Here is a 71,662-nt window from a genome sequence, read left to right on the forward strand (position 1 = left end):
TAATTATTAAATATTAGGTTGCCAATAGAGGAATAGGCCCATCAGCGGAAAACAATACAGAGGTCAAGGCCTTACTAACATCACGGAAGCTATACAAACCACTGAGATGTGATACTGTTTCTTCAAGACATGCTTAGCAGGAAGTGAACTAGTGAAAAGAATATAACTACACATCGCACAACACATACACCCAAATACCTCCAGAGTGGAAAAAGCATTCAGTCATTTTAATGAAGCTATCATACCACTAACCTTTTTAGAGCAAAATATAAATAAATAGTTATACTATTGGTAAGTGGTAGAAGATTGTTCAAACAAATAACAATGAAAGTTACAAGAGAAAATCTCAATACATTTGGCCGCAGAGACTTATAGTCAAGTAAACTTAGTCAAAATATAGGAAAAAGCATTAACATTCAAAACTATTAAAAGCATTCTTGTGTGTTTACAGTTAAAGGATGGAATCACTTCACACGGCACCCACCAGGACCAGAAGATTTCTGGGCTTATCTTAGAGGGACAAGTGTTCAGCCTCACCCTCTTACCTGAAGAGAACGTTTGCTCTTCAGTTTTGTGTCATCATTTAATTCACTCGCACCTTAGTGTTCTCACCAACTTACAGGTGTGATCACATTTGCATTCTATGAGGAACTTCATGCTATCAGTATTAGGCACATAGGAGATAGGAGGTAGTTTCTTTCTCCTAGTAAACATTTCTTTCCCCACTGTTTTATAATTTACATCACAAAAGGAGAAACAGAAATATTTCTCCACAGTTAAACACAACTTCAGTATATCACCTTGGTATCACATGTCATTTACAAAGCATAATGTTAACAACACAATCAATTCTCATAGTGAACAAAATTTTGGTGGATACAACAAAATGTGTGTTTAGTGGTACTAAGTATCAGAGCCTCATAGTAACATCTCATTTTTTGTAACTCATTTATTTTTAAAACGCTTTCCTTGTATGATGGTTTTAATGTCACCTAATATGGTTGACTGCATGTCAATATGTCCTTGCCCATGAATCATTACGATAAATATATTCTTTACTTTTCATTTTTCATTTTTATTATTTTCAGACATGAGGCTTTTCTGTGTTGCCCAGGCTGGACTTGAATTTCTGGGCTCATTTGAGCCTCTGTCTTCAGCTTCCTGAATACATGGGACAAATGTACAGAGTGCTATGTCCAGCTGAAAATAGTGTAATTTGTATAAAACTTTATCAATAAGGACCTTTTCTTACATTCTACATATTCCTCTATCAGCCATTTTTTGCTTCAAGTTTTATGTGAGAGGATTCGAGGACATTTTGCAACACTAAGGAGCACTGTTCATTTAAGAATCTTCAAATCACATGAGGATGAAAAAGCACACGGAAAGTACACAGAGTGCAGACACGGGCAAGGACACGCTTTTGTGCCAACTTCCAAAACAGGAAAAGATGCCCTGTGGTTACATAATGTAACGATCAATATGTCCATCCATACACCTTATGTGAAATTAGGTGTGCACAATTGAAAACAAGTGTATTTTCTTTGTGCTATAACAATATTAAACATGTTGCTCTTCCTCAAATGAAAAAGAAGAAACGATTATGAGACTTTGGGCATAGCAGAGCTAATAGTTACACTTTAAACATGCCATTTCTCCGTGGCTTGTGCTATGCTCTCTGTACTCATGAACACATTATGCAAGCCTTTGCATGGCATGATTGACAAATTTCTTACAGCCATTCAGTCATTTCATTTTTGTGGCTGTGGTTGATTTTGGTTTTGTTTTTAAATAACCGCAAATAGTGATTATTGAAAATAATATAAACAGTCCTTTATTTCTTCTTGGAAATCCTTTAACAACCAGTTTCTTGAATTGCCACTGTCATTTTTTTCTCTTCGTCCTCCATCTTCTCCCACTTCTGCCTCTTTCATCATCTGGCTCATAGTATCTAGGAAATTATACAGAAATAACTAGCCTCTCAGGTTTAGGATAAAACAACTGGTTCTTAATATGTATCAGAACAATCGTGGCAAAATATGAGATGAGTATCCAAAATCATTGCTGTAGAGCAGTGGTCCCCAACCTTTTGTCACTAGGGACTGGTTTCATGGAAAAATGGAACTGGTTTCATGGAAACATTTTTTTCCATTTCCAAAATTTTTTGGAAAAATTTCATGGAAGACAAATTTTATTTCTCCAACTGGGGAGTGGGATAGCTTCGGGATGAAGCAAGTACATTGCATTCATTATATTTGCAGCTGCTCCCCAGCACTAGCATCACCGCCTCGGCTCCACCTCAGCTCATCAGGCATTACCTTCTCATGGGGAGCACGCAACCTGCATCCCTCGCACGTGCAGCTCACAGTAGGGTTTGTGCTCCTGAGAGCATCCAATGCTGCGGAGCTCAGGCGCTCATGAGAGTAACAGGAAGCAGCTGAAAATACAGATGAAGCTTTGCTCACTAGCCCACCACTCACTTCCTGCTGTGCAGCCCAGTTCCTAACTGACCACGGACCCAAACTGGTCCATGGCCAGGGCTTGGGGACCACTGCTGTAGAGCACTAAAGAGAAATCCTAAGAGATAAGCACATTTACGTGAAATGTGTCCACTTTCACGGACTTCTTCAGTGGAAAGGGCCATTAAAGACAGGCTCCCTCTATATGTCCATCTCCCTCAGAGGCCATGTGATCCATTCTTCCTTTTTACATCATAATATTCCTATTTAAACGTAGACCCTGCTCAGTACATACCCATCTACTCAAAAACAAAACTGTCCTCCTTTGATCTGAACATTTGTTAGGTTCACAGTATACAAAGAGAAACATGAACAACATACATGAAACAAGACAAACATGAGATCTGGAAAATAGAAAATATGAGATAATTTTCCACTTTTGATGACATGAAATACTCTACTTCATTATTATAAGTCCAAAAATCTGCATCTGATTGCTACTGGATAGCAATTCAACTGGAAAACTTTATTAGGTACCTAGTAAAGAAAGCCCAGCATTACTACTTCCTTCCTAAGGGAAGGCAAAGTGATGGCCACCCATGTTTAACTATATTGTCCTATCTCATAATAGGGGGAAACTGTGGGTTTTACTTATGCAAGCTTGGTGTGGAAGGGAGTTGACATGGATGTGATTAATGACTAGAAATCATTAAACACGAGTTCGGTTTCACTGTTTCTCCATCTGCCCCAGTCCCTGTAAGCCCATCAACAACCTCTTCTAGTTTTGCAATGAAGTCTGAAGGCTTCCAGCATTAAAACATTGACATATGAAAGATCCATGTAACTCTGTATCCCACGAGGTTGAATTTTCGTTTGAAATTAGTAGTGCATTTATGCAACATATATGATTTTGACCCTGAATGGCAGTGACTGGCTGGGCAAAGATAAAGTGCTTCTTGAGTGAAATGAATCCAGAACACCCCACAGAATCTCCCATGCTAGAGATCTGAAATTTATCCTTGTGTCCCCCTGACAGATCCTTTGATGTGGCAGATACTCTGCTATCCTGGGTCACTATCCTACCTTGTATTTTTTCTTCTTAAAAAGAAATCAGACAATAAAAATCCATCAGACATGTAAAAAAAAAAAAAAAGAAAAAAAAAAAGAAATCAGGCATTTCGCTACAAGGAGACATCCCTCCAGTCTTTTGACTGTGATACTCACCAGGGTATCAGAGATGAATAAAGTCATTAACATTCCCATTCTCTACAGCATTTTATCACTCTTCAGAGAGTCTGGCTCATGTGTTCAAGTGCTCTGCCTGATGGTGAGGGAATTAGAGTAGTTAATCGGCTGAATATCTGTAATATTCACATGTAGTAGGTGCTACCTCTAAAGCATTCTGTGAGCCTTAGAGAGGTGAAGCTGTTCAAGTTTTCTAGAACTCATCAGGTAGGGCAAGGCAGACACAGAAATAATAAACTAGACAGTAGCTTCTTACACAGTGCAAATGAAATGCTGGGGAGGAGCAGAGAAAGCAACTGCAGATGCATCCTGAACAGAAAGGGCCGGGGGAGAGACTAAGAAGCATCAACATGGACAGGAGGACCATGGAGAGGTGGGGAAATAACCAAGGACATGGCACCACAGTGAACCAGCATGACGGGGACAGCAAAGAATAAGGACCTCACAAGGTCATTCCTGAATTTTAACACAATCATATAGAAACACTTTCAATAGAATAATCTATAGAAATGATTTCAATAGACTAAAAGGGGAAATAGGAGCTCTACTTGACTAAACGCAGTTACCAGATGAGATTGTATCTTATTCTAGTTATCAATTTAGCAATAGTGTGGATAATTGTACTAAACCCATAGATTCGTTCTTTCAGTATTAGCAGTATGATTTTTAGTAATGTTTATGGAAAAATAACATGACTAAATTGCATAGAAATTTTAAGAGGCAAACTGAGCCATAGAGTACAATAAAAAATCATATCAAAGAAATAAATACCAAGACAAGAGAACTTTGGTTAAAATAATAAACATAATTTAAATGTGATGTATATTCACACACATATCAAATACATGTTTGCTGTGATGGAGATTATAAAAATATTTGAGATGTTAAAATTTATAGGAATGGAATTATATCAATAACAAAATGTTCAAATAATAATGTATTAATAAATGTCACCACTATCTTTGACTCATGGGGTGTAATCAGAATGCAACATTATCTCTCACTGTAACTTTTCAATTACATATTCATGTACTCATCTGCCCCAGGCTGGGAACATGATTCTCGAGTTATAAAAAGCTGTGCTGTTGCTTAAACTGACAAAGCCATGACACAGAATGCCAGCCCAATACAATCATATAAATGCCCGAAAGTCAGCGTCAGTCAGCTGGGCAGTGCTGCAGGCAGGCCACCTGCGGGGAGGGTGGACAGCAGACATGCTCCTTTTCTTCTTCCCTGCTTCATTGCGTACATCCTCCCTCAGCAGCCTAAACGTGGTGGTATGGTTTCTGATCCTGCCACGGTCACAAGGGCAGAGAGTGGTTGAGTTCTTATCTGCCTGGCACTGCTGTGAGGTGATTTTCAGCAGTTTGGATATGGCATTCGTTTTAGAGCTGCCCCTCTCAGGGGCTCTTCCGTGCCCACCCCTGTTCCCACCTGCAACGACCTTGGCCTGAGCAAATGCCCTGCACTCTGGCCTTTCTTTCCTCTGAGCTCCTAAGGACACCAGAGGCCCACGTTGGCTTGTCCTGTTCTGAAGCCTGTTTACACCCTTAACAGGGCCTTTGTCATAGGATCTCAAATAAGTACCCCATCCCCACAATGCCTCTCTTGCTCTTTTGCACTTGACCAGCATTTGGTCATCTGTAAATATGCAAATATTCTTTGCAAAAACAAATGCTGAGAGTGCAGACTAGACTCCACTGACTCAAGTCAACTAAGAAAGGGAGGAGAAATATTTGAATGCACAATTCTCAGGCAGATATACAAATGACCAATAGCACAGGAGAAGATGCTCAACATGACCAGTCACTAGGAAAATGATCTAATGGGGATGGCATTAACATTTTGGCAAGAAGAATTTAAATGTCAATGATATAAGATGCCATTTCATATTCAATAGAAGAGCTCTCTCCCTTCACAGAATATTCAATAGAATGAACATAGTCAAAAAGGCAGGCCAAGCCTGATGGCTCCTGCCTATAATCCTAGCACTCTAGGAGGACAAGGTGGGAGGATCGCTTGAGCTCAGGAGTTGAAGGCCAGCCTGAGCAAGAGCAAGACCCCATCTCTACAAAAAACAGAAAAATTACCTGGGCATGGTGGTGTGTGACTGTAGTCCCAGTTAATGGGGAGGCTGAGGCCGGAGGATTGCTTGGGCCCAGGAGTTTCGGTTGCAGTGTGCTATGATGATGCTACTGCATTCTACTGGGCTGACACAGTGAGAGTATGTGTCCACAAAAAAAAGATAAAAGAGAAAAGGCAGACTATAAGAAATACTGCAAATATGTATAAGTGTAAAGTTACAGTTTCTCCACGTCATTTCACTTCCAATTTCTTCCCCTCAAGAACAATTGGAATTCTTTGGCATCTCAAGTCTCATAGGTCAGTCAAGGTTCTGCTAGATTCTTGTGCTCTTTTGCATGAATTTTCAAGATACATTTTGCTCTTTCATATGAGTCCCAAATAAAAAGCAGATATGTAAGAAGTAGAAACTGCAGGAGAGGCATAAAACCACAGTCAATGGGAGAAAATATAAAAATGTTATGTACCTAGATAATGGAAAATCTATTGGCATATAACCCCATTTAAAAGCTTGGTTCTACAGTAGAGAGAATCTGTACATCATAACATGAATATTCAGAACAAGAGAATAAACATTCAGTGAAGGGACAGAGCTCTTCGTCTCAAACACGGTCTAGACCTTTTCCGTTATAGAAACTTTCCATGTCCTCAACTGCTCTAAAGCATTCCTTCTACTCCTCTGAATTAGTCAAAACCTGGCTCTCTCCTGCTGATCCTGCTTTCCCTAAGTCCTCTCAGGTGTAATCTATTCACTCTCACCCCAGCTGTTTCAGGGTGAAGAAGTGAGCTCTTTGTTCCCACCACCACTCCCAGACCATGTCTAACCCCACCTCTTGTCTAAAGCGCTACTCCTTCCAAGTCCAGAACCATCTGACTAGAGACCTATCCAAGTCCCTTCATGTGCCATCTAACAAATACCCTCATTATATTCCCATTCACCAAAGACTTTGGAACTGACCCTGGTCTTCCTCTTCATGCCAAGCCCTGCCTTAATGAATGGGGAACTTCAACATCCAAACCTCTCCACCACACTCCACACCCACACATCTAACTTGAAATCTTTACCAAAGTACCTCAAATCCAACCTGAACAAAACAGAATTCATGGATCCCCCATGATGGTACATGCCTAGAGCCCCAGCTACTCCGATGGCTGAGGCAGGAGAATCACTTGTGCCCAGCAGTTCAAATCCAGCTTGGGAAACATAGCAAGACTCCAGCTCTAAAAAACATTTAAAAACAACCCTCCCCTTGAACTCATGATCTCCCTACTTGCCAGCCTTAGCCCAGCTTAGTCTCCAGGTTCCTCAGGGAGTGGCACCAACAATTGTACATGCATGAGGTGGAAATCTTAAAAAGACCTTTAACTTCCCTCAGCCCTCACAACCAGAACATCACAAAAACACACTGATTCTACAATATACACATCTCTTGAACTCACCATGTTTCTCCATTCCTACTTTCACCAAGCTCATTCAAGCGTCTGTTCTATCATGCCTGGACTACTGCAGTGCTTACTAACTCATCTCACTGAATCTACTCTTACTATTCTCACCCTAGGCTGTAATGTGCATTGTACCCAAAGGAACACTTGTTTTGCCTATTCTAAATTCTTAGCACATGCACACTGGTGGGTGCAAAGCAAATCATCTGTAATATTTCCTGAAAAAACACATGTCAGAATGGGAAACCAGCGACACAGGGAATGAGTAAACAATCTTCCCCTTTATACCACTGGTTGTGGTTTTGTAGACAAAGCAATATTGAATTTTTATCACCACAAATATAACTGTTCTTAGCTCATGGTTAGAATAAAATGAAGACCCAGTTGATGATCAAAGTGCCTCACTGACATATTTAAAGCACTGCTATAATGATGCATCTATTATGTTTCTTTCTTTCTTTTTTTTTTTTCTTTTTGAGACAGAGTCTCTCACTCTGTTCCCCAGGCTAGAGTGCCGTGGCATCAGCCTAGCTCACAGCAACCTCAAACTCCTGGGCTCAAGCGATCCTCCTGCCTCAGTCTCTCAAGTAGCTGAGACTACAGGCATGGGCCACCATGAGCAGCTACTTTTTTCTATATATTTTTAGTTGTCTGGTTAATTTGTTTCCATTTTCTTCAGTAGAGATGGGGTCTTGCTCTTGCTCAGGGCTCAAACTCCTTAACTCAAATGACTTACCTGCCTCTGCCTCCCAGACTGCTAGGATGACAGGCATGAGATATTATCTTTCTTTCTTGGAGGGATATTTCTGGTGAACAGAGGGCCTACAGCTTTTACCATTTTCAAGTGCCTATTTAGGAATATTATATATTTATCTTATTTTAATAAATGAAAAAATAAACATAGAACAATATTTTCATTATCCTTAGAAGGACTCTTCTTTCCTATGCAATGGCAGATTGAGTGTCTGGACTCAGTTTCCCTGTATTACTGTAGATCATAACTTCAAGCTATAACCCAAATGATGAAACTAATGGAACAGAAAAGCCTCCCAACACCAACATTTAACAGAGAAAGTACAATCTAATATATAAAGGAATAAATATCCTGGCTGAAATGGAAGAAATACAATAGAAAATTGCTTTTAAGCCCCAAGAAATTTCATTGTTCCTCTGAAAGAAGGAAGACTGAAATCAATTAGGAAATGTGTGAGCAAGAGAGAAAACTTAAAATCATTTTAATCTAGTTCTGAGTACTCCCTGGAGAACCTGGGTGAGCCACTCTAAATACAGAAATCCACAGTCCAGAGTACTGAAGTGCTTCAAGGAGCAACCATGACAGTGTGGGAGTCTGAAATTCATGGACAGCGTAAAGTAAGCAAGCTCAGAAAGTGGGCTCTTTTTTAGGCCATGTGAAAAGGCTAAAGAATTTACTTTGGCACTTGCTGAACTCATGAAGTCATAGTTAACATCTCACAAGCTAATTCTGACCTAAGAGAATGCTCTATTTTTGTTATTCAGAGAATAACATTTAGAATACTATTTACAATAAATCACTTCAGATCTACCTGAAATAAGACAAGCAAAAGTAAATGCTAGTAACTTACAATCAGAAGCATCTCTGAAAGAGACACTTGACCCATAATTTCACACGTGGAAAGGATGAAAATTAGCTATTACCTTTTCACTGCTTCCAAATCCGGTTAGCATCTGCTTTACTATTTTAGGTGCATTATCAAAATCCCTGGAAGCACCTAAAGTAAAATAAATTTCAAAACAAATAACTCAATTTAAATAATGTCTTTAAACCTACAAACACTATTTTTGAACTAAAGCCATTCTTTCCAGCTACCTGTGGTCATGGGGTCCATTCCAAACACAAGCTCGTCCGCCACTCTTTCTCCCATGCTAACACATGTCTGTGCAAGCAGCTGGGCTCAACAGCATTCCATCTGTCATGCTCAGGCAACACAAGGACTTGGATAATTGAAAAATAATCAGATGATAACTAAAGAAGGACCTTCACGTACAGTTCTGAAATAGTGACATTAGAAACCAGAATGATCATTTGGCTCTCACTAAAGTAAACACTTACTACCATAATGCTGACTAATGAAAGACACTAAGAGAAATGACTATCAGATGACTGATGGCAAAACAAGCAATGTAGACAACAAAAAATAATTGCTTACATAGCAAAAATGCATTTTTAAAACAATAAGTGCATAATATGGCAATAGCACTGTCTTCTCCTTAGTTATATAGAAATGTTTAAGATATTTACAACTGGAAAGACATGATGAGGAAACCTTTACTAAGTGAGAAAAATCTTAGAAAAACTATTGAATCCATTATTAGGACACATAATTTCTCTCTTTTGGGGGAATTGATCATTTAGACATTTAAGCCTTATAGCTTGCTGCCATTAATCAATTAAATTTTGTAACACACATATGTAACATGAAATATATTAAATCCTTATAATAGTCTTTTTAATATATATTACTTTAAAACATTTTTAAAAGAAAATGGGCAGAAATCACTCCACAACACATATAATATATATTATAAGTCTAAATAATACTCTTTATTGAGAGAAAAAAAATCCACAAATGCCTCTATGTGATTTCAAGAGGCTTCAAGGAAGTTAAAGAAGAAGGTATTTAAAAACATAAGAAGTAGGTGAATTCTTTTTATAAATGTTTTTATCAGCAATTGCCTACATAACCTTCTGGAGGGCTTGATTTGAGAACAAAACAAGAAACTACAAAAAATTTGCATGTCCAACGGTTGGCCCTCATGTCATGGTTGTAGCTTTGTTGATAGGTGTCGCATCTTCTGTGCAATATGCAATAATAGCACCACCAGATTGGTGTGATGGTTTGATTTTGGTTATCAATTTCCACACTTCCTCCCTCAGACCCTCTGCTAAATATTTAATTGAGCAAAATACTGCATTAAAAGGGAGCATTTCAATCAATGAAACCCATTTTCCTTTCCAAATCAAATACAGTCAGACCTCCTTATCCATGGGTTCCTCATACATCGATTCAACCAACTGGGGATTGAAAATATAGGGGAAAATCAGTAAAAAACATACAAATAAAATACAGGATAGCAACAAGTTGCACAGCATTTACATGGTATTAGGTATTATATGCAATCTAGAGATGATGTAATGAATTTGGGGGAATGAGCAGAGGTTATATACATAAAGTCTGCCACTCTGCATAAGAGACTTGAGCCGCCCTGAATTTTGGTGTCCACAGGGGTTCCTGGAACCAGTCCCTCCCACAGATACTGAGGGATGGATGAATGTATCTGATATGGGATTAATCTTAAAAAAAATCATTCTCCTTAAAGTCATTTTAGAGTAACATAATTTAATATTATTCATAAATATTTTGAACAGAGTAAAGGTTTTTGAAAAAGAAAATGGGTAGAATTCACTCCACAACACAGCAAACTATAACAATTTGCAACTACAAACCACAGCTGTCAGAACTATCATCTTAATCCTTACATCGAAAGGGATGGAATAATTCTATTTTATAAAATAAACTTGCTATTTAATAAGAAAGTCCTATGTAAGCAGCTGTTAAGACAATCTGAAATTTAAAATAAAAATTAAAGAAAGAATAATTAAAACTAGCCAGCCTTTCTAACGGCAATATTGGACAAGAGGAAATGCCTGGGGACCCCGTGCCTGGTCACAAGTATAATTATATAAACAACCGGAATATATTTGCTCTTTAAGAAGCCTAATTTTGTCGTTTTCAAGAATATATTTTCATGTTCCGATAACCTTTCCTTTTTTAACCTCTCTCTTCAGTCAGATGAAAAGGTCTTCTAAGAAGAACTAATGGGCGTAACGCTGTGAACGCCCAAGGGCCTGCCACCTGCCAGTGTCCCACCTGCACTCTTGTCTCTTCAACACCGCGGTGTCCAGCCACAGGCCTCAGGCCTCCTCCTGGGCACCTGTCCCCCTCATGGCTGCCCAGTAGACCAGCCCAGCAAGAGAGGGGACCAGCCGGGCTCAGGACACCTCAGGGAGCGTCTCGGAGCGGCGGTTCCACCATTCGGATCTCAGGCCAACGCCAGGGCTGCGTGAAGTTATTTATTGCAACATGTATGTACTCAGGCAGGAAGGTTTTAGATTAAGTTTAGATTCAGATGAGATTCAACACAGCTTTCGCTGTCTAAATAGCATATTTGCCAAGAAAATAATTTATTATCTAATAAATGAAAAGTAAAGGTAGAAAAAAACATAAAGAAAACCTACCCATTAGCATTTTGTCTTTGGAAAAATCAAGTTTCTTCATGGTAACCATTTCTTTTCTATCAACAGTGGCCTTCAATGCAGTTTGGTTCACAGGATTCTGCAACTCTGTCCCAGGAAAGCCAATAGGACCTCGAGCTGTGATTTCTGGATGAACAGCTAATGTAAAAAGACAACATAACACTAAAAGTCCAAAACAGCTAAAACAAAGCACTTCACAAAGAACTCACATGACAAAGGAAAAAAGAAAACAGCTATTCTGAGCTATAAGTTAAAATATTTACCTTGAAACTCAAAGAAACTTAATTCATTAAAATTCTTAGGGAAAGGAGCCCAAAAATGCCACCAAAATGGGTATTGGGACAAATCACAAACATGCTTAAATTTAGATAAGTTTATGGAGGAAAAAGCAATGTGGAGCTACCTAATATGAATTAGAAACTTCAGATATGCCCTTTATCTTTTCTGTTTTTCTTTTTTCTTTCTTTTTAAATATAGAGATGGGGGTAGCTCTTGCTCAGGCTGGTCTCAAACTCCTGAGGTCCAAGGATCCTCCCGCCTTGGCCTCTCAGAGTGCTGGGATTACAGGCATGAGCCACTGTGCTTGGCCAGATATGCCCTTTATCCTTACTAGGCTAACCACTCACAGAAACAGCAAACTCACAGATAACATCCTGTTCTCTGAATTACATGCTGAAACACTTTGCACATAAAACCTGCCTTTATGGTAGGAAATGTATTTAATTTTTGAATTGATCCAGCCACCTTTGAAATACTGCATCTGTAAGAGCTTCATTTATTACTCCAGTCAGTTCCACAGGTTTTGTATTATGGTTTGCTTTCCTCTTTTCTTGTCCCCAAACTGACCTTGTCACGAGCTGCTGTTTCTGGAACTTTTTCTACTGTTCTGTCTTTTAGACTCATCTTTTAAGCATTTAGTACCACTCGGCCATAAAAAAGGATGAATTAATGCCTCTTGCATCAATTTGGGAGGAACTAGAGACCATCCTAAGTGAAATGTGTCAAGAATGGAAAAACAGACACCACATGTACACTCTAATAAAATGGCACTAACCGATGGCACACAGGTGCACAGATGACAGTACATGTCACAGGAATCAAGCAGGGGAAGGGGAGAAGGGGGCAAGAAAATCCACCTAACGGGTACAAGGAACACTATTCAGGTGACGGGCACATTTACAACCCTGACTCAAGCTATGTATCAAAAACATTTGTACTCTCCTAAGATTTGAAACAAAAAACATTTAAAAAATAATAAAATAAATCCATAAATCTTTTATTTTGTGATTTTCTCCACCCAAAGTCTTCTCTGCTTCTGCAACTTGAGAAATGTTCAATTTTATTTTATCCTGGTGATAATTTATATCAGAAATTTTAAGACTTTTACTCTAGCAAAAGCCAACCCTAGAGGGCCAAAACTTTATTTTGTTAACTGCTGTATCTCCTGTGCCTACCCCCTGCCTGGAGACACATAAGTGTTCATGAATGGACAGACCCACACTGTGCAGCCATTGCAATTACTCTGCCACAAAGCAATGATGGTGAAGGCTGTTCAAGGTCTATTGCTAAGTGAAGAAAAAAATTACAGAAACTATGCGTAGCGTAGTTTCAAACTAAAATTACAAACAAATAATTAATTTTTATTAAAATAAAAGTTAGAGATATATGCAAAAGTTAGAGATATAAAAACATATATATATGTGTGTGTGTGTGTGTGTGTGTGTGTGATCTTCAAATATTATCTGTCTCAGTACTCTAAAAGAAACCTTTCTTTGGAATCAGAATTCAAAGCAATAGATTCTCTTCAATATACACTAAGGAACAGACTTGTAAAATGATGTGTAAATGGTGGAAAAGGACATAAAACTGAACTGGTCATTTAATACATTTATCATATGAGGACCAGAAACAGGGTCGATGGATATTTTGCCATTTTATAGATATAATAATGTTTATACTGTAGAATTAGACTTATGCTTATCAAACTGTATTTATTTTATTTAGATACCATTTCAAAATTTCTTGTTGACCTTTTCCATGTGTCCTTGGAAGTATACTCGCATGTCAGAGCCGCTAGGACATATTCAGGTGCTAAAGGAAGAATGCAAAAAGAGAACATCCATTAATAACTGGACCATGCTGGAGTTCAAGTTAAACACGGCTGACACACTAAAGACATGATTGGGAAGATAATGACAGCCAGAGACTAGGTCAATGTTTGAACAAAAATGTTACCTCCTTTGAAATGATACCTCCTTTGAAAACATGGCTCAATTAACAGTCTCAATAACCAGGAGGCAGAACAAAGTTCATTTGGATATATACGTGTATGGCACGTCTAGGTAGCACATCTTGGGAAACCAAGACATGCAAGGAAGTCAGGGACGGAACAAATTATTTTACAACAGACTGCTATGAGAACCACACACCCATCTCCACTGCTAAGTAGCGAATTTTCCACTGGAGTCTCAGGCAAAGGCAAACTACTCATCAAGTGTTAATGTAAATAATTTCTACAATCAGTGTTACAAGCTGTCTAAACGATTGGAAGTGGGAGTGGACAAAAGGTGATCCCAGGCTCAGGTTTTTGTCATCTGCTTACAACTACCACTGACTGTGGCAGATTGGAGCCTACAATGAACTGGCACCCTTCTGGGTCTTGGAATGTGGTTCAGCAAAATCCTAAAAAGGCATTTTAACATCTTAACTTTAAGTTTAAAATCCATGTAAATGTTACAATCTACCCTATGACATCTGTGTGCGCTTTAGTATACAAAATAACATTTTAAAGTAATTGTTGTCTGGTAAAAGGACACCTCCAGAATAGAAGATACAGCAGGTTTTACCCAGTTGCTTCAAATCCCCCCACAGTCCCAGGCTGTGACTCTCCAGTTTAAGCTGGTCAGTTGGGTCCTTCCGGGGCTGGCTGTGGGAGGCTTTAAGCAGCAAGCCATCGAGTTTAGACTTCACACTGTAGGAAACTGGCAAGTCATGAGAACATTGGAAAAAGAGGGACCAAATTGCAACGTGTTGGAAACACTAAGCCAGAAACAGTGTGAAGGATGGTTTGGGGGGAAGAGATGAGAAAAAAAGCAAACAAGTTAGCCCATGCAGGAAAACAGGCAATGCCATGGGAAGTGGAGCACAAGAGGCAGTAGGAAGGGACAGGACAGAGGCAGTTAGCACCAGGCTGTGAGTCCTGTCCCTGCCTCCCCTGTCTCCCCCCCAGGGGCTTGTGTTTTGACAGCCACTCTGCCAACACTGGACTCAGGCTGGGCCTAGTGAGGGCCAAGGGCTTTGGCCTCCTGGAGGTTCAGGGACAAGCACTGACAGGAGGCAGATTGATGAACAGGAGAAAAGGCAAACACATGTCTTTGACCTGCATACACAGCAGCTTCAGGATGGAGACCCCACCCCAGGGAGGCACAGACACTTCCACACCACCTTGAGGGGACTGAAGGGGCGGGGCCTGGGCCCTGGAAGAAAAGGCTATGGGATAGGAAGAAGAGGATTCTGTGGAGGGGCAATGAATGATTACTAGGGAGAGTGATTGGCTGGGGAAGGGAAAGTGACCCCCAGGGGGCTCTCTGTGGAATCTGAATGAGTCTTAAGGGCAGAACATCATCTTCTAAATGAGTCTGGGCAGATGTGCTTAGACTCCCAGTCTCATGGGGTGGGAAAGAAAAGGAAAAATTATTCTCCTTGGCGGGTCTGGGTCTTAGACAGTTGCAGAAACTTCCACTCCTCTGGGGGAGACAGTGGGGTGGGTGAGTCAGAAAGACCTGGAGGCTTCTTCAGTTCAGCCTGTCAAAGTGTCACAGTTGGGGGCATCAGTTTCTGAGCCCCAACAGTCACAAAGGTAAAAGCAGAAGTTAGCCCAATGTGGATGACCCTGCAATTTTTATTAAACTACACTAGATGGTGACATCATAGAATTACCTCAAAGACCTTCTTAACAAACTCCTCTCAAAACTCAAGGCTGGGAAGAATAATTTTCCTCCTAATGCACACAGGCTTTCTATAACTCAGCAGTGAGGCCTGTTTATACATTGTGTGTTGCTCTTTGTCTTCACTACTTATAATCTCCAAGGTATATATTGTGCATTGTTTTAGTTTTCGCTGGCATTTTTTTGATACTGTTTTTCCTATTCTCATTACTTCTTGTTAATTTTAAGTAATTTTCATTCATTTGCAAGAGCAGCTCACAGACTAAGGGAAACACGTGCCCCTGATGACTTATTACAAAGGACATTTTATATGATGCCAATAAACTTCCAGATGAAGGACAAATAGGCTGCAGTGTGGAAAGGTCCCCAGTGCTGAAGCTTCTGGTGGAGTTGGGGTGCACCACCCTCCTGGCATGTGGGTGGGTGAGTTCTGGCTCACCTTCCTGTAAGACTCCAGCTGTCCAACTGTCTGGGAGCTCCTTGAATCCTGTCCTTTTGAGCCTTTTAGGGAGACTTCATTGGATAAGAATGATTGACTACCATGTGATAAGAATGATTGACTACCATGTGATCGGACAAAAAGGATATGACCTAACACTATTACACTGAGTGGGAAACCCAGCAAACCCTGTGCAGAGATCCCTCTTCAACTCGTTGCACAGCTTTCCTTCTGCCTAGGAATGGGGCAGGACCCTCTCTGGAATGAGGGTCTTGTGACCCACAAGCAGATTAGAGTGCTCTCTCCAGCAAGTGAAAGGAGGACGGGAGAGGGTCAAAGTGAAATTTCTGTTTTCAGAGTCCTACTTCTGGGGCCTAAATCCCCCATCATTATAACAAAAGACTGTAGAAGGGCTATGGGAGTTATAAGCCAGGAACCAGAGACAAAAACAAATATATATACATCATCATATCATAATGTCCTAAATGTGTGTAACATTTTAGCCTTTCATACCGTATTTTAACTATACTTTTTCTACATTAACTATGTTTAGAAAAACAAATATTTACCAGTTTGTTCCAATTGTGGAGAAACACAAATGTGTGCTGGCCTTGTTGTTATCTGTGGCCTTGTGCTGTTCATGACACTTTGGTTTGGAAAAGTATTTTAACAATATAAAAAATAAAAAGTAAAAAGTAAACTAGCTTGGTATGGGCGTCCCAACTACTCAGGAGGCTGACATGGGTGGATCACTGGAGGCTAAGATTTTGACACCAGCCTGGGCAATATAGCCACACACACATTCTTGAAAATAAAGTGAAAAATATATTAGGTGGACATGTGCCATGTTCCTGGAGTCCCAATTGCTCAGGAGGCTGAGCTGGGAGGATCGCTTGAGGCCAGGAGGTCCAGGCTACACTAAGCTATGACAGTGCACCACCTCCCAGCATGGGTGACAGGGCAACACTGTGTCACTCAAAACAGTAAAAACGATAAGAGTCCACCTAAAGAATTGCTTGTGCTTAAAAGCCATTTGTGAGTCACTGTGAATACTTAGATCGGGGCGATAAAGCTGCTCCCACTTGTTTGTTCAGATGTCAGTGAGACTAGTTTTGGTCCCAGGCAAGGGGCTGCTTTGGATTACAATTGAGGAGGCAGATTTGATCTTGGCAGACACAGTAGGTTTCTGTTTGGTTGTTGTTGTTCTGGTGGTGGTGGTGGTGGTGGTGGTTGTTCACTGCAGCTTGAACTCCTGGCCTCAAGTGATCCTCTTGCCTCAGCCTCCTGAGTGGCTGGGACTCCAGGGGCATGCCACCGTGCCTGGCCTCGTGTGGACCTTGAGATGTTCTTGTGCCTCAGTTCTTGTAGCCTCTCACGGTGGAGCATCCATAACGCGTCTGTTGCGCCACCTGTGAAAGAAGGCGCGAATTTTTCGGGGACAGCTCTTTCGACGAGGGTTGTTTTTTCCTTTTTTGAAGAGGTGTGTCTTCCTCTGTGGGATTCTGATGCCCAGTATGGTCTTTCTTGGAGTGGGGAACTGGGAGGCAGGATTGCTCCCAACTTCTTCCAGTAAGGCTTGGGCCAAAGATGTTATGGTTTGGTCCCCATCGTCTTCTACACGTTCTAGAGCTGAAAGAAGAAGGAGGTCAACTAAGGCGCCAGACCCTGAGGAATGTCGGCCCAACCTCATCCTTCTCCACCTCACACACCACGTCATTATCACATGATTGCATTTATAGTCATTTTTATCACTATCAAAGCCATACTTGCTTCATTGTAGGAAATATGGATAATAAAAATTATTTTTTAACAAAAGGAAAAGAAGAAAAATCTCTCACCCCCAGAGATAACATTGCTAATAACTTGGTACCTATATTTAAATACCTAATATGGACAAATACCTAATATGGATAAAACATTTATTTATAAAAATAGCTTTAACCTTTTTTCCTCCCACAAAATAGTACTCTAAACACCATAAAATCCAATCACATGATTCTATCATATCTTTTTTGATGAACACTTTACTAGTAAATACTTAGATTGTTTGTAATTTTTCACTTTTATTAATATAAATAATCATGAATTCAGTCATCAACTCTTTACTGACTACTTCTTATTACCTGGCACTGTGCTAGGTGCTGACAATAGAGTGGTGACTCATAGAGACAGAGTCCCCAACCTCAAGCAGTTAACAGGTGGGGGAAAGAAAAAATCATCAGGAAACATGAATTCAGCCCAGAGAAGGAAGCTGAATGGACTAATGAGAGAGAATCACTGGGAAGGACCCCTTCAGACAGGCCAGTTGGGGAATGCCTCTCTGGGAAAGTGGCATTTGAGCCTAGATCTAAAGCCTGAGAGCCTGCCATGTGCAGCCTGAGGGCAGAAGCATTCCCAGTGGGGGAGGGATGTATTCATGCTATACAAAGTTCCAGTTGGCTGTAGCTTCTGAGAAGCAGGCAGTGATGTAGGCTGAGGTGGGGGGGGCAGGCAGAGGCCAGAACCCCCGGGGCCAGCCTGTGAGCCTCAGAGCAGTGGGAGGCTACTGAGGGTTTAAAGTGAGGGAGGGGCAGGATCCAGTGTCCCATCTTTACAGAGAATCTGGCTGCTATGTGGAGAACACTGCAGAGAAGAGTAAGAGGGTGTTGGAAGGTTGTTAAAGTGGTGTGGGTTACATAGGCATGGGAACATGGTAAACGGAGACAGAAAATTCATTAGCATGAAGAGTAGAAAGACAACAGAAAGTGTTGGAGACTAAGACCCTCTACATTCCAACGACTTGTCCTGACTTGTCCTATGCACAGGCCTCACCCCGGAAAATAGCCTAAGACGAAAATAGCACCCAGCCCCCCAGCTATAGTTTTAAGAAGAATGCATTCTATGCCATGCTTGCTCCAGGGCATGCTACCTACAATTGTTCCCAACCCCCTGCCAGGCTGGGGTTGAGTGATTCATCACAAAGAGCTTCCGGTGCCATTGCGATGCTGATTGGGGCTGATTAGCCCATAGGAAAGCCTCATTATTCCCCCATTCTATTTTTCTGTTTCTACTTCCTTGTTTTCTGTATATAAAACCTACCAAAAATCCAAGTAAAGTAGACCTTGACAACCCTTTGCTTGGTCTCGTTTCTTTCTCTAGCCCATCTCTTTCAGGCACGGTCCCCCTCGCCCCCGTGAGTAACAGAATGTCCCGCTGGCCGGGACAAGTGGCGCCCAATGTGGGGCTCGAGGTGAGGACCTTTGTCGGGTGACGCCTCGGAGTGCTCTTCGGCGGAAGGAAACCCTACAGAGACCCTCGTTCTGCCGCTCACAGAGTCGATGGTCTGGTGAGTAAATTTTTACATTGTCACCCCATCGAGATGGGCCATTCATTGTCTAAAGAGGCCGTTTTTATTAAGGATCTCAAGGCCTCACTCAGAGAGGGAGGAATTAGAGTTAAGAAAAAAGACTTAGTGAAGTTTTTTGTGTTCATTGATCATGCTTGTCCTTGGTTTATTATTGGTAGACCTGAGATTCACCCACACAAATGGCAAAAAGTAGATAGAGATTTAAACGATTTACTTCTAAGTCAGGGCCCAGATGCCGTCCCTGTATCTGTTTTTTCGTACTGGGGACTAATCAGAGATATTTTTGAAGGGGCAGATTCAGACCCCAATAAAAAGCAGCTGCTCTCAGTAGCAGAATTCTGCCTCCGACCTGTGTCACGGTCTGCTTCGAGAACGTCTTTAAAGACGGCCAAAGGGCCAGCTTCTCCTAATAATTTCAAGAGACCAACATGTCCTTCCCCTTGCCCCTCAGTTTGTATTAATATGCCCCCTCAGGATCCCTCAGCTGAGCTCCAGACATCTAGAGAGGAGCCCCCGATTAGTAGGCCAGACACCAAGACCCTCTATCCTCCCTTACCCGAGGGTACAGCCCCTCATGCATTTAATTACCCAGTGTTCAAAAAACAACCTCTCCAAGAGTCCCTCGACCCCGCCGAAGAGGCAACCCTCGAAGAGGAAGCGGCCCAATATCACAATCCCGAATGGCCTCCTCCTTACACACCCCAGATTTACGCACCTTCGTTAATGCCTCCCCTTACAATGCCCTTACTTTTGCGTACCAAAGAAGACTTAAGTCAAAGGGTTACGCAATTAAAGGATGTTTTACAACTTCAGAAAGAGTTTGCCCAGCTTTCCAAAGACTTGTCCTCCCTCCAAGATACGCTTAAAGATTCGGTCTTCATTAGCCACCCACGTCAGGAGACCACCTAGTCACACGCCACCTTAAATAAAAAATCCTTAAAATCCTCCCATAAAGCCCTAGCATTCCCGGTAGTTACCAGGTCTAATAGGCGAGGAGACCTTACCGCTCCTTCTTCGAGCCAGTCCCCGCCCCAAGATTCAGATAATGAGGATACGAAAGAGAGAGAAAGGGAAAGTGAAAGTAATGACCCCCCAAAAGAGGCAGCCCCGGGGCCCACTGCAGAGCCTACTGAGTTCCGCAGACTAAAACTTAAGACTTTAAAAGAATTAAATTCTGCTGTTAGGACGTATGGGCCCAATGCACCCTTTACCTACTCCCTCCTAGAGGCAGCCTCGGGAGGCGGCTACTTGCTCCCCAGAGAATGGACCAAGCTGGTTCAGGCAGTCCTTTCACGCGGACAGTTCCTCTCGTAGAAAGCCAATTTTCTCGACCGCTGTCAAACTACGGCTACTAATAATTAAAAAAACCCCAATTCTGCCTCTTAGACCCTTGAAAAACTTAGCGGACAAGGGAAGTTTGCCACTGAACAGCGCCAAAGGGGACTCCCGATCGGGCTTTTGTCTCAGACCGCTGCAGCCGCTTTCGGCGCCTGGTGAACACTTCCCTCTACGGGATCTGTTCTCACTCCCCTGACAAAAATCACCCAGGGAGCTCAAGAGGGCTTTAGTGAATTTGTGGGCAGGCTTTTAGAGTCTGCTGAACGAACCCTCGGGCACGAAGATGAGAATAATAGGCTTATTAAACAATTGGCCTATAAAAATGCTAACAGCTCTTGCAGGGCCATCCTCAGGGGCAAACTTAAAAACAAAGACCTTAATGACATGATTAGAATGTGTAATGATGCTGACCCCTTCGCCCATAAGGTGTCGCAGGCTGTGCAGCTTGCGGTCGGGGCTGCCATTCAAGGCACTGTGGCACAGAAAGGCTGTTTTAAGTGCGGTCAGCCAGGGCACTTTGCGAAGCAATGCCCCTTAGCCACCTCCTCTGCTGCCCCTAACCTCAGTGGACCACCAGGCAGGCCAACTCGGCCCCCCTCCCTCTGTCCTCGCTGCAAGAGGGGATACCATTGGGCTAGTGAGTGCTGTTCTAAGACCGATGCCCTTAAAAATCCCTTGCCACCCCTTTCGGGAAACGGCCTGAGGGGCCAGCCCCGGGCCCCTTATCCTATTCAATTTCAGCCGGCCTCGGGGAACAGCCGACAAGAGGATCCCCAGCCCCTAGACTCCTCCGAGCGACCACAGGGAGCGCAGGAGTAGACTTGTGTGCCTCCTCCGACACAATATTAAAACCTAAACATGGTGTTCAAATTTTGCCTACTGGCTCATTTGGACCCCCACCGGCTAATATGTTCTTTTTTATTCTGGGCCGAGCCTCCTCCACTCTTGCAGGGCTCATAGTCCACCCTTCCATAGTAGATAGTGACTTTACCGGAGAGATTAACATCTTAGCCAGCGCGCTTACCGGCCCTGTGTGTGTCTCTAAGGGACAGTGCTTAGCTCAGGCATTGCCCTTGCCCCTTAATACATCCTTCCCAGCCATCGCCTCTAACCGAGGTGCTTCCTGCCCTGGCTCTTCTGATCTTTATTGGGTCCAAGCTATCACCAAAAAACGACCCACCCTGCGGTTAAAGTTAAATGGTAAACTTTTTAAAGGCCTTCTTGATTCTGGCGCCGATTCCACAGTATTGCCCAGGACGCCTGGCCCCAATCATGGCCACTGCAGCCTTCCCTTACGCACTTACAAGGTATAAGACAGTCTAATAATACTCTCCAGAGCTCAAAAATTTTAACATAAAAAGACCCTGAGGGAAACAAAGGCACCACTCAACCCTTTGTAGTCCCAAACCTGCCTGTTAACTTATGGGGGCGTAATATCCTTGCACAAATAAATGTCATTATGTGTAGCCCCAATAAAGTTGTAGCCAGCCAAATGCTTAAACAGAGATTCCTCCCAGGACAGGGCTTAGGCAAAGAGGGTCAGAGACTAAAAGCACCCCTGACCACCCTCCCTAAGTCAGACAGATCAGGACTAGGGTTCAAAAACATTTTTTGTAAGGGCCATTGATCCCCCTGCACTTCAGGCAGATAAAATCACTTAGAAAAGTGACTCACCTGTCTAAATCGATCAGTGGCCCCTCCCATCTAACAAGCTAGCCGCAGCTACAGCGTTGGTGCAAGAACAATTAGCTGCGGGACACATAGAGCCCTCTACTTCACCATAGAACACCCCCATTTTTGTCATTCAAAAAAAGACTGGCAAGTGGCAGCTGCTACAAGACTTACGGGCTGTTAATCGAACAATGGTTCCCATGGGGGCACTCCAGCCTGGTTTGCCTTCGCCCGTAGCTATCCCCAGAGGCTACTATAAGATAGTCATTGACCTAAAAGACTGCTTTTTCTCCATACCATTGCACCCAGATGACTGTAAGTGCTTCGCCTTCAGTCTTCAGGTAGTAAATTGTATAGGACCCTCCCCGAGTTTCCAGTGGCGAGTATTGCCTCAAGGCATGGCCAACAGCCCTACCCTTTGCCAAAAATATGTAGCTCAGACAATTGATTCTTTTAGAATTCAACATCCTCAAATATATATAATTCATTATATGGATGACATTCTTTTTGCCGGAGCCGACGAGGCAACCTTACATCAAGTTACTATGCAGGTTTTCTTGGCCTTACAAGCTCGAGGCCTCCGCTTGTCCCCCGAAAAGATTCAGGTCTGTCCCCCTCACCTGTTCCTAGGTTTTGAATTATTCCCCAATAAGGTCCTCTCCCAAAAAGTTCAGATCAGGAAAGACTCTCTTCAATGCCTTAATGATTTTCAGCGTCTTCTAGGCGACATTAATTGGCTTCGCCCATATTTAAAACTCACCACAGGACAGTTAAAACCCCTATTTGACATCCCGCAGGGAGATACTGATCCAACCTCTCCCCGCTCCCTAACTAAAGAAGGGCAGCAAGCACTCGATTTAGTCGAGCAGGCCATAAATGCCCAGGCCATTGGCTACTTCTCTGATTCTCCCTTGTACTTCATTGTCCTCCCCACCCCCTTTTCGCCCACGGGACTCTTTTGGCAGGGCAAGCCTCTTTTTTGGGTTCACCTATCGGCTTCCTCCCCTAAAGTCCTTCCCACCTACCCTTACTTACTAGCTAAGATTATTCGCTTGGGGCGAGAAAACTCCCTTAAGCTCTTTGGAAAAGATCCAGATATCATAATACTCCCTTATAATGCTTCTCAAATTCGGTGGCTAATACAAAATGATGATGACTGGGCGGTTAACTGTACGTCTTTCCAGGGCAAACTAGATAATCATTACCCCCCTGATAAACTAATTCAGTTCCTCTATCGGACACCTGTAATATTTCCCAAAAAAACAAGAGTCTCCCCCATTCCAGGAGCCGTCTTAGTTTTTACCGATAGATCCTCCTCAGGCACCGCGGCCTATAGCATTAATGGCCAGGTCCGCAGTTTTCCCACCAGATTCTCCTCTGCTCAACTCGTTGAGTTAGCAGCCTTAGTCGCAGTCTTCAAATACGTAAATCAGTCACCATTTAACTTGTATACTGATAGTTCTTATGTTGCTCATGCTGTCGCCACTTTGAAAACTGTGCCTCATATTCGGCCCTCCAACAATACCACTCAAATGTTCCAGCAACTACAAAGACTCATTCACTCCCGTTCCGCGCCCTTTTTTATAGGCCATATTCGCACCCACACTGGCCTTCCTGGGCCTCTAGTAGCTGGAAATAATCTTGTTAATCAGGCTACTCGTGTTGCAGGCGCTGTTCACAATATCACTGTTGATCCTGTCTGCGCTGCACGCCAGGCTCATAATTTACACCATCTCAACGCCCATACCCTCAGGCTTAAATTCTCCATTACTAGAGAACAGGCCAGAGAAATCGTCCGCCAATGCAGGGCTTGTTTTACCCTTCTCCCTGAGCCACACCTAGGAGTCAACCCTCGAGGCCTGATCCCTGGGGAGCTCTGGCAGATGGATGTCACTCATTACCCCCCTTTCAGAAAGCTTAAATATGTACATGTCTCTATAGATACTTGCAGTAGATTTATCTTTGCTTCCCTACAAACAGGCGAGGCCACCCGCCACGTTATCAACCATATTATAGCCTGTCTCACCTCCCTCCCTCAGCCTAAAGTTATTAAGAGTGACAATGGCCCGGGATATGTCAGCTCCAATTTCAAAAGTTTTTGTGCTCAGTTAGGCATTAAGCATGTTACAGGCATCCCATATAACCCTCAAGGCCAAGGTATTGTAGAGAGAGCTTATCAGACGTTAAAAAATACGCTCTCCAAACTACAATCGGGAGGAGGAATTTTGTACCCTTTGACAGGTAATTCCAAAACCCTGCTTAATCATGCCCTGTTCATTTTAAATTTTCTCACTTTTGACACTGCTGGCAAAACAGCTGCCGACCGCCTTTGGCACCCATCCACCACAAATACTTATGCACAGGCCTTATGGAAGGAGCCGCTTACAGGCAAATGGCTGGGGCCTGACCCTGTCCTCATATGGGGAAAAGGACATGCCTGCATCTACGATACCCAGGCAGGAAACGCCAGATGGCTACCAGAGAGAGCAATTAAGTTATATAACCCACCCAGGGAATCCCCTGAGAAGAATTCTTAATTCTGTTCTCTTCCAGAAATACAATGACTCCCCGAGAGAAGACGCTGATCCTCCTGTGCCTAGTTCTGGCCACGGTCAAGAACAGCGCCGCAGCCAACATCCACCAGGTCTACAACTATACATGGCAAATAATTAATGAGGCAGGAGACGTTGCCAATTCCTCCTCGCACCTCTCCGCCACTACGCCATGAGATCCACTAGAAATTGACCTATGCGTGTTGGCCCTTAGAGCCCATGACACGGGAGAACCAGACACCAGTTCTCGGCCAGGCTGTAGCTCTGGAGTTCGAAGAACCTATCTAACCATGGCCCCTATATATGTTTGCCCTGGGGCTCATCGAGACCGCTCTCTTGCTGAAGCATGTGGCTATGCCCCTGACTTCTTTTGTGCCTCCTGGGGCTGTGAGACTACGGGCGATACCTACTGGAGCCCCTCCTCCTCCTGGGACTATATAACAGTCAAAAGAAAATCCCCTTCCCCATACCACCTCAACAGCGGTCCAGTCCCCTTTAAGAAAGAGTGTAGCAACCAGTGGTGCAACCCCCTGTTAATTTCATTCACCGAAGCTGGAAAAAAGGCTTCTTGAGACCAGTCCAGGGGATTTGAATGGGGGCTCAGACTTTACATATCTGGGAGAGATATTGGTCTCACATTTAAAATCACGTTAATTAAAAGCCTCCCCAGAGGTCCTACGGTTGCATTAGGCCCTAATAACAACCTTCACCCACCTCGACCTCACGGTCCCTCCAGGGGCCTACCCTCCTCCCCAACTGTGTCCCCTCCTCTGCTCAGCACCTCCCTATACCAACCTACCCTGCCCAAGGGGCCCCCTTCCTCGGCAGAACTAATTCTCTCCTTAGTCAACGCCTCTGTCAGGATCATCTGAGAGGCCAATAATTCAGAATATCAGGAGTGTTGGGTATGCTACTCCCCCCGGCCTCCCTTCTATAAAGGCGTCGCTACTTTTGGTGAGCCATTATTTACTAATGACACCAGCAGACTCAGATGGGGTCTAGAGACCCATGATGGCCTGACGCTCAGCCAAGTCACAGGCCTAGGTCTTTGCCTTCTTAGCCCAAGAATGCTCCCTCCCGCACCCTTAGAAAAAATATGTAATCAGTCAATTACTGTCAACTCCACTTTTCAGTATATTCAGGCATCTAACACCTCTTATTTTGCTTGTTCCTCCGGCCTTACCCCGTATGTAGTCTCTGCAACGTTTCTTGAGCATAGAGAGTATTGTGTATTAGTCATGCTCTTTCCCAGACTCACTGTACATCCTGCTAATGAGTTACTTCAGTTTTGGGAGCGAGGCACCACAATGCCCCAGGTAAAGAGAGAACCCATCACGGCCATAACACTCGCAGTTGTTCTAGGCCTTGGTGCCACAGGGGCTAGAACAGGCATAGCCTCTCTAGTCACCTCCAATCAACAATACCTACAGCTCTCTGTAGCCATTGATAATGACCTCCGAGAGCTACAGCAAAGTCTAAAATATCTTAAGGAGTCCCTCGCTTCACTCTCTGAGGTAGTGTTACAAAATAGAAAAGGCTTAGATTTAGTATTCCTCCAAGAGAGAGGTTTGTGCGCAGCACTCAAAGAACAATGCTGCTTCTACGCAGACAAAACAGGCCTGGTAGAAGATAGCATTGAGAGAGTTAGACAAAGCCTTGAAAATAGAAAGAAACAGAGGGAACAAAGTGAGGCATGGTATCAAAATTGGTTTTCCACATCCCCCTGGCTATCCACATTGCTTCCCAGTGTCTTAGGGCCATTTGTAGGTTTCTTGTTGCTTCTCACTTTTGGGCCTTGGGCATTCAAAAAACTAACCAACTTTGTCAAGTCGCAGGTAGACGCAGCCACACAAAAATCGGTCTCCGTGTTTTACCAACGGCTAGAACTAAGAGGCTCCAGAGAAGACCTCCATGAAGAGTCTCCCAACACACCCACTGAAGGTCTAAATTTCTCAGACCTTGCCGCAGACATGGAACGCAGTTGGTTCCAAAAGCTGTGGAGACGCCCATGACGGGATTATCGCGATGCCGCGTACCAGGTGCACACCCCACCAGCAGTGAGGTAACTCCATGATGGGAATATTGTAGGTCCATGCCCGGGGGCACACTTCATAATCAGAAGTGCCAGAGCTAGATGCCACCTACATAGCCTAAGACAGAGGCCTCACCATCATTTCGATCGCCCGATCTTATATTTGGGGTGCTGGTCGCGGAAGCCCATCGCGTAGCCTAAGACAGGCTCTCCACCAACCTGTGTAAATCTCCCTCATATTAATAAAGATAGGGGGAGATGTTGGAGACTAAGACCCTCCACATTCCAACGACTTGTCCTGACTTGTCCTACGCAAGGGCCTCGCCCGGAAAATAGCCTAAGATGAAAATAGCACCTAGCCCCCCAGCTATAGTTCCAAGAAGAATGCATTCCATGCCATGCTTGCTCCAGGGCATGCTACCTACAATTGTTCCCAACCCCCTGCCAGGTTGGGGTTGAGTGATCCATCACAAAGAGCTTCCTGTGCCATTGGGATGCTGATTGGGGCTGATTAGCCCACAGGAAAGCCTCATCATTCCCCCATTCTATTTTTCTGTTTCTACTTCCTTGTTTTCTGTATATAAAACCTACCAAAAATCCAAGTAAAGTAGACCTTGACAACCCTTTGCTTGGTCTCGTTTCTTTCTCTCGCCCATCTCTTTCAGGCACGGTCCCCCTCGCCCCCGCGAGTAACAGAAGGTCCCTCGGGCCGGGACAAGAAAGAATCTTGGCTCAACAAAACTTTTTGTTTCTAGGCTTCAAACCCATGCGACTATAGCATCGTGTTAATTTATACCTAGATCACAAGAAATGAGCTGGGCTTCGGATCTAACAGCAAAGAGGTAAGGCATTAGAAAAAAGATTTCTTGACCCCAGGGTTCTTGACCCCAGGGCACAGGATAACTAGAAGTGCTTTCTTTGGGAAAGTCTTCCCCTTGTCCAGGTGGTTTAGAAAATCTAAATTGGAGGCAGGGTGCGATGGGAAGGCAAGGTGAAATCTCTGGAGGACTAGGGGTCTAGAACATGCAGCAGAGACCTCAGTTTTGAAAACAAGGCCAGAGGGCTTAAGAGGTATAGAATATCAAGGGTCAAGGTGGATCCATGGTGCAATGGATAGCACATTGGACTTCTAGAGGCTGGAGGCATTCCAAAGGTCAAGGGTCATAATTGAAACCAGAGATAGAGGCCAAAGGAAAAAGATACTGCTGCCTAGTTTTCAGTGTTCTAGATGTAGCATGGCTACTCTCTGAGAAACCACCAGGAAACTCATTTTTACTTGACCATAGCTATGAGGATGTTCCCTACCTGCCACTAAGAACACTATCCCTTGCGGTAGCCCAGAAGCCTGAAGCAATGAAACACTTATGTATTGTGGGACATCTATGTCTGATGCAAACCTCAGTGTTTTATGTATATTTTTATTCAGTACTTAAAAGAACTTTCAAGATCAACACTATTGTCTTTGTGATACAGATGAAAAAAACTCAGGCATAGAGATTAAGTAATGTTCCCACATTCTCAAGGCCAGTCACTGATAGAGCTAGGAGTATAGGTATGTGCTCCCATGTCCAGCTAATTTCTTTTAGATGTTTTAGAGTGCTGACTTCTCACTATGTTGTCCAGATGGTCTTGAACTCCTGCTCTCAAGTGACCCTCCTTCCTCAGTCTCTAAAATTGCTGGGATTATAGGCATGAGCCACTGCATCCAGACCCCATCTTTAGTAATCTTAAACAGAACAACTGTCAGCTAAGAATTGCATGTTTTACAAAATTAAGTTTCATACATGAATGAGAGATAAAATCCTACCCACACAAGCAATCTCTAAGGGGATTTCTCACCCTTAGAAGTGCCCTACAGGAAATACTGAAAAGTGCTCAAAACCCCAGAAAGGATGGTTGGTATGCATCTTTGATGTAAAAACATCAAAGAGTGGCAACTCACAGCTCCTATAAGACAGTATCACAAGGAAGAATACTAAGCAAGCAGGTAACAATCAATATGATGACCAGAACAGTACCTCATTAAATCTAAACATTCTAAATGTCTCACGTAAAGGATATAGAATAAAGGACTGGGGGAAAAAAAAAAAAAACAAAGCCCAAACATCTGCTGTGCCCAATAAACCCATTTAATTCATAAAGAGTTCCATACACTCAAGATAAAAGGGTAGAAGAAATGGAAACCAGAAGTGAGCAAGAGTAGCAGTAGCTATTCTTATATCAGAAAAAAAATAGACTTTAAATTAACAACAGTGAAAAAAGACAAAGGTGCTCATTGTATAATGATAAAGGAATCAATTCAACAGGAACACATAACGATTCTAAACATATTGCACCCAACACCAGAGTTCCAGATTCATAAAACAAATACTAATAGACCTAAGAATCAAAATAAACAGCAACACAATAATAGTAGGAGACTTCAACACTCCGCTGACAAAACTAGACACATTGTGGAGGCAGAAAATCAACAGACACCCTAGACTTACATGGGACTCCAGAAGAAATGAATCTAACAGACATTTAGAGAACATTCTACCACAAAAGTCCAGAATATACATTCTTCTCACCCACATATGGAATGTGTCCCAGATACAACATATGTTGTGCCACAAAACAAGTGTTAGCAAATGTGAAAAAATGGAAATCATACCATGTATCTTCTCAGACCACAGTGGAATCAATGAACAAATCCATTCCAGAAAGAAATCTCAAAACTATACAAATACATGAAAATTGAACCATCAGCTGCTGAACGATCTTTAGTTCAATAATGAGATCCAGATAAAAATCAAACCCTTTTTGGAACTGAATGACAATGGTGACATAAGCTACCAAAATCTCTAGGATATAGCTATAACAGTGCTAGGAAGGAAGTCCATAGCACTAAATGTCTGCATCAAAAGGACAGGAGGATCACAAGTTAACAACCTAATGTCACACCTTAGAGAACTGGAAAAACAAGAACAAACCCAACAGAAAGCCAGCACAAGACAAGAGAGAACAAAGATCAGCGCAAAATTAAATGAATTTTACACACACACACACACACACACACACAGACAAGGATCAAGTTGTATCTTTGAAAAGATAAACAAATTGAGTGACTGCTAGCTAGATTATGCAATGAAAGAAAAGAGAGAATTGAAATAAGCTCAGTCATGAATGAACCAGGAGGCATTACAACTGATACTGTCGAAATATTAAACATCCTCCAAGACTATGACAAATATCTCTTTGCAAACAAACTAGAAAACGTAGAGGAAATACATAAATGTATAAAAATTTCACCAAGCCTAAATCAGGAAGAAATAGAAATCCTGAACAGATTGATATCAAGTGGAGAGACTGAATCAGTGATAACAATAATAATTTAAAAACTCCCAAGAAAAAAAGTGCCCAGGACTAGATGGATTCACAGATGAATTCTACCAGACCTACAAAAAAGAACTGGTACCTATCCCACTGAAAGTATTCCATAACATTGAAAAGGAGGGAGTCCTCCCTAACTCATTGTACAAAGCCAGTATCACACTGAAACCAAAAGCAGGATGGACACAACAAAAAATAACTATAGACCAATATTCTTCAAGAAGACAGATATAAAAATAATCAACCAAATACTGGCAAATTGAACCTCACAGGACATCAAAAACATCATTCACTACGATCAAGTCGGTTTCATCTCAGGGATACAATGATCACACCATATTCACAAATCAATAAATGTGACTCATCACAAAAACAAGATTAAAAACAAAAATCATATGATCATCACAAGAGATTTTGGAAAGAGCATTCAATGAAGTCCAGCACCCCACCCCTTTATGCTAAAAACCCTTAACAAACTAGGGAAAGAAGGAACATTCTTCAAAATAGTAAAAGCCATATATGACAAATCCACAGCCAAGCTCATACTGAATGGGGTAAAGTTGACAGGCATTCCCCCTATAAACTGGATCAATACAAGTGTTCTACTTTCACCACTTATTTGAGATCATATGCGAAGTCCTGGCCCAAACAATCAGGCAAGGGAAAGAAACAAAGGACATCTAAGCCAGAAAAGAAGAGATCCAACTATCCCTAGTTTCTAATGGTACCATCGTGTATCTAGAAAATCCCAAAGACTTCATCAAAAGACTCCTAGAATTGATAAATCAATTCAACAAAGTCTCAGATTACAAAATTTATGTATACAAGTCAGTACCATTTCTATATACTAATAACACCCAACATGAGAATCAAATCAAGAACTCAATACCATTTCCAAATAGCTGCAAAAGAAAAAATAAAGTACCTAGGAATATACTTAACCAGGGAGGTGAATGATCTCTACAAGGAGAGCTATAGAACACTCATGAAAGAAATTGTTGATGACACAAATGGAAAAGTTTCCCATAGATTGGAAAAAACAATCTTGTTAAAATTTCATACTGCCCAAAGTGTTCTACAGACTCAATGCAATTCCCATCAAAACACCAATGACACTTTTTACATCATTAGAACAAAAATCATAAATTTTATATGAATCCAAAAAGAGTTTCACTAGCCAAAGCAATGCTAAAAAAAAAAAAAGAAAAGAAAAAAAGAACAATCTGGAAGTAACATATTACCTAATTTCCAGTGATATCACAAGGCTACAGTAACCAAAACAGAATCATACTAGCATAAAAGTAGGTACATAAATCAATGGAAGAGAATAGAGAACCCAGAAATATCACCACATACCTACAGCCAACTGATCTTTGACAAAGCAGACAAAAAACATACATTGGCGAAAAGATGCCCTAGTCAATAAATACTCCTGGGAAAAATTGGAGAGCCACATGTAGAAGAATGAACCTTGATTGCTACCTTTAACCATACCGAAAAATTAACTCAAGATGCATTGAAGACTTAAATGGAAAACCTGCCACCAAAAAATTTCCAGAAGGAAACTTAGAAAAAATTCTTCCAGACATTTTCTTGAAAAAGAATTTGTGACTAAGACCCAAAACAAATGCAACCAAAACAAAAATAAACAAAGGGGACTTAATTAAACTACAAAGGTTTTGCACAGGCAAAGACATAATGCACAGAGTAGACAACCTTAAGAACAGGAGATAATATTTGCACACTCTACATCCAACAAAGGGCTCGTGTCCAGAATCTAAAGAGAATGTAAGCAAATAAGCAAGAAAATAAACCCAAATATTCCTATTAAAAAGCAGGCAAATTACATAAACATATATTTTTCAGAAGAAGAGATAAAAAATGGCCAACAAAAATATAAAATATTAAAAAAATGCTCAACATCACTAGGCATCAGGGAAATGCAAACTAAAACCACAATGAGAGACCACCTTACCCCTGGCAGAACGGCCATTATTAAAAAGTCCAAAAGCAATACATGTTGGTGTGGATGTGGTAAAAACGGAATGCGCATTCACCGTTGATCAAAATGTAAACTAGTACAAAGTCTATAGGAAACAGTATGGAGACCCCTGAAAGAATTAAAAGTATACCTACCATTCAATCTTGCAATTCCACTACTGGGTATCTACCCAAAGGAAAAGAAGTCATTATATCAAAAAGACACACTCACTCTGTGTTTATTGCAGCACAATTTACAATTGCAAAGATATGGAATCAACCTAGGTGCCCAGCAACCGATGAGGAGATAACAACAATATATACACACACACCCTATAGAATACTACTCAGCTATAACACAGAATGAAAGGATGTCATTCACAGCAATGTGAATTGGATGCAACTGGAAGTCACGATCCTAAGGGAAGTATCTCAGGCATGGAAAAAGAAATACTGCCAATATTCCCTTATAAGTGGGAGCTGAATGATGGGTATACATGGTCATACGGAGTGTTATAAGGGACTCTGAAGACTAATAAGGGGGGAGGGTGGGAAGACGGTGGGATCAAAAACTATCTATCTGGTACAACGCATACACTTTGGGTGACTGGCACACTGAAAGCCCTGACTTTGCCACTATACAATTCATCCATGTAAGGAAAAAAACCACTTATACCCCCTAAATCTACTTAAATAAAAAATGAAAGCTTGAAGCTCTTAATCGAGGGGGTAGGGGGGCCATGGGCAATATCTATAACCTTAATACCTGTACGCCCATAATATGCTAAAATAAAAAAATGCAAAAAAGGAGAATAAGATAACATCATTACAAACAAATCCCAAGAGAGCACACCTCAAGATACCAGCACTGAAGAATCTTCTAAAATATATTCTCCAGGATGAAGACAAATGGTCCCCAAAGGATGGTCAGAAACGCAGAACGGGATATTGAGGGATGGATGTAAGTCTAGAGTGTTTGCATAGAAGATCAGCAACAATCATAGCATCTGAATTCTGAGTTAACAAATGGAACTAAAATACCAGTGAACAAAAGCCTGTAAGTTGGGAAGGACAGGGGTTGGAATGAAAGTCAAGACAAGAGGGAAGTTTAAAACGTGGTTTTACTTTACACTCTGTTAAGCTCAATATGCATGACAACAGTCTATGTTTGGTATGGAGCCTATAGAAACTTTTCCAGATACATGTATATATCTGTATGTGTGTGTGTGTGTGTGTATATATATATATATAAGGATATAGATAAGAATGTTTCTGGAGATTTTATTTTAATAGCAAAACATTGGTAACATCTTCAATGTTCATGAATACGGGAGATTAATGAACTATAGTATATCAATACTATAGAAGATCGCGTTGCAGTGTAGGGAATACAGTAGATCTGCAATCCCTAAATACCCATCTAATAGTGGAGAAAAAAGCAAGTTTCAGAAACTGTTCGCATATACACGTAATGTACGCACAGAAAAAGAATATAGACGTCTACAGCAAACCAGTGGGGGAGGGGAGACGGGTATGACATGGCAGGGCGTGTAAAGGGGACTTTACCTTTACTGCTAATTCCTTATTTTTATGACACAAAAAGTTTATTTGTGTATTTCTCCTTTTAAAAAGTTTAATGTAAAATAAAAACAAAACACTACCAGATTTTCAGGGGCAGGGACCGTGTCTGTCTTGAACACCATTGCAGTGTAAGCACCTACAGCACATAATAAGTGTTCACTGACGGAAAGGATCTATCTCCAAAGCATTAGCAGTGTTTTCTCTATGAGTAGGACAATGGAAAAATGTGTCTCTTTCTATTACTTTCCTTCATTTTCTACTTTTCTATATTACATTGGTCATGGTAAAAAGAAAAGGATAAAACATGTCCTTGGGAAATGAACCCACGCTGCCTTCTCTCCCACCCCACCCAGGTGTGCCATGCAGACGCCTGGCTCCAGGCCCAGACTCACCAGTCCTGATCACCTGCAGGTCCTCCTCATGGATGCGGTTCCTATCAATGTTTCTCAGTGTGCATCCTACAGATAAGGCAGATGTAACATCACACCACAGCTCCTACACCTTTGGGCTGCCTCTTTCCTCACATCCACTAGTCAATAAGGACATGTTTAAAGAAGTCCTAGCAAGGAGGGTTCCTCAGAGATGACTTGTAGCCTCGACAGCAGCATCTTAGTAAAACAACAAACCTCAGAGTGGCTGCGACCCAGACATAGTTGTCAGCACGTGACAAGTAGAGCATGAGCCCAGGATGCTAACTGCATGGTGCCCCCACACCCATGGATGATGGACAAAGGTCACACGCCTATTAATTAGCAAAAGGGAAATACATGATGCCAACAAACAGGAAAATGATTTAACCTTACCGTTGACAACAAATATTAACAATCAAAACGACTGTTTTTACCTATAGAACTGGTAATGATTTTTAAAATACTACCCAGGCTTGGCAGATGTCTGCAGAAACGGATGCTCACGGACAGTACTGTGGGTGTAGAACATGAGTCAACCATTGCAGAGAGCATTTGGCAATAGGCATCACAAGCCTTAAAATTGTACATACACTTTGGATCCAGCCATTCTACTTGAAATTTATCTTAACAAAATAATCACGATGTCATGCAGAGACTTAACCACTGCATCCCTCCTTATAAACATAAAAAACGACACAGTCTGTGTATTCAACATTATGATCTGATTTAATAAATTGACTCATAAATCTATCCATAAAAATGGAATCAATAATATGCAGTCATTAACGATAATGTTGAAGAATATATAATGGTATATATTTCTGATCCAGCAAGGGTAGCAAAACAATACATCAAACTGCAGTGTTACAAAGTGCTTATGTATATGTGTATGTGTTTGTTTGTGTATGTAATTATAGTCTTAGAAAAAACTCCAGCATGGTAGCAGTGGTTACATCCAAATGGTGAAATTGAGGCATTGTTTATTTTCTTCTTTTTGCAAATCAGAATTTTTTAGTTTTTCTGACATTAATACTCACTACTACTGTAATTGAAATCAAAATATTTTGGAACGCCCATAGGGCCCCAATTAAAGCAATAGTTTTTCCCATTTCCAATGCTTATGGCTGTGGGCCCACCAAGCAGAGCCCAGACAGTGGGGAGACCCCCACGGAGCTAGGACACACAGCTTCCTCTTCCTCCCTGAGCCTGTCCAAAGCAGGATTTGAGGCCTGGCCACAGGTCAACCTCCCTCATCAGGTCAATGCTGGGACAGGAGGTGACCTGCTTCATCATGCCATGACCTGGCCTTTAGCGGAAGGTCACAGAGGGTGCCCCTGCTGCAGAGAGGAGGGAGGAATCACCAGAAGCCTCCGCTTACCTATGAAATTGAGGGCAGCTGCCCTGAGGGAGGTCTGCGGGCTCTCCAGGAACTCAAAGCTCTGGGACAGTAACTGTCCCACCAGCTGGTATTTGCCCTCGTGGACCTGCGGAGCCAAAGAGGGGGTGGTGCTGACCAGAGAGAGGGGCCACTGGGGATTCCACTAAAGACCTTCTAGCAGCCGCACCCCCAGCCCAAGCACAGCAGCAGCCATCCCTCTCCAGGCAGCGTGGACTGCTCGGCCCTGCACAGCAGACCCCAGCCCCTCCCGGCCCCGCAGCAGCACAAGCGCGGCAGGACCACCATAAAGAGAACGCTGTTCCTGGCCACAGGCGGGAGAAGGGAGACGCTGGCTTCAATCCTGGCCCCAGCACATCCTGGCTTCCCAGTTCTGTCTGTAGAGTTGAGGGAAAACCTGCCCAACCTCCCTCCCGTAACTGTCGGGCGTCAGTGGGGAAATGGCTGTAAAAGTGCTTTGTGACATGCTCTACCTGTGGAAGGGACTCATGACACCTGAATTACCGTGCCACTTCCTCACCTCCTTGCTCAGCCCTTACACGGTTACTTGCCAACCCGGTTCCTGCCCTCTGGCCTGTTCTTGCCTATTCATTAGCAAAAGGGAAATACATAGTGCCAACAAACAGGAAAAAGAGCAGGGCTTCCTGCCCTGCTCACCGGAAGACCTCTGTCCTCTGGCCATCCAATAACTCAACACGATGTCCCTAACCTCTGAGGAAGGGACCGGGATGCCATGAGGTTCACATGCAGAGAACCAGGGCCAGGGGAGGGTCCTCAGAGGCAACTGATGCTAAAGAATGAGAATCAGGGAACTGAAGGATCATACGTGTCACCTGCCCCCACTATCCACGGAGCCCGCTGTTCTGTCCCCGGGATGAACGTTGAGACTCTCACTCACCAGGTAGGCGCATGTGTCCTGTAACACCTGGAGGCGGTCACCGAGGGTGGTGTGCTGCAAGGTGTGGGTCAGAGACGCCCAGCCAATCAGCTTTGCCCATTCAGCAAGCGCCCCTCCACAGGCCTATGGGTGGAGAGAAGGGAACCCCCCAAGCCCACTCTTAGGACTGCCCAGGCCAGAGGCTGAGTGGGAGCTCACACATCACAAAGAGAGGGTGACAGTACTCAGGGCCAGCACAGAGGACGATGCCAGTGGTGGCTGCAGAGTGTATGGCCACAGCCAGGCCCATGAACAAAGAGCACAAGGGAAGGAGCTCTGCTCAGGCACAAAAGGGACATCAAGCGGGCCTAGGGTTGGCAGGACAGAGACAACCAGTGTACCTTGACCACCTCGCTGTTTTCCTCCTGCATGTTCAGCAGCAACGGGACCAGAAATGTATACAGTTCCCTTTTCATTGTGGCTCCCAGCTTGTACTTCACGTCCCGGCTCAGCATGTGGCCCAGGGCAGAGGTGGCTGCGATCCTCACCGGCTCCCTCTCCTGCCAGGGAGCACAGAACGGAGATGGGGAGGTGGTGGTTGCCCTGGCCCTGCCTGGCCACGCTTCCTTCCAACCCCACCGAGGTGAGCGTGGCCAGAGTGCGCTGGCCACGCCGCTTCCTCCCTGTGGAGACTACAGTGCTGTGTCTCCAGTATCTCTCTTCAGATCCCCAGAGCCGAGAAGTCAGTTCATGAAGACTCAGTGCCAGGGAAACCAACAGCCGAGCTTTAATGCTACCATGGACCGTATCAACAGCTCATAACTGCCATCCCTTCTAAGGATTTACCTCAAGCATGCCAAGATTTTTTAAATGCATATTTTTACCCTAGTTATGTTGCACATAAAACTGTTGAAGTCTATATTAGCCTATGTGCACTCACAATGACCACAGAGAGCAAAGCTTTCTACACTTTCAGGAGGATACTAGATATTAATCAAACAAATATTTCTTGTCCATCTATCCTGAGCTAGGCTCAGTGCCAAATGATAGAGGCATAGCAGGACAAGACAGATGCTTCCTGAACACAGAGGGAGACTTTTCAACCAGTGGGATGTGCATGTTATATTTAAGAGCTACACAGAGAGATGATTCCTTATTAGTACTTTAAGGACAAAAACAAAGAGAAATGTGTCCCACGCACAGTAGCTCAAATGGGCAATTGAGCGTTGTACAGTCGTGCCATCCCTAGGAGAAAGAGTGCAAATATGTTTTTACAACTCATAATGGGTCCGAAGTATTAGATGGAGTTCCTCCATTCCCCTCCAGAGAACTAGAGTATCCCTGAAAGATGAACAGTAGACACAATTGGAATTGAGGTAGAAATTATAGCCCAGGGTGTGGGCAAGAAAATCCTACTGCAGGAGGTGGCAGGGGTTCCGGGACTGCTCTAAGCTCAGGGGCTGTGGATATAGGGAGGGAGGGATGATCCTGGGCAGCCAACAGCTGGTGTTCTGGTGGTGTAGTCAGCCACCTCCTTCGCTTCCCCCCTCCTGATATCCCCTAATCAATGACCAAGGAGCAGGGCATGAAACACCCCAGCAGAGCAGGGAGTATGGTGTCTACACCACAGAGAGGGGACAGTTCCGTGGGTGTTTCATATCCCCCAAGGAGTGTAGGGAGCCCTGGAGTCGAAAGGCTGGCTATTGGCATATCTGACTGTCCCCTTATCCCTCGATGCTCCCCACGATTACTGAAATCGGGCGGGCGTGATGGGCGTTGCTTCCACAGAGGGTCCCCCAAGAATCTCTAGCATGAAATGGACCCACAAACAGTGAGGAAAACCAGCACTACAAAAGAAAGGGACCACATTCGAGAAATAGCGTGATGTTGACATCGTAAACTGCTAACAACTAAAGACAATTATGAGGCAAAATAAAGACATCTTCATACAAAGGCTGAAAATGTTTCCTCTTTGAGACCCTCAATCAAGGAACCCGAAAGGGAGGGGAAAGCAGACTCCAGGAGGGAGGAAAGAGCTGTAAGAAGGAAAGATGAGCAAGGAGATTTGTAAACATGTGGGTAATTCTAAATAAGTACTGACTGTATAAATTAATAACAACCATGAACATGATGATGATATAAAGACCACAATTGCAGATCTAACAAGAAGGTGGAACTAAAGTGCTAGACAACATTCATACCTAACATGGGAAAGTGCGATCAGAATTAAAGCATTCCCATCTTGATGTTGTTTGGATGGAGGGAAAAGACACTACCTTTAGGCCTGTTTAGTTCAAGAAAAGTAAGCATGATGAATTTTAACGGTCACAGAAATATGGATGAGGGAGACAGTGACCTAGCCATTCAGGAGTTCCAGGGTCATAGCGGAGATGAGACCTATATCAAAATTCTTGCAACACTAGCTTCCAAGCCAAAAAGGTTACAAATGCCAGAATAGGACTACTATCAGCTAGTGTCTCAGGGACATGGAGTTCCCTCCTGCCCTCAGATGCCATGATCTGTAAGGAGGACGAGAGATGGGGAGGTTGGTATTGGTCCATTAGTGCAAATTTCTGACTCACAAGGACCTTGGCATTCTAAAGTCCTGTGTGATTTGGCAGAAGGGTAGAGCCATCAGTTCTCTCCCCTCTTCACTCTGTAAGTGGAGTCTGGGTCCTCAGAGAAAAACCCAACTTCACTTTCCATTGTGGGTCCAGTGGCTCCGCCAGGGAATTTCTAGGGCAGAGTAACTGGACGTGTGTGGGGCATCTGGATGTGGTGGGAACATGCTTGGGACATGTCCTGTGCACGGCTCCACGTGGCCAGGTCTCCTTTTGTCTGCCCTTCCATCATCTCAGCCTTGGGCCACAGGCCCTTGGCCTAGCCCAACCTGTAGTTAAACCCCAAGGTTCACCCTCAGCCCCAGCTCATCTTGTTCCCAAGGGCTCCTAGCGCTGCAGGCACATACATCACTGATGAGGGGACGCAGGTGCTGGCAGATGCTGCAGAACATTCCCTGGATGTCCTTGTCCCGCGTGTGCTGCATGATGTTCTGCAGGCCCTCCAGCGCCTGCACGGCCACCCGCGCCTCAGCACTCAGGAAGCCGCGTAAGTATGGAACCAGCCTCCCGAGAGCCTCTGACTATTTGGAAGAAGGCAGAGACCACTCACCACCTGGGGGTCAGGCAGCACTCTGGGGACAGGGTTTAGAGCACTCAGATGGCGCCTAAGAGAAACAGACGTGGGAGACCTGGGACTGGACATGCCGAGGAAATGAAAGCTCAGGCAGCCTGAGGACGCGCCTAGGGAGGCCCACGCACTGGATGTTGCGATGCTCTCGGATGAGGCTGGGGGATGTACTAGCCCTGGGACAAGTGCGGGACCCAAGGGGGTAAACCAAATGCTTCAGGGACTCCCAGGGGGTCCCCCTGGGCCCTCCCTGACTCTTACAAGTTCCGGGTACAAGGCCAGGTTGGTGATGCCCCGCAGGCTGATTTCCACCATGCTGATGTGGGGGTCCTTGAACCACTCGGTGACAGTACCCAGAGACTGGGGCATCAGGGTGTGCCCCACTGATGGGTGCCACAGGAGCTGTGGGGCAGGACACCACGGTTATGGATAGAGGAGTGGTCATGTGGACCCTGTGCTCCCCCAGCCCTCCCTAAGCCCCTGCTCAGGCAAGGACTGTGTGCAGAGAGAGCAGTGGCATATCTGGTCACATAGGGGGGAGACTACAGGGAAGGGCTTGGTTGGTCATGCTGGTAAGACTTCAATTGAGAGCCCAATCCTTCTCGGAGGACTAGAACTGCTAACCCTTCCCAGGTACCCTGGCCTCCTTGAACCAGTTCCCTGACATGCCAGGGAAAGGAGCCCCATTTCAGAGGGCTTGATTTTCCTTTTTTCTCCTTCCTGGGACAAGTAAGTTAACATCCCATTAAAGAGTCAGTCCCTCAGCTACAGGAATGGGACAGCTGCCCCCGTTGGGCTCTCCCCTGCTCTCACCTGCGCATAGACAGCCCTGGCCAGGATTTTCCGACCCTCATCGACGCTGTGGAGGGACTTCTGCACAAGGGCCATCAGTTCATGAAGGAGGGAGGGGTCACACGTCTTTACCATTGCTCTGGGATGGGACACAGGAAGCAAGCAGTTGCTGGGGCTGGTGCGGAAGTTGGCCAGGGCCAGTGTGCACACAACAGGGAAGACATGCGGGCTGAGGACTCAGGAGGGCAGAGGGCTAGGGGTGGGGAGGGAGGGTGGAAGGCTACTCTATTTGAGTGCTGGGACCTGGGAGACTAGGGTCAGGGGTCAGAGTAGTGCCAGGGACACTGGGGAAGTGGTTCCACCTTGTCAGGTCCATGACCCAAGTGTGGAAAGACGTGGAGCTGGAAAGAAGGTCCCAGCAGTGGAGGTCATCTGCATGGGACACCACTCGCTCGTCCGCAGCTGCCAATACCAACTTGACCACCTCCAGGGCACAACTGAAGGACACCGCCATCAGGTTTGTGAAAAGAGAAGAAACAGAAAGATAGACAAGGTGTTAGGTCCGGGGTCGCATTCCTGTGCTGGCAAGTTGGAGACAGTTCTCAGACCTGGTAGCTGGGTTCTGCTCTGCAGCTGACAAGAGGTCATGACTTCATAGCCCCGTCTCCAATTGCCCGTCCACTCACCCCTCTACCCCGACTCTCCTCCAACCTCAGAGTCCTCTGAAAGACACTTCCCTCGGGCTTCCCGAATTTTGCTCTTAAACTTCACCTCCACACCCACATAATCACAGTGTCCCTCCTCCATTGGTTTCATTTGTTCTCATTTTCATTTCAGATTTCATTGGAATAAAATGTACTGAGGTTAATAAAAAGTATGTCAGCCACCTATTTAGGAGTCCAACCCCCATGGCACAGGTGAGAAAACTGAATTCCAGGAGGCACTTGCACAGGATGGGGCAGCTGGTGAGGAAGTCAAGGCAGAGGCCAACAGGCTGATTCAAATGGCCAACCCTGAGTGAAGACGGTGACACAGTCTTGGCCCTGCCATCTACCATCCAACTGAACCTCTTCGCGTGTAGAATTATGAACATGGGGAGGAGCGGGGGTGTACGTCAGTAGAAGAGTGCACAGGACAAAAGGAGTAATGAGCAATCTGAGAATCGGAGAGACTATGCCAGTGCACAGTGCTGCGACCCCACACCGTGTCATACACTTCTCTTCCTGCGTCCCTAAGAGATCAGCATCTAGTTGTCCAGGGCTCTCAGGATTTGACTTGTTGCATTTCTCCACCGCCTGGAGGTGAGGCTCACCTAGCGGGGTCAAAGGACTCGCTCTCGCTGTCCAGGGTCCCCTCTTCTCTGGACACTGCCATCTTCTGGCGAGCATTTTGCTCAGTCACCCAGTAGAGATGATAGAGCACTGCCAGCAACAGCCGTGGGAAGTGTTGCTGGACAGCCTCCAGGCACAGGGATCTTGACAGCATCTCACACAAGACACATGTCACCTGGGGAAGGGGGAGTCAGAATGGACCAGGCCTGGGCAGTGAAAATCTGGGCCAGAAGCCCACTCTGTCCCTCCCTGTCACTGCCCAGCGGGCACAGCTCACTCTGAGCCAGGCTTGGAAGACACATCCAAAGACTGAACACCCACACCTCACCCCTAGGGAAATGAGGGGGCCACCCACATGCAATCTGCCTCCTCTCCTGCTCACTTGACATTCAAAATGGAAAGCAAATTGACTCTAAATGCTCAGCACAACATCATTTCTGGCATATGTGTCCACACTAACTCCAGGTAACCAAACTTCCTCCTCTCCTATGCCCCTTGCCATACCCCCAGGCTTCCCGTAAAATGCCAACCACAGAATCAGGAGAGAGCACAAGCTGGTGGCAGTTTCCTCATTTGTGCAATGAGTTGGTTCCTCACTCTTTCTCCACCATGCATTCTTAGATCCAAAAGCACCAAAAGGAGGTTAAAGTGTTCCTGTGAGGAGCCAGTGTGAACCCTCTCCTTTGGCCCCTCCCCAGTACCTGCTTGGCCCCTGAGGTCAAGCCCTGTGATCCCTAACTCTGCCCCAGACTCCCAGAACAGGAAGTCCTAGGTCCCCTCCTCCCTCTACTGACCGCCACAGGCTGGGCATCGAGCTCCTCTGCGTCCTCTCTGGAGCGTTTCTTTTCCAGGATGTCTGTGAACAGTTGCACGACACTGAGTATGGTGTCCCGCTGGGCGCCAAATGCCTTCCACATCGCCAGGGTGGAGCTGCAAGACCCAGGGACAGCAATGTCATGGGCTCTGGTGATCACAGTCCTAGGACTATCGTCTCAGGCCCATGAAGAGCCAGTCCTCAGGGGCTAGAGGAAGGGAGACCAAAGAGAAATTGGCCAGAGGACACGAAGAGGAGGCTCGCTTGGAATCAAAGAGAAGCGAGGGAAGAAAACAACATCCTTACGGAGTGACTTTTCATCTGGGCTTGGGGCCAGGCACAGGGGGCTTCCTGGGCTGCAGAATGTGCCCCTGGGCCAGGGCAGCGGTACCTGTCCCAGGGCCAGGGCTTGCTGAGCAACACGGAGACCACAGCACGGGTGTTGCTGCCTGTCAGAGAGCACATGGCCTGCAGGGTCTCCTCCTCTGTCCTGGCCTCCAGATTCTTGTTGAGCTGTCCAAGGATGCCCTCCACAATTGCCTCAACCTACAGGACAGAGCCAGAAGTCCCCATAACTCTTTCCATGCTTCCTTCCCATCTTCCTCCTCTACCAACTCCCAACCCAAGGGGCCTATTTGCAATCCTGCCAGTGATACCCTTCCCAAGGCAGAGTTCTAGGGTGCCAGAGGCCAGACCAGCAGGGGCCACAGAATAAACTGCAGAAGATGGTGCAGCAAAGGCCCAAGGCCACTGCAGCAAATGCCTGCCACAGCCCCGAAGATTGTGGGTGACTCCCCAGGTTACTCAGGAGGTGCGGGTCCACCAGAACGGAAGGCAAAGGCCCTGCAGACACTTGAGGAGTTCCCCTAACAGCTGGGATCAACTTTCCATCCTCAACAATGCAGGGACAAGTGGCATGGAAGGTGGGGACCCCAGGCTCTGTCCTGGCCCTCAAGTCCCTGACATAGAGCGATGGGAAGCCCACTCCAGTGCAGTGCCTCTCGACACCCTCAGCGCCAGGCCCCAGCCAGGCTAGCCACATATTTGAGTGAGGGCAACGGGTGCAGGGGCTCAGAGAGTAGGATGGTCTGAGGGAGCCCAGGCCCTACCTTTAAAGGGACAGTGGCCACTCAGACAGATACCCTAGGTAGCCAAATTTAAAAAAAAAATGTTTTTGTTGTTGAAGTGGAAGATGTAACATTTTTATGTCAAAATTTTCCTGTTAAACTAAAAAAAGAAAAAAACACAATACATACAAAGGTCAGAGTCACCCCATGAGCTTGTTGATTTGCAATCCACAGTCTTATCCCTGATACCCCAGGGAATCAGGTGAATGCCCCCAGCAATGCCTCCCCATGAAATGGAGGATCCAGTAGATTCTCCAGCTAATACAGCCCACCTTACACATGCTGGTGTTAAGTGAGGAACCAGATCCCAACACAGGAGGCAGATTTGAGCTCAGGAATACAAACATCACAGCTCAGTGTGACCACAGAGAAAATCAAGTGCAAGCCTACATTTTATAGGTGAGTGAAGTAAGACCAACAGAGGAGAAGGGACTTCCCTTCATCTGGTTAGTACTAGAGCCAGGAGAGAGCCCGGGGCTCCTGACTTATAGGGCAGAGCTCTTGCTATAATGCCACACTACCTTTATCATGTCTCTGCCCCGCTCTTCTATGACAGCATTCATCAGCTGGGCAGCAGCCAGAGACAACTTGGCCTTGTCGTCGGTCAGGCCCTCAATGGCCTCCAGCACCAGGTCGCAGAGCTGGATCTCGGTGAAGTACTCTGCAAACACCTGCAACACGGGCCATCAGTCTGGGCTTGCCTGGACACCCTGCCTCAGATGGCCCAGACCACCCCTCCAGGCAAGGGGACGAGGGGGAACCCCTCTCAGGAGCAAGATGCCCTTCTGTCCTAGGCCTGTGCTGTCTGCCGAGCTTCCAGATGGCCTGCCTCAGATGGCCCAGACCACCCCTCCTGGCAAGGGGACGAGGGGGAACCCCTCTCAGGAGCAAGATGCCCTTCTGTCCTAGGCCTGTGCTGTCTGCCGAGCTTCCAGAGGACACTGTCCCAAAGCCGGAGTCTTTCGGGGTGGGAGGCTAAAACATTGACCTCAGGTGCAATGCAGGGCTCAGAGGTCAGAGGCTGCAGAGGCTGAGCAGTGGGAGAGAGGGGCTGGCGCTAGGGTTCTTAATGTCACCACTCTGAGGCAGGAGTTGGGATACACATTGCACAGGAAGCATCAAGAGAATGAAACCAATAATTCTGGGGACAGGCCATGACAAACGACCAGGACCCAGGATGCTCAAGGGAGAGTGTTCTGAACCCCAGGACTGGACCTTCTACCACAAAGGGACAGTCCCCCAAAGGAAACCTTCACAGCCAGTCAGAGAGGGAATGCAGGTGGGATACAAGAGTCCCACCCGAGGGGGCTGGAACATCACGTAAATGAGAGGCCCAGGCTCTCCCCAGTTTGTGTCTGGCCCCACGCCCTCACCTTGCCAATCTGAATGGTGTTGTCATAGAAGCTGTGGGGACTGTAGGCTTCATTCGTGCCCTCTCCCTCCAACGGCCCTTGTGTTTCCCTCGTCATCTCTGAAACAAAGACCGCAGGCACACCCCTCAGGCACTCAGAAGGCTTCCCAGGCTGCCTGGCCTGGCCCAAGGCACCTACGGAGCTAAGCCGGCTTAGGGATTGGTGGGGTGTGCAGGGGAGGAGGGGACATCACCATAAGGAATGCCGATGGCCCCTGTGTAGGGAGTCCCCACTTTGCTTCCTCAGAGCAGAGACAGAACTGGGTATGAGCATGGAGCTCAGCCAGATGGAGGAACTGATCCAAAAGAACTCTTTCCTGAGCAGGTATTTTGTCCCAAGAGGGTCACTGCAGGTGTTTCGAGGCAGGTCACGCCAGGGAAATGATGTGCTCAGGTAAATTCTAGGCCCTCACTCTTCTGGACGAGCATGTGCGGAGGTTGGAGGGGACGAGACAGGGCTGTGCGTACGCTTTTGCAGCAGGAGGATACGGTAGAGGTTGTAGACGGCCTCGGCGGCCAAGGAGCGGACGCCGTCCACTGGGTCCTGGCAGTGCATGGCCAGCATCCGCACCAGGTGCCCCAGCCGGGGGAACGGAGTTTCCACCTCGGGGCAAGAGCGGGAAGTCACAAGTTATCCCAGCCACTGCTCCAGACCAGGCTGTCATAGGGGAAAAGCTAGGAAGAGGGGACGCATGTGCCAGAGACCTGAGCTGTGAGACTAGGTGAGGGAAAAGGGAAGGAATGCGTTGAGGGCCGGCTGGAAAGCGCGTTCGCCCACACAGCTGTGCCCCTTCTCTGCCACTCCACACCCCCATCCTTTTTGAGCCCAGCTCAGACCTGCCCTCTATCAAGTTCTCCATGATTCCCTCACTTGCATCATGTGTTTCCATATATTCCTCCCACCTCCCTGGGCTTGCACGTGCATCAGGGCATTGAGGGAACTGTCCTGGTCATCTCCATTTCCGCTCTAGCACCTGGCACGGTGCCTGGCCACGGCGAGTCTCCAGTGACTGCTTGGTGATCAGAATGGAGACTGAAGCATGTGGAGTCACATGGACTTGGCAGATGGACAAAGATGACACGGAAGATGTGGGGGTGGGGGAGAGGAAAGACGAAGAAAGGAGAGAACAGACGGGATACACAGGAGGAAGTGGAGGCAGAGGTTGAGGCCTAGTGACCGAGGCCAGGGCACAGATGTGATGAAGCTGGGGACAAGGATAGGGGTGAGGGCAGGCTCTGGGGCAGGTGGCCACTCACTTGGAAGTTATTCATTTTGACAGTAAAGCCAAGAAGACAGGTAGCACACCACATGGCCCGTTCCCGCTCGTGGTCGTTCCTGGAATTCAGCCACATCTCTAGAAGCTGGAGGGAGACGAGGACAGGAGAAGCCCAGTCAGCTGCATCCCAGCGGTAGGAAGGGAACCTTGAGCCTGGCTTCTGCACAGTATCAGGGCTGGACTTGTGAGAGTAGGATTTCTATGGCCTAGAGGCACATTGTACGTGGGTCTGCCACCAGCCCCAATTGCCCCTTCTCTAGGTGCTAGAAATCTCTCCACTAGTGCCGCTTTCTTCCAGGTGAAAGCAGAGACTCTCAGATGATATTGACCTGGGCTCACTGCAATGGGTCAACATGCCCCACAGTTGCCCTACCTACTTCTTCCCACTCGTCAGTACAAAAAGAACTTGGCAATAACAAGAAAGTGTCAACTGTATTCACAAATTCAATGGTGAATTATGTGTGAGTTTGTTGGAGAAATATAGTTCTGGGTGGTTCCTATTTGAAAGGCAATGCGTAAGCGTCTCACCACCGGAAAATGACAGGCCCCAAATACCACTGATCCAAATACACATCACTCCCTGTCCGCTGGAAGCCACTAATCTGACAGTGATGCAGGTAAACAATAGGCAACTCAGAACTGAAAAGGAAGAATAGCAGCAGATGAAAAGCTCCACAACCGACTCCACACAATATTGATGCTACACTGATTAAAAACAAGCAAACACAAAATACCCTTCCGGAAGAGAGGAGGCCCTCCAGTGGGAGCTCTGCATATGTTCTTGTGGCCAGACTCTGATGACATCCCCGAGCCAACACTGTGTTTCTACTAACCAGCTGATACAAAAAGGAACTCAAGTTCCTTCAGAAAACAGTTCATTCCTGGCCAGGGAAGGAAAGTCCACAAAATATTATACTGGAAAGAAAAGAAGCTCCTGCAGATTCCTAGAGCCATGTTAAAAGGACTCAGGAGCCAACTTGAAGAGGCTCCCGCTGACAAAAGATGGGACAATTAAAGCGTTAATAGGAAAAATAGTTCTCATTGATCCAGACACATCAAATACTTAAAAATTCATTTTAGATTCCAATGATACAACAGGACTTACCTGTGAAGTAATCTTGCTAAAAAGTAATTCTGAATCCCATCAAGCCTCTAGATCTAATAATCTACAGGAAGTCATGGGACAGAGGAATTTGTTGCAGGACCCTAAAAGGATGTAACCAGTGCAACCCACATGTGGAAAATTTACAGACAAAATGACTTGGTTCTTTTAACAAATACATTTCCAGGAAAATGTGATGAAAGGGGAATCTACAGATGAAGAGACTTAAGTGACCGTCAATGGGAATGTTTGTACCCTTTTAGGATCTGATTCAAGTGAACAGACCTTTTAAAAAACATATTTCTAAGACCAGCAGGCCAAACTAAACGTTGTTTGAATAATGATGACATTGAGACATTGAAACAATGTTACATTTTAAATATAATAATGACAGCATATTTATATATTTTAACAGATCCCTATCTTTGATAAACATACTAAAATGTTTATGGGCAATGGAACAATCTCTACTGGGATGAAATGAGGAAATAAAAAAGGAAAAATACGGATGGATCAAATGACATGGTATTTGCTTCCAAGTAACTCAGGGGAAAGAAGTTGGGGACTGTGAGGGGTCTAATTAAAATGACACAGGCCGTGGCTGACCGTTGAAGCTGACGGTGGCACACGGGGCTCGGAACCCTTTCTCTCCAGTTTGGTAGATGCTTGAGACTTATAAGAAACTTAAACACTAAGGATGCAAAATTGTGAACCATAAACATAGGGACTCTAAACTGTTAAAGGAAGAGATATGATACCAGAAGGAAATTGGGAACATCAGGAATAAAGGAAGACACAGAAATGGTAAATATCTGGGTAAAATAGTAACTCCTCTTTCATGGAACTGTGTGAAATATGTTGACTGGCTCAAAGAAAAGATTATAATGTTGTCAGATGGCATTTTAATGTGTGCAGATGTAACACGTGTGCCCATTCCAACATGAGTGGGGGAAGAGTCCAGGTGTCTATATGCTCAGCGAGTCTCCACATTCTACTTGAAAAAGCAAAGCACTGATTGTAGGCGGGCTGTGAAAAGCTATGTGTGTGTATTATAATCCCTAGAGGGGCCTCTGTAAAGCTATACAAAGAGACACAGTTGAAAACACAATAGGTAAATTAAAATATAATATGAAAAATGGGAAAATAAGCCAAAGAAGGTAAGAAAGAGGAAACAGATGAAGAAAAGAGGGAACTAACAGAACACAAATAATCAAATGGTAGACCTAAAAGCATATCAATAATTTTCTAAAACATAAATGTTTAACCCACCAATTAAGAGACACCACATCTAGAGAGCCCTGATCACCTTCCCACAAAGCTCTGCACCCAGCCTTCATCCTCAGTTCTGCCTCTCTCCTGTCCCCGATCGTTCTGTTCCCAGCTATACTGGGGTGACAAAATTCACATCCACCCCAAGCCTCAGAATGTGATCCTGTTTGGAAATAGCGTCTTTGTGGATGTCACCAAGATAAGGTGAGTTCATATTGAATTATGGTGGGCCCTACTAATTCCAATGATTGTCATCCTTATAAAGAAAAGACACACACACACACACCACAGGACACACACATGCACACACACACACACACACACACGGGAGAATACACCATGTGAAAATGGAGGCAGAGATTGGAGCGACATGTGTACAACGCAAGGGATGCCGGGGGTTGGCAGGAACCACCAGAAGGCAGGGGAGAGGCACAGAATGGAAGAACAGACTCTCCCTCAGGATCTGCAGTGGGAACTAACCCTGCCAGCACCTTGAATTTGGAAGGTGAAGATGCCTTCACATCTGAGAGAGAATAAATTCCTGCTGTACAAGCCAGCCAGTTGTGCCATTTTACGGGAGTCCTAGGAAACAAACACACCAACTTTCAAGGGTTCCTCCTCACTCACCTCCAAGCAGGACTGGATCTCAGTGGGCTTCTCCGTGACCAATGCCTCCAGGAGACTCCGGAGAGACTGCATGGTCATGCTGAACAGGCCCTGATGGATGAAGAGGGACTCACAGGACTACTGAGGTAGCAGCCTGCCCCTCCTTCTACACTCGGCTCAGTACCCCCACCCCCAGAAAGGCCCCTTGCTCATGTTTTCCCTGCATTTCCAGGTGCTGCTAGCCTACCGCGGACTTGAATAAATCCTCTGCTTTTTTGACCAGAGTAGAACAGTCTGCCCGGTGTGTGGTTTGTCCTAGTGGAATGGGATTTCCCTGACACGCAGCTCCCTAACCCCGCCATTCTCCCCTCCCTAACTGTGCACATTCTGGGGCTCTGCTCCCAGGGGTGCTGTGGTCTGGAGCCATGACTGGTGGCCAGCTGTCCCCACGGAGGGAAGGGGGCTGGCCTTGCCGTCTGTGCACAGCCGATTCACAAACAGCAGCAGTGCCCTTCCCCTTTCCCCGCACACAGACCGCATGGCCTGCCCAGCAACAGTACCTCTTTGCCTTTAAGGTAAAACCCTAGAAAGAAAGTAGGTGAGCTGCCTGCGAGGGCTCCTGCAAGATACCAAGGCCTCCACACTGACAAGAAGGGAACGCAGCTCCCTGGTGAATGACGTGCTCCAAAGAAATCCACTCCAAGGTGAGGCCATTCCTCCTGGGCAGCGGGATTCCCAGCCCTGTCCCAATGCCCCATTCCCAAGTGGAACCGCACTGAGGAATGCCTCGGGGGGCACAGCCAGAGGAAATCCCACTGAGCTCTCTCTAGATGTGGCCGTCTTCCCTTCAGAACACAAATTACTGTGAACTGACAAAGAACGGTCACCAGACATCTGATACAAAGAAGGCCCAAGTCACATAGGCCAAGTGACCACTCGACACGATCTAGTTCAGTAAACAGTAGAAAACATAGTTCCAAAAAATTCTTATGAGTATCTTCAGAGAAGTTCAAGAGACTGTGGCATCCATAAAATAAGAACAAGCAGCCAAGAGAAAGGAACAGACCACAGGCCAGAGCTCCCAGGCATGGAGCGCGAGCCTGCAGATGCAAACGCCCAGCCCGCTTCCCTCCCTCTAGGGAACACCCGGGCCCTGTGGGACATGGAGTCAGATCTCCTCCTGCTGGCATTCCCGGAAGGCCCGTATCCGTGGGCTGAGAGTAAATCCACACTGAACCTTCCAGACTGGTTTCCACTGGGTGACAGTTATAAAGGGCGGGACTGAGTGTGCGCCTTTGGGACAGAATATTCAAGGGGTAGCAGTGGCCATGAGTGAGTGCCCCCAAGGAAGGAGCCAATCCCCTGGCTCACCCAGACTGCCTGACCTGGCCAGCTCCTCCTCCTAGGACAAGATCTGTTTCTGTTAAAGGTGGGGGAAGACCCTTCCGTAAAACTGCCAAACCTATCCTTTGCACCCTCTCAAAAACAAATGATAAACACAAGGGGTCGACCATCAGACAGCTCCTTACCACGTTAGCCCGGCCCTCGCTGGGATCAGACACCTCCTCGGCCAGGCCCTCGGAGGCGGGCAGGCAGAGCACACTCTCCCAGCACGTGACGAGGAGCTCTTCTCTGCTGTCTGCGTCCAAGACCGGCCTGAGATTCCTAAGGCCCAGGGGAGAGCAGAGTGTGACCGGCGAGCAGTGGCCAGAAATGACAGTTGAGGAAAGGAAGACAGACGGTGCAGAGGGAGATGGTGGTGGGGGCAGAATGGTAGGCAGAGCAAGAACCAGGGACGTTCAGGAAAGAAAGGGCACTGAAAGAGGAAAAGGGAGCAAACCACAGCCACTGGCACAAGGACCAGGGAAAGGAAAGACAGGAACCAGGGGAGTGAGAGCAGGAACCGCCATTAGAGGCAATGGCATCTGGGCTGGGCGTGACATATTGCTTTCTGGATCCCCAGATGTCCATAGGGAATGCAGGGGGCAGGGATGGACGTGGAGGGTCAAGCTGGGGACAGCCCAGGAAGCAGAATGAAGCCTGGGACAGAGGGGACAGCAAGGCCCCGCAGACAGGGGAGAAGCAAGTGCGCGTGAAATCCCACCCACAAAATCGACACAAAAGAAAGGGCACACACTGTCCAGGACACGTCCCCTACTGACTGGGGACTCTCATACAAGAAGCTGAAGCAGGAAATGAGAGGTGAGGAGGGACCAGGGACAAGAGTGGAAATCAAGCCAGAGCAAGGAAGACAGAGAAGCGGCACGCTGCTACCTGACGTCGGCGATGATGGCCATGGCCTTCTGCCGGATGGGGCTGGAGATGCGGCCCAGTGGCTCGTCCCTGATCAGCTCCTGTGACAGCCCCACCCCGAAGACCAGGGGAACCATGAACATGTTCATCTTGCCTTCCTACCACCTGCTCCCACCCCATGCCCTGCTCATAAGAAGGTGAGACCTGAAACCTTCAGGGCCTTCCAATGAGCAGGCTGAGAAGGACAGAAGCTCCACCCACTCCCACGCATCCCTGCCCCACAGTACTCACCCCTACCTTGAGGACAGGACAGGGAGAACTACGGCAGGAAGAGGAAACTGGAAAATCTGGGCTTCTCTCCTCCAGACCGAGCTCAGGACCCTGTTGAGGGTTTCCACGAAGACCACCCTCCCTGACCTCTGCTCTCCCCCTTCCTCCTGAGAGGCACTTACCACCATGGAGGCTACAAGGTCTAGTTTGTGGGGAACCTCGCATGGCAAGGGCATGGGCCGCTCGCCCAGGAAGCTGGTCATCTGCGTCAGGGCGTCCAGGTAGGCCAGAGTCAGAGTCGTATCCTGAACCAACCAGTGTGCTCAGAGTCCTCCAAGGGCCAGAATGACCCTGGGGCCAGGGGCATCCACCCACACGCAATCGGGGGATGAGGAGCAAAGCCCAGCAGGGGCTACCCTAGCCTGAGGCCCTGCATCTGCCCTCTGAATGCAGGTAAGAAACAGGGACAGCCTGTGGCAGCTCTGGGGGGAATGGGCCACCCCTCTCCTTGGCACCCTTGGGAGCTCCCCTCCATGGAGCTCTGACACTAGGGTGGGAATAGCCTCCTTGTCTCTCAAGACAGCATCTCCCCCCTGAGGACATTCCACCCTGAGCATGGCCAGCTGGGTGGCAGGTAGACAGGGAGTCGGAACGGTGGCTGCCCGTGCCCTAGGGACACATGACATGCTCTGGACAAGCAGCAGAGGCAGGAAAGGTGCGTGGAGCGCCTTCTGTGTCCCCTGAATGCTACTCCCTAATGACGAGTTGGGAGACTTGGGTGTTGCTCCTCCCTCCCTAGAAGCACAAAGCCAGGGCACAGAGCACCCAGGGGTAAGGAGACACTTTCAACAGACCTCCAATTACTGTGTCCCCTCAGGCCAGTCAGAGGATCAGAGTGGCAGGATCAAGGCACAGAGGACAGAGGGGTGGGAGTGGCAGTGTCGGCAAGAGCCCTGCCCCCGAGCTCCATCCCAGGCCGGGCCTCTTTCCCATGGAGGAAAGAGGGACAGCAGGGCTGGGGTGTGGGCGAAGCAGAGTTAGCAGGAAGTACCTTTTCCACGATGCAGTGGCCGTAGTGTTCCACGGCCAAGGCCAGAATGGAATCGAGAGGTAGTGAGAGGGCATCTTCAGTCACTGAGATTATCTTCCTGTAGCTTAGGTAGACGGTGCTACAGACCAGCCCCCACTCCCTGTGCTGATGTTCCTGTGGGGGGAAGGGGGACTTGCCTTCTCCTTCCTCATCCTCCTCACCTGATGGGGACATGGAGGCTCGGAGGGAAGAGGATTGCCCAGGGGACCAGAAGGGAGGAAGGGCTGGGGAACAGGAATGACTGTTGGGCAGGGAGCTGCTAATGACAGGGCCTGAATCCCGGGCACGGGGGAGCCCGGGACAGGGCGGGCGCAGGAGAGAATCAGAGGGAGACAGGAGGCTTTCTGGGGGAATCAAAGGCCTGGAGAAGGGCAGAGGCTCTGGCGAGGGGAGGCCTTGGAAGGCCGTGTGCGGGAGGCTGGCAGCACTCCTGCCAATGCCGTCACCTTGGTCAGTGTCAGGACACACGATCTGTCCTTGTCGGTGAGGTTCGCGCCGTACACTTCCAGCTGGTCCAGAGCTACCCTCAGGTGTCTCAGGGACACGATAGCGAGTGCCACGGCGATGCCCTGTAACAAGGACAGCCCCGCCCCTGCTGTGCTTCCAGAACCAGGGATCCAGAGGGGGGAGGAAAAGGCAAGAAAACACACGCAGGGGATTTTGGCTCCGGGGCTTGAACTGTGTAAAATCCAGATGGAGAAGCCAACATCTGTACAAGAGGAGATTTTCAAAGCAAGGGAATCCAGACATTGAAAGTCAGAGTGACAGACGTGGGAACCTTGCAGGTGAGAGCCCTGCACTGCAGAAGGGAGAGCACTGATTCCCACCAGGAACTCAGGGGACGGCTGAGGGGGAACGGAAGAGAAGCGCAAACCCGGGGCGTGTTTCCGCAGGGCAGGGGGCCTCAGAGAGAGGAGGGGAGATGGCAAACGGAAGACTCCAGACGGTGCCAGTGTTTCTGGTCTAGGAGGACAGGGCACAGCAGGGGCTCTGATCCCAGGGTCAGGGAGAACAGGGGGCCTGTCATGGGCGGGGGAGAGAACAACAGGAGTCCCGGGTGCGTCCTGTGAGATGCAGGGACAGGACACATCAGTGGCTGACGGGACTGAAAGCTGGGGCTCCAAGGGCAGATGTGGGAATCCACAACCTAGCGAGAGGCAGCCTGGGGATGGGCAGGCCCTGACAGGATCAGCCTTTAACTCAAGCCCGGCCACATCCTGGCAGGGGCTTTGCCTGAGTGTTTGTCAGCCAAGTGTGCCTGGAGCTCCCTGCACAGGGGAGCTGAGCACCCAGCTAAAGGACGCCCATGGCATAGGTGCGGCACCTGGTGTTTGCCACCAGATGGTGTCTTCTTCCCATGGGAGGTGGCACCATGAAGACTCTGCAGCAGGAGGGGGCAGTGTGGGGACAATGGGCACAGCAATAGCGGCCCAGGACACAGGTCATCAGGATGAAGAGAGGTGCTCGTGGGACTCAGAATCGTTTGGCCCCCACGTAGATAAAGGGAAGGTTTTGCCAGGTTAGGAAGCAAGGACCAGTGGAGCATCACACGGGGTTCTATTCTGTCCATCTTCTCATGCCCTGCTTAGCTGAGGGCTTCCACGAAGCCTGGTTGTCACCATCATAATAACTTGCCAGCTGAGCGCTGGCTTTGTGCCACCCTCGCACCTGTTATCTCACTGATCCTCTCGCTAAAGCTCTGGGGAGATATTTTCATCCCAATATCACAGACACTGAAAATATAATGGTTCCCAAGCCTAGACATCCACCTCCATCTGAGCCCCACATGGCGATGGATCTCTCCCCCTGGCTGTCCCAGGGCACCCCAACCCCTCCTGTCCAAAACTGAAGGCATCATGCTCCTGCCCCTTTTCTCCTAGATTTCCTGACTCGGAGAGATACCATTGTCCTCCCCACAGAACATGCCAGAAACCTGGACACATCTGGACACCTCCTGCCTTTATCCTCATACCTGCATGCAGTCTGCCCCAAGTGCTGGCAGAGGGCTCACTGTGACTTCCCTGTCACAGAACTCTGCATTCCAGTCCAAGCAGACCATGCACTGCTCCCTAGGAACACCCCAAACTTTCTTGCTACTCTGTCTTGGCTCAGAATGTCACTGTCACAAAGGAAGACCTGCGTCCCCCGTTCTCCTCCACGAGCCTGGACCAGCCCATGAAGCTCTGTCTCTCAGGGACCCCCTGGAACCTTCTGTGAGACCCTCCTGTGTAGTGAGCAGTTTTGTCCTGTCCATGTCTTGTCTCCCAAGTGACACTGTCTGCTACCTGGGCTCAGGACAAGCTGACCATAGCGTGTGGTGAGGGAGGGTGCTCTGGGGGCCCTGCAGATAAGAGGTCAGAGGGTGTTGCTGTCAACTCCACCTGCAGCCAACACAGAGTAAGGGCTATGCCAGGCATTTTTATAAGTCCCCTTACACCTTTCATCCTCAAAATTGCCCTAGGACACGCAGATCTTCTGTGGTTTCTCCCACAAAACACACATCTCATCAAGAGGAACCAGGAGACAGACCAGAAAGCAGGCAGTTTCTACAAAATAAATGGTTTATACCTGAAAATGGCAAGATCGTAAAAGATGAAGACAGAGGAACTGTTCCAGGTTTGAAAAGATTAAAGAGGTAGGACAACTAAATGCACTACCTACTTGTAAATTAGATCCTGCACCAGAAAAGTCATTTTTCCATTTGCCCTAAAGAACACTGCTTGGACAATTGGGAATTTTTGAATCGGCTCTATAAGTTAGATCATCGCACTGTAGTAATGTTAAGGTCCTCATTTTGGTCACTGTCCTCACATTACATGAGAGAATACCTTCATTTTTAGGTAACACTCACGGACACACTCGAGGTAAATCATGCATGGCTGCAACTTCTGGGAATGAGTCACAAAGGAAAATAATAACGTGCATATACATGGAGAGAGAGAAAGAGGGTGCACTCATGGGAAAATGTAAAGATTTCAGGAAACTGGGGAAGGGTTACAGAAGTTCCTTGTGCTGTTGCTTGTTTTCGTGTTTTGTAACTTTCCTCCAACAGTGAAATAAAGGCATTTTAGAAAATATTCTATGAGGAAGGTCCCGAAGCCTCATTTGGCAGTGGAGGAAACAGAGGCACACACAGACACAGGAACAGCCCCCAGGGTGCACAGCGAGTAAGTGACAGAGCTGAGATTCCAACCCAGGCGGTCTGCCTTGCCAGGTCCCGCTCTGGCCACTAGGCCATCCTCCCTCTACAACACTGAGCAACCCTCTTTGCCAGGGACCTCCACCTCACCTCCCTCTGCTGCGGCTCCTCGTGGGAGGCGTTCAGCACTGCAGAGAGCATCCTCCGCACCAGGTCCGGACTGCTTGAGGTCCGCAGGGTGAAGGCAAAGAATTTGTAGAGGAAGGCCTAGGGTGGTGGGAGGGGGAGTTCAGGGATAGTGAGGAATGAGGCCAGGGCAGCTGGGGGGGGGCCCTAAGATTCCACACCCTTCAGCCCTCACTTTCCCAGCATCCTGTCCTCCATGCCAGCCACCTCCCTCCCCCGGTCTCCACAGGATCTCTGAATAAGTCACAATGTGACAGGGCAGGGTTTCAAGCTAGAGGGAGGAGAAGACTGCATTTCTAACTCCTCAGCCTCTCAGGGGAGGGGCCTCGTGCCATCAGGAACCTTCCCTTGTCCACACTCTGCCCAGGTCCAGCCAGAAATGGAAACAGCGCCTCACATTCGCATAACGTGGAAGTCACCACCGCATCATCAAATAAGGGCATCTCCCTCCTCTCTCTCTCCCTCCTCTGAGTGTCATGACCCTGTCCCTGCTGACGGGCCTTCGTGCCCTGTCTACCCTGCACTGCTGAGAGGTGTGTGCTGTGCCTGCTCGCCCCCCAGGGCCTTGGCGTTTCCTGTTTTCTCCACCTGCTTCTCCCGTCCCTGGGCCTGCAAAGGGCCATGTCCCTCTCACAGCTCAGACACTGCCTTAGGAGCCTCCCCTGGGCTCCCGGCTCCTCTCCAGCAACCGCAAGGCGCTTTCCTTCAGACCTCGCCACAGCCACTGACATCTCCCTTCTGCATCTGTCATGTCAGCTCCTGGCTCTCCACCCCACATCTCTGACCGGAAAGGAGCTCAGAAGCGCTTCTCAGGAGCACCGTGTGCCTCGCCCTTCACCAGTGCCCAAGGCAGCGTCTGACACAGCGCTCACAGGACGTGCCAGTGGTTCAATGACGTCTCACCTGCGCTCAGCTCAGCCCCTAAGGCCGCTGCCCACGAGCGCCTCTCCCCTCTCTGGGAGAGGCTGCTGGTGCCCCTGCAGACCCGAGGGTCCTTCTCTCTGGTGGCTGCAGCCTTCCCAAGAGCGCTGCCCCACGTCCGTGGCGGCCTCCTTGCCCGGAACTGCCTGGGAGTTGAGTCCCCCCTCTCCGCGCCTTGCTCCAGAACAGCCACAGAAGTCAGTGGCTCAGGGGTGGGGGCGAGAGGGTAGGCACAAACACCCCCTCCCTGGGCTCCAGGCAGGAGAGGCTGCAGTGCGACTTCCCTGCAGAGCTCCCACGGCAGCAGACACCCTCGCTCAGCTTCTGCCCTCTCCTCCCCTGCTTCCTTCCCTCTGCTCCAGCTTTCTGAGGCTGCTCCCCAGAGACCTCACTGCACAGGAATCTCCACCTCAGGCTCTGCCTCCACAAAGCCTGACCTGAAGCTCCTACTTCTCTGCTGGGCTGGCGAATTCCTGTTCATCTTCCCAGACAGATAGACTCCTCTGCAGGGGGCCAATCTACCCACGTTGCCCAGTGCTGAGGGGCTGCACAGAACGCTAGACTTTTGGTGCAAAGCCAGGACTGTCCTCAGTAAACGGGTGAGCTACTCTAGGAAACTTCTCTGTTCAGCGCCACACAGAGGCCCAGGAGCAGTTCCCTGTGGCCATTTACTCAGCTATGCACTCAGGCTGACGAGGGACTTCTGAAGGCAGGGTCTGGGTCTTCCATACGCTACCCAGAGCCCAGCACAGTGCCTGTTGTGCCGTGGGCACTCCGTGCATGTTTCAAATTGCTGAATTTTTAGATGGGGAATCCTGCTTGCTTTACTTTGCATTTCTAATCATACCCTCCACAAAGGCCTGCATACACCAGGTATTCATAAATCCTTGTCAACAACAGGAGAGCAACCAGCCAGTCCTACAAATGAGGACTCTTTCCTAGAGACCCTTCCTAAGCCCAGATGAAGTGTTGCTCAGTGACAGGAAAACAAGATTAGGAACTGAAACCTGCATCCGAGTGCCGGTCCCACCAAGCATTTGCTTCAGACTCTAAGTTCCCCCGGATTCTGTCTGTTCACTGTGGACACGAGGATAGTGACAGTGACAGGGTCGTTTAGCCTTTGGACTTTACAAGGCACCTGCACAGGGATCCTCCGGTTTCATCCTGGTCAACTCTCCTGAGATGAACAGTTATTTCTGCCTCTTCCCAAGGGAGGCAGCTGAGACCTCCCAGATCTTAGGACATTTGCCGCCGGAGCGCTTGGAAGAGCTGGGGACGGGACCCAGGCCTTCCCCAACACAGACCTCGAGCTCTCAGAGGGAGGTTCCCCAGCTTCTTACTCAGCCCTGGACCCCCAACACCAAGCACGATCCCTAATCCATGGGATGCTCTCAAACATTAAGGGATTAACTTCCGCATCTGAGTTGAGGGGCAATAACCTTAACACGTCACGCAAGCGCCAGCTGCACTCTGCTCCACACCAGCTGGGGGCCAGAGAAGACGACAGATGGCACCGTGCTTGAAGAAGCCTAAACACCATGCACATGTCACACGCTCGAGCTTACTCATGTTCCTGGTGACACACCAGCTCCCTGACCTCCTGTCCCTTAGTGCCTAGGGGCCCGGGGACTCCGCTGTGCTCTTCCTCCACAGCCTGTCCTCATGAGCACGTCCACAGCCCTTCGGGCCAGGCGCCTCCACCACCCGCTCCACCCAAGCACGGCCCTCCCCTCCCCAGCCACACACACAGACGCACCTTCTGTTCCTCCTCGTCACTGCCATTTTCTATCCTTTCCAGGGTGGTCACAGTCTGTTGCTCCAGCCAGCTGTCATCACTGATGGCCTCCAGTGACCTGCTATAAAACTGAGGAAGAGGAAGAGAGAAGAGGCCCACTCAGAACTGTGGAAGGGCTTTCTGCACCTGGAAGTGGGGGAAGAAAGAATCTAGCAACAGGGGGTGCTATCTGGAAAGAGGGAGAAAGAGTTCTAGAAACGGGAAGAGCTGAAAAACCAGGGGCAAAGGTGTGGTCAGGACAGAGAATGACAATACAGTGACAAGGAAGGTAATGCCACCCGCACGTGGAGGCAGGCCCCTTTCCAGTTGACAAGCCCCTCTCCCATATTATCCTGTTTGCTTCTGGTGATAGGACTGAACATTCCCATATGACAGACGGAGTAGCTGAGGTCTAGAAAGGTGAAACCGCTTGCCCAAGGACACCCCACCAGGGCTCCTCCCTTCCCTCTCCATGGAAGGAGGGGCCTTGAGAGCGAAGAGGGAGGTTGGGGCTGAGAGCAGAGTCTGAGACTCTGCTGAAGGCACCAGGAGCACAGGTGCCAGAGCGAGGTTCCTGTGCTAAGGGAGGTCCCTTGATGGTGGGGTCCCAGGGACTCTCCTCACTAAGGGCCCTGAGGAGGAAGCCACACTGGGGGAGTGAGGGGTCTCAGGGAGGGCTCACCTGGAGCAGCCTGTCCTCCCACTCCTCCTGATCCAGGCTCTTCTCTGTGTGTTCTGTGACAGGAGAGAGCATGGCTGCTACCAAACCAAGGGCCCAGCAAGAAGAGAGCCCATGCTGGAACACTAAACTGGGGGCCACAAGCCCAGCCTCTCGGCTCCTTCTCACCACAATTCTACACCAGAACTGCTGTCCCACTTCTCAGAGGCCCCAAGGTGAGAGCAACAATCACAAGTCAAACACACAGCTGGTTAATGTCCAAGAAGGATTCGAATCTGGGTCTTTCTGGTCCCAAGGCCCAGCCTCCCCTGGTCCTCCAGCACTGGAAGGGGCAGCAGTTGGTCTGGGAACTCTGGAGCCACAGAGCTCTGGCCTTCCCGTGCGCACACCCATCCAGACAGCACCCAGGGCAGAGGGGCTGGTCCCAGTGCTCCCGCCCCAGGGAGTCTCGCCCTATGCCTGAGGACTCCCGCCTTTCGAGAGTGAGCCCACTGCCCAGCTCCCTTCCTCCAGCTCCCACTGTCCCTCACCATACAGCATCTGCAACATCTGGGGGATCTCCGTGCTCCACAGCTGGTCCACGTCTGCGCTGGCGACAAGGCGCAGGGCGGTGATGGGACCCAGGGCTTGGAGGAGCCTCAGGGAGCTGACTCCAAATGTGTTCTCGCGATAGGGCTTCACAGCATACAGCTGGCAGGCGAGAGAAGCCCCAGGAGACGCAGAAGGATGAAGGGGAGGGAAGGAAGAGCATGAGAACAAACCCACGGGACGGCAGAGCCCAAGCTCAGCACTCCTGTTCTTCTCCACCTGCGCCCGTGTTCCCTGCATGCCCTCAGCTGTCCCTGCTCTGCGATACTGCCGCCGACCATGGGTGGGGGCCAGACAGCAACTGCTCTGCTGAGTCCCTTCCCCGATAGGCTCCTCTGTTAGTGCACGGTCACTCCTCACTCTGGATGGCGAGGTCATCCCCAGGGTCACCGCTCTCACTCACACTGTGAATAGCTCAAGGGCAAGTACAAGGGCCATCTGTCCCTTGTCTGTCCATGGGTTCATAATGTCTAGCACAGTGCAGGGCCAGTAGAGAAACTAAAAATGTACTTGCTGAGAAAATGAGCTCTGGAAAGGCACGGGGATTGGCCCAAGTTCACAGACAGAAGCTCACAAGGAGGACGCAACGGAGATGGCTGGGCTTTCCCCATCTGCCATCTCTCAGGTTCCGCGGGCCCCAGCACCTGTGCCCAGTGCCCCCTCCAAGCCCTGTAGCCTGGGCTGCCCCTGCCCAGGGCCTCCAGGATCCCTGGCCCCAGCTCCTTATTCTATCCCCAGGGCAATGGCTGGGACAGCGCAGGATGCAGCTACTGTGGAACAATCCGGTAGACAGGTAGACAGCGGGAGATGTCCATCCTGGCATCACTTACCACCAGATGGCTCAGCAGGTGCTGTGGGGAGACGAACTCAGGCGCTACATCAAAGAGGTGATGAAGGAAGAGGACAGCGTCAATGTAAGCTCCAGGGGTCCCACCTCCATTCCCAGCCAGCAGCCCACCCTCTGCAGGGCAGGGGAGGGGCACAGGCACCGTGGAGAAGGTGAGCCTTGAGACCCGGACATTGCCACTCAGCCTGAAGCACAAACACTGCAATTCCAGCTGACAGAATAAACCATCACCCACTCAGTGTGGAGCGGACACCCTCACCCCATCCCTTACTCCACTGGGATGAAAGGTGAGGGGTGGGGAGTGTAGAGTGAGGCCAGAGGTGGGGCACCGGAGGCACCAAGGTGGGGATGCTGTGTACACCCACTGCGGCACATGATCATTACCACTCCTGGCCTCCAGGGTTGCAAAATGAGATGGGAAGGCCAGAGGGCCTGTGGGGGGCAGCTATCTTGCAAAGAAGGCTCCTTTCCTCCCCTGCTGAGGGCCAATGGGCTCGGGCTGTGGCCCTAACCCTTTGCAAACAGGACTGAGGAGTGGGGTTCCCAGCCTTAGCACAGCACAGACCCAAACCCTCATGCTCACAGGATTCACCTGGGCCTACCCCTCCCATGCCTGGGGCAGCCCCAGTGCCTGTGGTCGACCAACCCCCCACCGTGGTCTCCCCTCCCTGTACTTACTCCTGACATAGAAGCTGCTGAGGTAGGGGGGCTGCCCCAGCGCTTGTTCCCTCAGAGCCACCTCTGTGGCTGTGTCACTCAAGACCACGAAAGCTGAGATGTTGCCGGGCTCACATAGCATGCTGATAAGAACGGGCAAGGACACCTGGGAGGGGATGTGCCAGAAGGTCAGTGCCAGCCCTGACTCATACCACCACGTGACCTCCAACCCCATGACCTTGGGTTCTTGTCTTGCAGGAACCTATGAGGCCTGCAGCCGCCTCTTCCCCAGACTGGCCTATGCTGTCTGTCTCTGACCCTGCCTCTCTCTCCTCTCACCCCATCTTGGTAAAATGTCACCATGGTCCTTATTAAAATAACACCAGGAAGGACTTGATCAGACAGAGGGCTTTCTTGAAATTTTGAATGGTATGACTTTGTCATTGCCTTCACTGGGGAACATTCCATAGGCAGAAGAAACACGAGATGTCAGGACTCAGGGCTTCATGGGAGGGAAAGTGGCTGCCTGCAGGGAGGACAGGACCTCCCAGCAGGGCCCTCCCTGGCCTCTTGCCCCCTCCATAGCACAGCAGCTCCCAGGGCCCCCAGGGACACTTGGAGGCTGCTGTGAGCAGACAGGGCATACCATATCCCCCTTTCGTACATAAGGGGAAAGTCAGCCCATAGAGCAATTTGCTCAAGAAGTCACAGCCAGACGCTGGCAGAGGGACTCCAACTCCAGACTCACCACCCAGCGACAATCATGTACTCCCCTGAACCCCTTCTTGAGGAGGCCCAGGCCCTGGAGCGGGAAGAGACGGAAGTGGACAGGAGTGGAAGAGAGAGGACAAGGGGGAGATGGAGGGCAGGGAGAAGAAGGCAGTCTGGGGGACAGAGGAGTGGGCTGGGAGCCAGGAGAGGAGGAATGCAGAGGCCTGTGTGACCCCAGCTATTTGTACCGTCTGCAGGACTTTCAAAGACATGAGTCCAATGTCCGCTTCATCCTGGAGGAAGAAAAAAAGAACTACAATCTAGAAGCAATGCCCGCTGACCTGCATGGGACAAGGTTTCCCGGGGCCACTGACCAGGTTTGGGAAGGGCAAAGTCCCCAGACCCCAGTCCTGCCGGCCCAGCCCCCTGTCCCTGCTCTGCTCCGCACCCTGCCCTTTCTCTCTCCCCTCCCCTCAGCCATTCTGCTGCCTCAGGCACCCTCAGGGCTGGCCCTGCTCACCGAGGAGTCCCACTGGCTGAGCTTCAGGAGGTAATCTATGACTACCCTGCCCTCCGGAAGGCTCAGGTAGTCACGCTGCCCCAGCGCCTCCAGGAACCTCACGAGGGCCATGCGTGCCTGCAGGGTCAGAGAGCATCACATGCAACACAACAACAGACCTCAGGGACACCATCTGACCCCTTGGGTTCCAAGTGAGGACACAGAGCACCTCAGCAAGTTAGGGAGGACTTCAAGGAACTCAGGTCTCCTGAGTCCAAGTCGACTGTGACTCTTCAGTGGACTCTGTGGCCATGACAGAGCACAGTCACTGAACCTGAACACTTCCAACACTCCCTGAAGTTCTCACTGACATCCCTGCCACCGTCCTCCTGGAGGACTCTGAGCGCAGGGCTTGTCCACACCATGTGCCCCACATGGTGTCTACATGGTGTCCTAGGTGTCTACATAGAGGGAATCTGAGTCCAGGAACGGGACTTGGGCCCCTGTCTTTCAAGATGATGCCACTGTCCTACATTTGGCGCTCACAGTCACAGTACCATCTTCTTGCTGTCCCTATGCTTTGTCCCACACAGTCAGAGCTGGGAGTCCCTACTGTCTGCGACCCTGGCTGTGGAGCTTGTTCGAAGTACAGCTGCTCAGCCCCACCCCACACATGACACCTGAGGCTCTTCTCCCTCAGCAAACTGTGCATCCAGGCACTGAGGAGTGTCATCTGGAGCTCCATGGCTCCCCTGAGGACACCACAGTGCTGCCCAGAGCAAAGGCTCCGAAGGAGGCAAGTGGGAAACACCTTTCTGCACTCAAACTCTTCCTGGGCTTTGAAAACTCCAATGTATCCCGAGGGAAAGTCCTGAGGCTAGGACAGGCTTGGACAGCCCACCCTCCCTTCCTCCTCCTTTACTGCCCCCCCACCCTCCGTGAACAAGACCACAAGGTCTCAGAGGCAATGGCCCTCCCAGCACAAACACGCAGCCCTTCAGCTCACTGGTCTTCGATCCTTCTGTATCACTGAAGTAACCGAAGCCAGCACCTCCCTCTTCAGCGTTTCCGCTTGTGGTGCTAGAGAAAACACAGGCATGCAGCCAAAGGTCAGCTTCCTCCCCCTCCTCTGCTGCTTCAGGTGACATAAGACACACAGGTGGGAGGACTTCCAGGTACAGTCTCGGCCTTCAGAGGCCAGGTGGCATCTTCATGGTGTCTGTCTCTGCCACCCCTCTGCCTGCCAACTGCACTGAGATCAACCAGCCTAGATGGAAAAGTGCCCTGAAGCGGTCCTCTCATCAAGCTGGTATTGGAGCCTCCACCCTTGCCAGCCTCCCGTGGCTGCCCACACAGATGCCCCTGTGCAACCAAGCTGTGATCCCACCCTCTGTGTCTCAGCCTGTAGACCTTGATCCAGGCTCTTCTTCACTGTGAGCTCCCTCTCCTAGCCATGGTGACAACTCTTTAACCTGCCTTTGGTCCATCCCCTCCATGAGCCCATCCCAGCCCCTGAGGGATCCCTCCTTGCATTCCTGCCCAGCATCATCATGCACCTGTTTCAGCAACTTAGTGCACGTGGCCTGGCATCATTCCCCTGCATGAACAGCCTCACCTTCCTGTCCACCAGCGAGCTCATGGACAGCGGGAAAGGATTCATCCTCATGTGTGTGCCTCAGTGCCCAGCACTGTGTCGCCCGCACACACAGTGTTTAACATAAGCAGGTGACTGCAGGTAGAGCCCATTCTTCCAGACCATAGTCATAGATAAACTACCATAACCACTTGCATGGCTAGGGCACTTGTAAGCACACCACATACTGTCAGTTCATTTAACCTCACTAAAACCCCCTAAAGAGAGGTAATTTTTTTATCACCATTTTTCAGAAGAAGTCATAGAGGCACAGAATCAAAAAGGGTTTGCCCAAAGCTGCACAGCTAGTAAGAGGCAAAGCCAAGATTTGAACCCAGTGAGTTCACTTTGAGTTTAAAACAGTGCTTTTAACTAGTAGACTTGACTGTTGCCCAGAGAAACAAATCTCCTAGGAAATAGCAAGTCCTGGAACCCAGGGCCTCCACCCCATCACACTCACCTCCATGGATCACCTCCCTGAAGGCCTCAAGTGCTGCCAGCACTGTGGGCTCCTCTTCTGCGGTTATTGCCCTCTTCAGAACATGGACTGTGGTGTCCAGGCATAAGTGGCCTATCCGGAGGGTGTGAAGACAAGAGACTTATAGAAGTGTGTGTGGCAGGGAATAAGTAGGAGGATATCATGCTTCCAGCAACCACTAAGGACATGGCTGGATAAATAAGGGGCCATCAGGATGGAGAAAGGAAGGAGGAAGGTAGAGAACCAGTGTCTGTCCGCATCACCGTGTGCCAGACGCTCTCCCTGAGCCAGACCTTGGCCCTCCCCTGCCCCCTGTATTCCCTGCCCTAGGCCAGCACACTGTACTCATCAGTGCTGAAGTGACATTATTTGACTTTATTCTGAGCTGCAGGTTCCCACAGAAGAAAGGGAAGTAAGTCCCAGGCTATGTGATTGGAAACCAAAGGAGTGGGGGGCCAATGCCTGTGCCCTTTCAGATCCATTTCATTTCACACAGAGCTCTCAGGAACTCCTTTGCCTCTTATCTAAAAGGATGGAAGCCCCCAGGAAGACTTTGGCCCCATTCCAGTCTTGGAAGAGGCAAAACGGTCCTGAGTACACATACATACTCATACACAAGTGCATGCAGACACACACACACACACACACACACACACACCCCTGGGGCTAGGGAAAGGTGTTGACTTACTCAGCAGGTTAAATGCCCTCAGGGATAATGTTTGGGTCTCATCACAAAGAGCTGGTGGCTGGCTCTCTTTGTCACTCATCTGTAGGGAGAACAAGGCCTTCAGACTAAAACCAGGGACCCTGGGCATAGCTGAGGAAACTGAGGCATGAAGCCAAGAAAGACACGGTGCCTGGCTATAAGGAAAACAGGAAAATACAACCGAGCAATCCACAGTCCCCTCCCCATAGGGAGACAGACAGTGGCCATAAAATTAAATACTAGGAAAGTATCACCCTTTTGCTAAACACCGATGGTCCTCCTCCTACTCCATAACAGAGAAGTCTAGGCATTTCCCACAGGCAGATGGAGAGGCTCGAGCTTCTGGCTTTTTCCCAGAGATCAGGGGGACCAACAAAGGCCCTTCACCCCAAGAATCATACAGACGTGTCCAACTGTCCTCATGGGAAAGATCCCACTGTGTGTCAAGAATCCAGGCATGTCACTGTTCCGGGGAAGCCTGAGGTGTGTAAGGCTGAGATCCCCACATGAAAGACACCTGTGCTGTGTGCAGTGGCGCCCTGGTCGGGGGAAGCCGTCCCCTCCAAAGCAGAGAGAAAGGGGAGTCCAGGATGGCTCTACTGCCGCGGCACTCACCTGCTTCAGGAGGATGCCTGCCAGCTCCTCTGCCCAAGATTGTACCTTGCGACCTCCGTGTTTGCTGCGGTACAGGGCTTTCAGGACGCCGCAGAGACACTGTGTGAGGAAGGACAGTCAGGGTTAGGCTTCCCGGCCCTTCCACAGCCTCAGGGGAAATACTCTTTCCTCACATCTTCTCTTCAAGGAGGAGCCAAGCCATAGTCACTGCACATGGCTCTCTTAGACTTTTTCAAGGCAGGCTCAGGGGCCAGTTCTTCCACAGCTCAACTCAGCCAGAAACTGTCCTTTCGCCTCACCCAACAAGCTAGACTGATTTTCAAATAACCCCATCATTCCACAGAAACTGCCAGGGCAATTCCACACTGCAAGTGTAGGCTGACTTCAAAGAAACAGGATGACATAACCATGGCCAAAGCAAGAACCGGTTCTATTGTTCTCTGACATTAAAGTTTCTGAAGACTACATCTAAAAACCTGAAAACCTCCCTTCTGCCTTCTGGATTCTTCCATTTTGTAGCTTATTCTTACCACTGGTGTGAGGAAACACTCTCAGATTCCACATGTGAGCACATGCCCTTTGATTTCTTTAAAAAACAGCTTTGTCGAAGGATAATTGACATATCATAAACTGCACATACTAAATGTACAATTTGAGGAATTTTGACAAATGTATACACCTGTAAAACTGTCACCACAATTAAAAGAATGAACATTTCCATCATCCCCAAAAGTTGGACCTTCCTCTGTGTAATCCCTCCTTTCCTGCGCTACCCTAGGCCACCAGGGCTCTGCTTTCTGTCAATGTAGACCTGTCCCTTGTGTTTTACGAAACCGCCAAACTGTTTTCCAAAGCGGTGTTCCCATTCATTCTAATAGATGTGTACTGGAATCTCAAATATTCCCATTTTCTTAGGCCTTTCTTAATGTCTCACAGCAATGATGTGTAGTTTCCAGGATACAGGTTTTATGTGCCTATATTCATATTTATTCCCTAGTATTTCATATTTGAATAGTTGATCATGCTGACTGAAAATAAAGACAGTTGTACTGCTTCCTTTCTGATGTGTATGCCAATCAGGTCAAATTGTTTTATAGCATTGTTTAAATCTTTCATATGTCTATTGGTGGTATAGCTATTCTATCAGTTATTGAAAGAGGCATGTTGAAATCTCTGAGTGCAATTATGAATTTGTCTATTTCTTCTTAGAGTTCTATAAGTTTTTGCCTTATGTATTTTGGGGCTCTGCTATTAGGTACAAAATCATTAGAACTCTTATGTGCTCTTGGTAAATTGACCCCTGTGTGGTTATGAGATGAGCGTCTTTAGCCCTGAACACAGTTTTGCTCTGAAATCTACTTTTTCTGATATGAATATAGCCAATACAGCCTTTTGGTTGAGAAGTGTTAGCAGAGTATATCTTTTTCTCTCCTTTTACTTTTCACCTATTTGTTGCTTGATCTTTCAAGTGCATTTCCTAAAGGTAGCAGACACATGGGTCTTGCTTTTTTATCCTTTTGACAATCTCTGCCTTTTAATTGGGATGTTTAGGTCATTGATCTCTAACGTGATGGTTTATGTGGTTGAGTCTACCATCTTTCCACAAAGGTTCAACTAGTTTGCAGTCCCACCAGCAGTGTAGGAGTATTCCTCTCTCTCCTCATCTATGCCAGCATTTGTTGTTTGGGGACTTTTTGATAAAGGCCATTCTTACTGGAGTTAAGTCATATCTCATTGTGGTTTTTTTTTTTTTTTTTTTTTTTTTTTTTTTTTTTTTTTTTTTTTTTTTTTTTTTTTTTTTGAGACAGAGTCTCACTTTGTTGCCTAGGCTAGAGTGAGTGCCGTGGCGTCAGCCTAGCTCACAGCAACCTCAGACTCCTGGGCTCAAGCGATCCTTCTGTCTCAGCCTCCCAAGTAGCTGGGACTACAGGCATGCGCCACCATGCCCGGCTAATTTTTTTTTTTTCTATATATATTAGTTGGCCAATTAATTTCTTTCTATTTATAGTAGAGACGGGGTCTCGCTCTTGCTCAGGCTGGTTTTGAACTCCCGACCTCGAGCAATCCGCCCGCCTCGGCCTCCCAGAGAGCTAGGATTACAGGCGTGAGCCACCGCGCCCGGCCTCTCATTGTGGTTTTGATTTGCATTTCCCTGATGATTAGAGATGTTGAACACAATGAGTGAGATGTGCAACGTTTGGAGGATGGACACGCTTGAAGCTCTTACTCCAGGGGGGAGGGGAGCATGGGCAACATATGTAACCTTAACACTTGTACCCCCATAATACGCTAAAAAAAAGTCTACCATCTTACTATTTGTTCTCGATTAGTCTCAATTCTTTGTTCCCTTTCTCCTTTCTTTCAGTCTTTCTTCAAAATTAATCAAATATTTTTAATAATTCCACTTTATATTCTTTATTGGCTTATTAGCTACAACACATTATTGTTTCAGTGCTTGGTAGAGTTGAGAGCACACATCTTTAACTTGTCCCAGTCAACCTTCAAAGGATAGTATACTATCTTATGCACAGTAAGAATTACTATGTTTGCACTATAACCATACTTTGAGCTATTGTCATATATTTCACTTCTCCATGTTACCAAGTCCCCAGTACATTATTATATTTGCTGTTTAGTTTTGTGTTTCTTTATTTTGGTTTCTTTTTCTCTTTTTGTGACAGGGTCTTACTATGTTGCTCAAGCCGGCCTAGAACTACTGGGCTCAAGCCATCTTCCCACCTAGGCCTCCTGAGAGCAGGACTATAGGCACATGCCACCATGCCCAGCTTCATTTTTGTTTAAACAACTATCTAAGATACATATTTTAAATATAAGAAAAAATATGTACTTATCTACATAGTTATAATTTCTGCTTGTCTTCACCCCTTTGCACAGGCAAAAAATTGTGCCCAATAATTTTGGCACCAGGGACAATATTTCCACAGCTGGGGCTGGGGGGGGGGGGAGGAAGAGCTCAGGCAGTGATATGTGGCCTGGTTCCTGACAGGACACAGACTGATAGCAGGCCATGGTATAGGGATTGGGGACTAAAGCTATAATGTATTTTCAACTGGTATCATTTTATTTCTGGTTGAAAGATTCCTTTAACATTTTTTACACTGCAAATCTATTGATGATCAAGTCTCTCTGCTTTTGTATGCCTGAAAGCATTTTTATTTCCAATTCATTTCTGAAAGATATTTTTCTGTGTATAGAATTCTATGAGACAGGACACAGGGCATAGATAGTGAACTAGTAGAAGCCCGGACATGCTACTTTCAAATAGAGGATAGAACACTGCAAGTAGATACCCACCTACCCATGGACACTGCTGGAGAGAGCATTATCAATCATCAGAGAAGGTATGGGAGACGCTCAGAGCGAAGGAGATGGGGATGGGGAGATCCACTTGCCAAGATCTGAAGGTACCGTGAGGGCATATGTACACATGGGGAAGGAAGAGGAGAGAACCCCAGAACCACACCCTGTGTGCATGGACACTGTGACTTGAGCTGGTGGGGGGCCCTAGCACCATCATGGGGGGCCCTAGCACAACCTCCATTTTGATCAGGAAACTAGCTGGAAACTGTATTGTAAAGTTGCAACAGAGAGCAAGCTCAGCAATGACCTGCTGGCCTCTGTTCCCAGGTTGCCACAGCTGAAACCACTTTAAGCTCTCAGGTCCAGAAAGCCCAATCTACACATGGATCAGCTTTGTTGCGGATGCCCCTGCAGCATCCCTTGCTGATCCTGGGAGGGAGCAGGGAGAGCAAAAGCCCTTGCATGCCTGTGACTGAGAGCCAAGCATACTACCCACTTGAATAGAGTGGGTGATGTTGCCACTTGAGAGGTCCCACAGGAGCAGCCCCAGTAGAATCTGTGTGAGGAGAGCCAGCCAGCCATCTAGCAGCCCAGCCCATGCAGCCCCATGCACCAACCAGCAGAATAGGCTCCCTGACGTCATGTGCCACAGTGCTGAAGTACACACCCCCAGGAACTTGTGTGTTGCATGGAGGTCCTAGGCACCATGAGCTTCCATGCCGACCAGAGGAGCAAGCTGCTGGCACTGTGAGCCATGTATACATCCATGAAAACATGTACCCATGCACCGTGTGGGGGGCCATGACACCACAGACCCATGTGCCACAATATTTGATATCACCAGAGATGCAGATATCCACATACAATCTGTCATTACATACCAGCAGCAAAGAGGACACCTCCAAGACATAGTCTTTGACCACCAACCTGGTCAAAGTCAAAATGAAGGAGAAAACTCCACAAGCTGCAAGATGAAAGCAACAACTGACCTACAAAGGAAAGCCCACCAGGCTAACAACAGGTTCCTAGCCAAGTCCTTGTAAGCCAGAAGGGACCAGGGCCCATTTTTAATCTTCTTCAACACAACAAAAGCCAGCCAAGAATTCTGTGTGCTGCAAAACTAAGTTTCATAAGTCATGGAGAAATAAAGGTTTTTCTAGACAAGGAAACACTAAGGGAATTTGTCACCACTAGACCTGGCCTACAGGAAATGCTTAATAGTGCACTATATATGGAATAGCACAATAGATACCCTCCGATGTAAAACACCCCACAATTAAAGCTCACAGCTCTTGTTTTTCTTTTGAGACAGAGTCTCACTCTATTGCCCCGGCTGGAGTGCCGTGACATCAGCCTAGCTCACAGCAACCTCAAACTCCTAGGCTCAAGTGATCCTTCTGCCTCAGCCTCCCAAGTAGCTGGGACTACAGGCATGTGCCGCCATGCTCGGTTAATTTTTTTCTATTTATTTTAGTTGGCCAATTAATTTTCTTTCTATTTTGAGTAGAGACGGGGTCTCGCTCTTGCTCAGGCTGTTCTCAAACTCCTGACCTTGAGCGATCCACCCGCCTCGGCCTCCCAGAGTGCTAGAATTACAGGCGTGAGCCACTGTGCCCAGCCAAAGCTCACAGCCCTTATAAAACAATATCACAAGAGGGAAAACAAAACAAAAAGGTACCATTCAACATGATGGACAGAACGTTACCATAGATATCATTACTAACACTGAATGTGAATGGTCTTCATGCTCCCATTAAAAGACATAGATTAGCTAAATGAATAAGAAGTCATTGTCAAAGTATGTGTTGACTCCAAGACACCCATCTCACTCACAAGGAAATGTACAGACTCAAGGTAAAGGGGTAGAAAAAATATCCATTGCAAATGGAAACCTAAAGTCAACTGGTGTA

General features: G+C 47.5%; 2 protein-coding genes and 1 long non-coding RNA gene across 4 annotated transcripts; all 3 read right to left on the reverse strand.

Moving 5' to 3' along the window:
• Positions 1–206: 206 nt before the first annotated feature.
• Positions 207–11,730, reverse strand: LOC142875664 (uncharacterized). Of its 2 annotated transcripts, XR_012922982.1 has the most exons (6): positions 11,509–11,730; positions 9,079–9,260; positions 8,907–8,980; positions 5,795–5,914; positions 3,684–3,780; positions 207–1,951 (listed from the first exon to the last, which is right to left on the reverse strand). It is a non-coding gene; the product is annotated as an uncharacterized LOC142875664 (long non-coding RNA). The 2 variants fall into 2 exon arrangements; XR_012922983.1 differs by lacking the exon at positions 5,795–5,914.
• A 24,689-nt stretch (positions 11,731–36,419) lies between these two features.
• On the reverse strand, positions 36,420–42,696 carry LOC142875391 (maestro heat-like repeat-containing protein family member 7). The gene is made up of 8 exons (XM_076009659.1): positions 42,574–42,696; positions 41,761–41,954; positions 40,811–40,945; positions 40,470–40,587; positions 39,918–40,058; positions 39,436–39,609; positions 36,869–37,027; positions 36,420–36,611 (listed from the first exon to the last, which is right to left on the reverse strand). Exons 1-8 carry the CDS (start codon positions 42,694–42,696, stop codon positions 36,420–36,422), a joined length of 1,236 nt encoding a protein of 411 aa, XP_075865774.1.
• A 2,335-nt stretch (positions 42,697–45,031) lies between these two features.
• On the reverse strand, positions 45,032–49,491 carry LOC142875665 (maestro heat-like repeat-containing protein family member 7). Its single transcript, XM_076010387.1, has 4 exons — positions 49,407–49,491; positions 46,389–46,493; positions 45,600–45,735; positions 45,032–45,191 (listed from the first exon to the last, which is right to left on the reverse strand). The coding sequence occupies exons 1-4, from the start codon at positions 49,482–49,484 to the stop codon at positions 45,037–45,039; spliced, it is 474 nt and encodes a 157-aa protein (XP_075866502.1). The 5' UTR covers positions 49,485–49,491; the 3' UTR covers positions 45,032–45,036.
• Between the last annotated feature and the right edge of the window lie 22,171 nt (positions 49,492–71,662).

This window comes from Microcebus murinus, chromosome 14, assembly GCF_040939455.1.
Source record: "Microcebus murinus isolate Inina chromosome 14, M.murinus_Inina_mat1.0, whole genome shotgun sequence".
NCBI lineage: Eukaryota > Metazoa > Chordata > Mammalia > Primates > Cheirogaleidae > Microcebus > Microcebus murinus.

Coding starts and splice junctions, on each gene's coding strand:
- LOC142875391 (XM_076009659.1), bottom strand. CDS start 42,696: ATGTGGAAGGCATTTGGCGCCCAGCGGGACACCATACTCAGTGTCGTG. Junction 40,946..41,760: donor GAGTCCTTTGACCCCGCTAG/GTGAGCCTCACC, acceptor GGTGTCCTTCAG/TTGTGCCCTGGAGGTGGTCA. Junction 39,610..39,917: donor TGGCCTTGTACCCGGAACTT/GTAAGAGTCAGG, acceptor TCTTCCAAATAG/TCAGAGGCTCTCGGGAGGCT.
- LOC142875665 (XM_076010387.1), bottom strand. CDS start 49,484: ATGACCATGCAGTCTCTCCGGAGTCTCCTGGAGGCATTGGTCACGGAG. Junction 45,736..46,388: donor TCAAAATGAATAACTTCCAA/GTGAGTGGCCAC, acceptor TCTTGCCCCGAG/GTGGAAACTCCGTTCCCCCG. Junction 45,192..45,599: donor TATCCTCCTGCTGCAAAAGC/GTACGCACAGCC, acceptor TCTTTGTTTCAG/AGATGACGAGGGAAACACAA.